The sequence below is a fragment of the Notamacropus eugenii genome, chromosome 6 (genome assembly GCF_028372415.1).
Source record: "Notamacropus eugenii isolate mMacEug1 chromosome 6, mMacEug1.pri_v2, whole genome shotgun sequence".
In the NCBI taxonomy this organism is placed as follows: Eukaryota; Metazoa; Chordata; class Mammalia; order Diprotodontia; family Macropodidae; genus Notamacropus; species Notamacropus eugenii.
This window is the reverse complement of record NC_092877.1, coordinates 318314886-318386974: the sequence shown is the minus strand read 5'-3', so window position 1 is coordinate 318386974 and position 72089 is coordinate 318314886.

The window sequence follows — 72089 nt, the reverse complement described above, 5'->3', positions numbered from 1 at the left end:
GAGCTCCCATCCCCTCAACGACCTTGTTCCCTTTTCAATATGGTGTATCTCAATGAACAAAAGGCATATATATGACCTTAATAATATGGAAGCTGGTTCCCCACAGAAGCAGATATGCGTACTGGAATGTGGCATACTGTATTTATACTCAGTCTAGAATCCAAAAGTAAATTAACAGTGCTTAATAATGAAAAGATGATGTATGATGAAAAGATAACAAAAATCTACCAAGTACCTACAAGGGCTTGTCTCCTAGACACCAGAAGTCTCCAGACAGTGTAGATCTGATCTCAGTAGCTCTAGGCAGTGTGTAGGTTGAGTCCTCCCTTAAACAGGCAAAGTAATATAACACAGGTTCCAAAGAAGGCTCACGTTATTTTCTCTAAGTCATATAGATACTCTGGAGTCAGGGTCTTTGATCCTTCACAGAATAAGAGTTGAAATACAAGATTGGCTATGGACTCAAACACAAGAGTGTTGGTGGTCCTCATCTCAGCTGCCTGGTCACTGGTGGGTACCTCTGAGCTAGCTGCAGCCAAGTTGTCACTTAGCAGGGTTAGTAGAGTAGGAGGCCAGGCCCAGCAAGAAGTCGTGCCACAGTTACATCCCTCTTTCACTCACACCTTGAGTACTACTCTGCTGCTTCTGCTTTCTACCACTCTCTACCTCATTTCCTATCACCATCCCTGGTCCCAGTTTTCCTGCCATCTACCACAGGGTGCCAAGGGAAGGAAAAGTTAGAGGCAGACAACCAGAGCAAGAGGGAAAGAGAGAGAAGGTATTTCACATAATGCTACAAAGTAAAGTCTCAGATGGAAAGAGGGAGAGTTAGGAATGTGTGTGTTCTGTTTTGTTTTGTTTTGTTAAATAAATTTATGTTCTTTATTCTGCAGTTGGAAACTCCGTAGTTAAAACATGTGGAAAACGGCACCGTGGGTGACATTTTACAGAATTTCATCAAAGAAACTTATGCAGTCTGACTCTCCTGGGCACAGTTCCCAGGACAGGAAGAAGCAATAACACGCAAGGATGCCCTCTGTCCCCTTGACTACATCTGTGTCTAGAGGGTGGGGGGTGGGCAACATGAAGAGGTGGGGGAGGGGGCTCCAAAAAGATGATAAATCTCAAAGAATTCTGAGGAAAGAGAAAAGCTATATATAGTGCTCCTCTCTTCTCCGTACTCCCTCCCCTGGGGAAGAGAGGACATAAGCACACATGCCTTTAAGTTTGACTAACTGGACCCTCTGCCAGAAGCACCAGACAGGAGGGAACACTGCTCCTGCCACAGATTGGTTCTATTATGTAGCACAACTAGGCTAAATCCTGGATATATCTTAGAACATGGTAAGCTTACACAGAAACAGGTCACGAGGTCTAAATGGCTGTCTATATGGCGTGATCTGACCAACTATGAAGGTGTCTATGCCCCAAAATATCTCTAGTCTGCAAGGATGATTTGGGTTAAGGCCAATCTATAGAAGGGATATGGACTGGGTTTGGCAGTACACTTTGGGGTGGGGAAATAGGGGGTGGGGGAGATTCCTTCTGGTTCTGAGGGCAAGTCATGAGCCAGTGGGAATGTTCCTACTGGGTGTGGGAAAATTCTGTTCTGCCTTTAAGAGAGGGTTACTTTTAAAATTTTGTTGTTCAGTCTAGTACAATTCTCCATGACCCTGTTTGAGGTTTCGTTGGCAGAAAAATTGGAGTGGTTTGTCATTTCCTTCTCCAAATCATTTTATAGATAAAGAAACTGAGGCACACAGAGCTAAGTGATTTACCCAAGGTCACACAGCTAGGAAGTATCTGAGGTCATATTTGAACTCAGGCTTGCCAGGCCAGGTGCTCTATCCACTGTCCCATTTTCAAAATATAATGATCTTTCCTTGAACATGGTATTCCACTGGAATTTGAATCAGAGGAACTAGGAGTCCCAGCTCTACCATTCACTAGATGAATGATCCTGAAACGTTGGTGGTTATTATTCAAACTTCACTCCCCATTCCCCACTATTCATGCTTTTATTCTCATCTCCCTCAAACCAACACATGCCCAACATTTTGCTATAGAGCTACCTAACCTTTTTTCTATGCTTTCTAGAATCCCTGATCCATAGGCAATATTCTTGCTTTCATCTTAAATCTCTTCCTTTCCCACTATTTCTATCTCCTGGTTCTCACCAGGACCTAGCTCCCTTATGATGACCCAACCTCTCTGGCCTCCCTGGCTAGCACTGGGAGCACTTTGATTTATATACCCAAGTCACTGGAGATCTGGGATGGGGGGGTAGAATCATCCTTGGTCACCACTGCACATCTAGGCTCCCCCTCTATCATCACTACTTAGTAAATGCTCCTCCTGTGAGTGTCATTCAATCCATAGGGTCTTCCTGGCCTCCTTCAAGTCCCAGCCCATATCCCACTTCTGCAAGAAACCTTTACCAATCCCCCTTAATACTAGGCTCTTTCTGTTGATTGTCTCTAATTTGTCATGCTCATACACCTATATTTAAGTAAGATAGATGGACAGATAGATAGATAGACAGATAGATAGATAGATAGATAGATAGATAGATAGATAGATAGATAGATAGATAGATAGACAGATAGATAGATGAAGATAGGTGGGAAGAAAGAAAGAGAAAGGAAGGAAGGAAGGAAGGAAGGAAGGAAGGAAGGAAGGAAGGAAGGAAGGAAGGAAGGAAGAGAGAGAGAGAAAGAAAGAAAGAGAGAAAGGAAGAGAGAAAGAAGGAGAGAAAGGAAGAGAGAAAGAAAGAAAGAGAGAAAGGAAGAGAGAAAGAAAGAAAGAGAGAAAGAAAGAGAGAAAGGAAGAGAGAAAGAAAGAAAGAGAGAAAGAAAGAAAGAAAGAGAGAGAGAAAGAAAGAAAGAGAGAAAGGAAGAGAGAAAGAAAGAAAGAATTGTGTCATATATTAGATTAACTCCTGTAACTCAAAGATTGGTTGTTGTCCTTCATGCTCAAAGAGGACCAAAATGATATTACTATGTTGGGGTCAAAGTATAGTGTGTCTGACTGTGGCTGATCAGAACAATATGAGCTGGAAAGGTTCTACCACAGGTTAGGCACAAACAATCCATGTGAACATTTGGGGTGATGTCTCTAAATTTATGCATTTCATGTTTCTTTTGAATTACTGTAATTCTGCTTTGCTCAAAGGGTACAGCATCATCTGTGATCAGGGTGTCCCATGCTGAACCATCCTGTGCCAGTGTCTCTCATGTCACACAATCAGTTCCAAGGTTCTTCAGAAAGACAATCCATGTATCACTTCTTCTGACCTTCTAGTCAGCACTTGCCTTGTGTGAGTTCTCAGTAAAATAGTCTTTTAAGCAAATGAACATTCAGCATTCAAACAATGTGACCAGCCCATTGGAGTTGTGCCCTCTGCAGCAGAGTTTGAGTGCCTGGCATTTCAGCTCAAGAAAGGACTTCAGTGTTTGGTAAGGTATCTTGCCAGGTGATCTTCACAATCTTCCTAAAACAATTGAAATGGAAGCAATTCAGTTTCCTGGCGTGGTACTGGTAGACTGTCCAGGTTTCATGGGCAGACAACAATGAAGTCAGCACAGTGGCTCTGTAGATCTCCAGTTTGGTAGACTGCCTAATACCTCTTCTCTCCCACACTTTCCTACAGAGTCTCCCAAACACTGAGTCAGCTCTGGCAAAACATGTATCAACCTCCTCATCTGTATGTACATCCCTGAAAAGTGTGCTACCAAGGTAAGAGAACTTATCCACAGCATTCAAAATTTCTCCATTTGCTGTAACAATGTTCCACATGGTTCTCTGGAGTGATGACTCCATCTAGGAATGTAACAGTGGCAGCCCTAGGGTAGTAAAAAGAACCCTGGACTTGTCAGTCAGTCAAATAATTAATAAGCCTTTATTAAATAAAATCACTATATGACAGGGCCCGTGCTAAGTACTAGGAATAAAAAAAATTTTTTTTAAAGGAGTTCCAGCTTTCAAGGGGAAAATATTCTTAATATGTAAGAAACAGTTATCTAGGTATCTTGTATCTAGGTATATTCTTATAACTAGGTAGATACAAGATACGTAAAGATTACATGAAAGTACTCTGAAGAGGGAAAGATTGAATTGGAATTAGAGGACCGAATCTTGAGTTCTGATTCTGATACTACTCCAGTAACCATGGAGCAGCTATTTACTCTTTGTAGGCCTCAATTTGCTTATCTATAGAATGAAAGAGTTAAACTAAGCAATCTGTAAGATCCTTTGCAGTTCTATATGCTAAGATTCTGAGGAAAGACAAGTTTCTTTTTTTAAATTTTTTTGTAAACTTATTTATTTATTTTTAGTTTTCAACATTCACTTCCACAAGATTTTGAGTTCCAAATTTTCTCCTCATCTCTCCCTTCTGCCCACCCCAAGGCAGTGTGCATTCTAGTTACCCCTTCTCCCAATCTGCCCTCCCTTCTATTTTCTCTTTTTCCTTTCTTCCCTTCTCCCCTACTTTCCTGTAGGATAAGATAGATTTCCATACCAAATTGAGTGTGTATATTATTCCCTCCTTAAGCCAAATGTGATGAAAGATTCACTCATTCCCTCTCACCTCCCCCCTCTTCCCCTCCAATGTAAAAGTTTTTCTTGTCTCTTCTGTGTGAGATAATTTACCCCATTCTACCTCTCCTTTTTTCCTTTTCCCAGTACATTCCTCTCTTTCATCCCTTAATTTTGTTTTTCAGATACCATCCCTTCATATTCAACTCACCTAGTGTCCTATGTCTGTATATATAAATATATTCCTTCCAACTACCCTAATAATGAGAAAGGTCTCATGGTTACAAATGCCATCTTTCCATGTAAGAATGTAAACAGTTCAGCTTCAATAAGTCCTTTATTATTTCTCTTTCCTGTTTACATTTTCATACTTCTCTTCAGTCTTGTATTTAAAAGTCAGTTTTTCTATTTAGCTCGTTTTTTCTCAAGAATGCATTAAATCCTTATATGTCATTGAATGTCAATTTTCCCCCTCATTGATTACACTGAGATTTGCTGAATAGGTGATTCTTGGTTTTAATCCTAGCTCCTTTGACCTCCAGAATATCATATTCCAAGCCCTCTGATCCCTTAATTTAAAAGCTACTTGATCTTATGTTATCCTGATCGTGCTTCCACAATACTTGAATTGTTTCTTCCTGGCTGCCTGCAATATTTTCTCCTTGACCTGGAAATTCTGGAATTTGACTATAATATTCCTGGGAGTTTTCCTTTGAGAACCTCTTTCAGGAGGTGATTGGTAGAATCTTTCAATTTCTATTTTACCCTCTGGATCTAAAATATCAAAGCAATTTTCTTTGATAGTTTCTTTTAAAAAAAGATGCCTAGGCTCTTTTTTTGACTGTGATTTTCAGGTAGTCCAACAATTTTTAAATTATCTCCCCTGGATCTATTTTCCAGGTCAGTTGTTTTGCAATGAGATATTTCACATTGTCTTCTATTTTTTTTTCATTCTTTTGGCTTTGTTTTATAATTTCTTCACTTCTCATAGAGTTATTAGCTTCTATTTGCTCCATTTTAATTATTAAGGAATTATTTTCTTCAGTGAACTTTTGGATGTCCTTTTCTATTTGTCCAATTCTGCTTTTTAAGGCATTCTTTTCCTCATTGACTTTTTGGATTTTTTTTGCCATTTAGCCTAGTTTATTTTTTAAGGTGTTATTTTATTCAGTATTTCTTGAGGTCTCCTTTAGCAAGCTGCTGACTTGTTTTCAAGATTTTCTTGAATTACTCTCATTTCTCTTCCCAATTTTTCTTCTATTTCTTTTATTTATCAAAATCCTTTCTGAACTTTCCATGACCTGAAACCAATTCATATATTTTCTTGGAGGCCTTGGGATGTAGGAGCTTTGACTTTGTTGTCTTCTTCTGAGTGTATGTTTTGATCTTCCTTGTTACCAAAATAAGTTTCTATAGTCTGAGTTTTTTTCCACTGACTGGGTCATTTTCCCAGTCAATTATTTGACTTTTTAACTCTTTGTTAAGGTAGGGCTCTACTTTCAGTGTGTGTGGGGGTGTACTGTCCCAACCTTCCGGGGTTTTGTACAGCTGTTTTCAGAGATATTTTAGGGACCTGTAGGTTTTCATTTCTTCCAGGTTGCTATGATCTCAGGAGAGGTGCTTACTCCTCTCCTGGCCTGTGCTTTGGTTTGTGAATGACCACAAGCACTCTTTTCTGTCCTGGAACTGTGAAGAGGGTTCCATCTCCACTCCTGCCACAAGCTCTGGTATGCCAGTGCTCCTCCTCACCCAAGATTGCCACCCAGTGACCCAGATCCAAGTATGAGCAAAGTCACAGAATCCTGCCTTAGGGCCAGCAAAGAGACCCCTGTAAATCTCCTTCTGATCACTTATTCAATCCCTTTACAATCTGTAGACTGAAGCAGCTGACTTTCAACCACTGCCACTGCTGAGCCTTGGGGCCATAATGGCACTGGGGTCAGACTTCACTCCTCCCCCACCCAGGTCTGACAGACCTTTCCTATTGACTTTCTAAGTTGGCTTTGGTGTTTGTGAGTTGAGAATTCTGGAAGCAGCTTCAGATGCTAGTGATTCAGTCCACTGAAGTCTATTCAGATTTGCTGGGGTCTAGTCTTTGCTGGCATGGCTCATGATGACCTGTACTCCTCTCCCAGCCTAGTATAACAGACCTTTCCTATCAAACTTTCAAACTGGAAATTTGTTTCACTGTATCATTTTGTGGGTTCTGTTGCTCTAGAATTTGCTTAGAGTCATTTTTACAGGTATTTGGAGGGGTTTGGGGGAAAGCTCAAGCAAATCCCCTCTATCTTGGCTCCACTCCCTGAAAGACAAGTTTCTAAATGTAATGCCAAGGAGGGTTGGGTCCAAGACACTGTCCAACAGAGTACCAGCTAGAGAGAAGGCAAGAGTGAGGAATGCTCCAATGTGAGGCCCTGGCTAATTGGAGCCAGGTTACCCAGAGAGAGAAATTGTGAAAATGAGGCAGTACGGCATCAAGTTGACAGTTTTCTCAAGGACCCTGTTCTTAATTTGCTTTGTTTCATTAAGACCTAGGAGTGTGGTGGAGGGAAGCTTTGTCCCCTCTCTCTTTCCAGAAAGGCCAGCTTCTAGCTGGCAGGGGTATGTGAAGAATCCAAGATTTGGCAGTAAGACCCAAGCAGGTGTGGAAGCAATTCAGCAAGGACTTGGAACCATTTGTTATCCATTGTTTATGTTTACTGTTCACGTACAAAGTCTGTTTCTCCTGACTCTGCCCCATGTTTATCAGAACACTGGAAATTATTGGCCATTGCATGTGACTTTGAGACATCTGTTTTCCTTTTTGCATGTTTCTCATTCTGTTTTCTTTCCCCCTCTTTTCTCTTTTTCTATCACAATGCAGTTTCCCAGAAACAGAACTATACAGCAAGAATGAAATGCAAAGCATCCATTCAGTTGAAAAGAAAAACTAAAAATCCTTCTATTTAACTCCCCCCACCTAATACTGTAAAATAAACATTATCCAGGCTCAGGATCAAGAAGTCCCAGAACTCAACATGGTCCTTTTCTCTTTCACTTAGAGTCAAGCAAAGGGCAGGATTACCTGGATACTGTGAAGTACCCAGGTTCAGCTGTGTTAGTGCTTTATTGAGGCCAAAAATTTCAAGGAATAGAAGCGAAGTCTCATAGACAGTTGATCTACCTATGTATAGAGTTTATTGAATAATATACATGGATGACATATGTGGTTATACTTACTTAGGAAAAAACGTCCAAGATGACATATAATACCTATCTCATGCCAACAGCAAGGTCTCCATCTTTGGCTGATTGGGGGAAACTAAAACATATATGTAACTCTTGTGAGTAAATTAGCTCTATCCAGAAACTGGTCGATCTACAGATGACCCATAGCTATTAAGGACCTTGTGGTTTTATACTGATAGACATCAGAAGCTGGATCTTACAAAGGTGGAAATCTTAGGGCAAGCACACCCTAGGTACCTTTGAATAAACTAGTTTCTTTCTTAATTGTGGTCTTGGGACCACTGAGGGTCCCTGATCTTTCAAGGAGTCCATAATATTTTAACAATAATACTAATGCATTTTAATGTCTAATGTATTTCTAAATGATATATTTCTAATTTCTAGTATATTTCTGACATATTAATAGATAAAACCCACACAATCAAAAATTCTTTGGAAATCCTAAATGATTTTAAACCAAAAAGGTTGAGAACTGCTGGAATATACCAATTAGGTCAGGTGAGGCTAAATATAGGGACTGATAGAATTCTTTGGAGTCAGGAGCTGAATTCATAGATATTCATCAATTTTACTCTGGCTATTTCTATCTTTATATTTCCACTTCTTTGGAATAATGGGGCTTCACTAACCAGCCTATACCAGTTTAAGAGGCCATCAAAAAGGCTTTCCTGAGCTCTTCCAAGGCAAGGGCAAGGACTGTTTTTGCCTCCAGCCTCCACTTTGTCCCTGTGTAAGCTATCCAGAACACCAAAGGCAAAAGGGGCCTAATAAATGCTGTAAAGGACTTTGTAAAGAGTTTCCCATGCTCTGTCTTATCTCTTACTAGTGGTATTATCTTGTAGCCACCTCATCTATAAAATTGGGATATTAATACTACAAATTACTTCCATCTCATTCCCATTCCACTCTCTTCATCATTCCAGTCTTTTGTTCATACCATTCCTGATGCCTGGAATGAATTTCCTTTCCTCCTCCCCATCTCTGTGTATTAAAGTTCTTCCATTCTACAAGGAGCAACTCAGTCCTTAACACTTAAACAAAGCATTCCTTAATGGCACACTAGCTCCAACCCCAGGTAAAAACTGATCTCTCTCCCTACTCAAATTTCATATAATATTTTGTGTACACAGTTCTTCAATTCTTACCTTGGTCTTCCTTTATCCTAGTTATTTGTGCACATCAGATCATAGGATTCAGAGCAAGAAGAGAGGTTCTTGACTATTTTCATATCATTGACCCTTTGGCAGTCAGATGAAGCTGGTGGACCCTTGATCAGAATAATGTGTTGTGTTGTTTTGTTTTTTATTTTATTTTTAATTCATAACTAAAGATCCAGACATGGTGGGAAATCCCCATGGTCCCTGCTGCTGGGAAGACCAAAGCTGGTAGTTTACTTGAGTGGAGGAGTTCTGACCTGCAAATAGGGCTAACTGCTGATCTGAAATTATTTGGAACTTATACAGTGATTTCTCAGGAACAGAGAGCCACCAAGCTGCCTAAGGGTGAATTGGTTCATGCTAAAAAACACCCATACCCACTAGTATGGGGATCAAGTCCAGGATGGCTACTATACCTTGACCCTGGAATAAATAGGGAGATCCATTCTCAAAAGTAAGTAATTGAAATAGAAAATACTAAATTCCATGTAGAAGTTACTAAAGATACAGATATAACATTTTTTTCAACCCCAAGTTCACAAACCCCTTGAAATCAGTTCTGTTCCCTGGAATCTTTAAGTTCTTCTTGGTAGAGTTTACATCCATGTCATCTCTCTCCCACTTAGACTGTAAACTCCTTGAAGGCAGGAATTCTGCCTCATTCATGTTATTATCCAATCCCCACCTCAAAGCCTAGCTTTTGATCATAGGTACTGTATAAATGCTCATCCAGTTGAATTTCATTCAAGTGAAACTTAGAACCACCCTGTGGCCCCAGATCTCAACACTTGGCTATACCCTTTTCAATCACTTCTTTAGCCTTTCCTGGGGAAAGTGAAAGATGCATTTGATAATAAGTAATACCATGGAGCTAAAGTTCATCGACCAGACAAGACTATTCATCAGTCTGTATGGGTGTCTGAGTTTTGATTATCAACCCACACATGTGGCCAGATATGGAAAAACTGACAGGCAGAGGAATGAAACCAATTGCATCTGCGGAAATCCAGGCATAATCCCTTCTCATAAAACAAAGTGGGGAGATAAGTGAAAATTCTCCAAACTTGAAAGCAGATGGCCAAGTTCTTTCACTCAGGGCTGGAGTAAAGGGGAGACCTTCATGGAAAAATATTTATAGATTTTTGAGAAACTTGACAAGGTGTTGCTGTAAATGCCAAGGCAGGGGAGAAACCATAGAAACTATATTTTTGGTAATTTGGGTATAACTCTTGGAGCCTGCTGCGTAGCTGGGTTTGCAAAAAAAAGAGAGAGAGAGAGACTACAAAATCTGATTCTACTCTGCCCACAGGACAGCCCTAGAACTACATAGATGCAGTAAGCACAAGACTTAGAATAAGAAGACCTGTGTTCAAATTCTGTTTCTGTCACTTAGTACCTTTAGTTCTTAGATAAGTCATTGGGTCATTTGTTGTGACTCAGTTTCTTAATAGATGAAATAAAAGGGTTTGACTAGATGGTCCTTGAGGTTTTGGATCTAGAAAGACCTAAGCTGAGATACATGGAGTTTGTGGTGAAAACAAAGTAGATGGCCATTGATTAGAGATCACTAAAAAAGTGTATATTTTAAGAAACAACAAATGTGATTAATTACAAGAAGTGCAGGAGGATTGATATGAGTTCATATAGTAACAGAAGAGCATTGTAACTAGGCCATTGTTCCTAAGGTCAAGAAGGTGTGGGTTCAAGGACTATCCCAGGTGCTAGCTGTGGAAACCTAGGCAAATCTCTTAACCTGTCTCTGCCTCAGTTTCGCATCAGCAAAATAAAGAGAGGAGAGAAATGGAGAGAAGAGGAGATGAAGGGAGAAGAGAGGAGAGGAAAAGATGGAAAAGAAGAAGAAAGGAGAGCACCCCTCTCCTAAGGAAGCACAAAGCTCTCTTTGTGCTTTCTGAGAGTTGAAAGAATTCCCAGGCATGAGGAATGATACCATTTGTGGATGGTTCTTATTTATGTCTTCCAAGAAAGTATCTTAGCATATGTTTGGATTACTGGAGGAAATGAGGACACAAGGGAGTGTGTTCTTAGAGAAACATAATGAGAAAATCTCCTACTAATCATTTTGTATGTTTAAGGTGAGCTTGTTTGTTGATGTCTCCTTTGGGCAATTCCATCTGGAGGAGATAGTGGTGTCTGATCTAAAAAGTGATCTACCATCCACAGAGTCTTGGCCACATGTTATCAGTTGAGTGACTGACAGTGGGCTGCTAAATCAGCCAGTAATGTCTCTTTCTGTTACCTGCTGTAGTCAACAACTAATAACGTGGTTTCTTCTTCAGGTTTTTAAAATATCCCAAATTCTTCAAATACTCATAGTTTCATCTAAGTGAGGTCCCCTTAACTGACACAAATCATGACTTAGTGAACCATCTTCATGAATTTCCCAACCAAAGAGTGTCCAACTTTTTGGTAACAAGCCTCCCTGACCTTGGGCTCACCAGGCCCATACTCAAATCCTTTTCAGTTTGGTTGGACATGGTCAGATTATTCATTCAGCACCAACTTCAAGGACCCCAAGAACAGCACGAAGGGTGGCCTCCACATCATCAGGGTAGAACTGTAACGGATACTCACTGTAGTGATTCCAACAGCATTTAATCAAGTCAATGCTATTATGAGAAGAAATTATTTTCTTTACAAATATATGATTTGTTTTTGAGGATGATAATACGGTGGTATCTTATTTGTTATTTATCCGGAAGGGATTTAACAAGTAACTTCACCAAACTGAAATAGAATCACAGCCCTAGAAGTGAGCAAAAGTAGCTCCTAGGTAGTAAAAAATAGATTTCACAATTCTCATGCATTATTCTTGAAACAATCATACCAATCCTACTCTCAAAGTCTATTTACTCTTATTTTAAACACATTTCTAATAAGCTTGTTGAGCTGTTTTCCCAGCCCACCAAATATTATCAGATTAGGAGAAGTATCATAAATCTGCCATATATAAATAGGCATTTGACAGTGGCAGGAAGTAACATTTGATAGCTGCTGGTAAGATTTTTAAAATTTTGGACTCAAGAACTCTAAAAGCACAGACATCTAGCAGATAGCTGTACATACTTCAGTTATCCCTGGAGGTATCACTATATCCCAGCGCAACAATTAAATTCATAATAATATTACTGAATCATCAAGAAAATACTAAACTATGTTCAGCATACTCTATATAAGGAAGTACAGAAACATGTGGAACATTTTTTGAAAGATTTCTATTCAAAAAAGTTTGGTTTTGTTTTTTGTGTTTTGCTAAATAAGGGTCAGCATCAATTATCTGAAAAATTCACTTACAAGGAATTCTTCAATGTTGCTGAATAAATGATGCATTGCACATCACAATAAAATCTTGGTGAAGTGTATGGTTGTGGAGTAGGAAATTTTCCTTAGGTTTCTGGTTAACTGGGACAAATCAGAAGGGAAACTGATTGAAGTCAGTCTTCAATGCCTAGCCGCAGACATATGGATAACCGGTAAGTCTTCTTGAACAGGCTACCTGTGTGCTCCATGGGCTCAGTGCTCTAAGGAGGAAACCAGGGAGACTGCTGTGATAGGTCTGAATCCCTTCACCTCTGGGCATCTTCTGTGGTCATGCTGGGTACAGAAGCCAGAAGAAGAAGTCTGTTCACTAAGAGGGCAAGTTCACGGTGATACCAAAATCCAAATATTGCCAAGGCTCTATATCTGTAAAAGTGATTCATCTCTCCCAGGAGTATCTTTAGAAGCTGAGACATTACAAGCCCCAGGCAAAAAAGGTCTGGTTCTCATCTCAACTCAGCCACTAACCATGTGACTTTGGTTATGTCCCTGGCCCTCTCTGGTCTCTATTTCTTTGTCTAGATAACAAGAGGCTTAGATTAGACTAACATAGGATCTTTTCAAGCTCTGACACTGACTGTATTTTTTTTTAATGAATAAAGGGATACTGGACTCAGGATACTTCCCGGAAATTGTTCTGTGGTTGGAATGGAGGGAGTTGGCAGATGGGGGTTGAGGTGGGGGGAGGGGGGGAGCAAGGAAAGGCAGAAAGAACTAACAAATCCCTAATAAGAGCAGAGGAAAAAAAACTTGGTTAATTGAGGGCTCAGATTAGTTTGGTCACAATAAATTGAGGTCTTAGCATAATATGCTTCATTCAGGGAGGTCCATATTTCCTACAAAGATTTTCACAGCATGGGCTCTATTTCTCATCAGAATCACCATTTTCCAATTTTGTTTAAGTGGATCTGTAATGTGACAGTCTGGGTTCCTTTCAAAGTCTCCCTCTGCATGGATAAAGCACTGCCCTAAGCATTAGAATCTTTTCCAAATTCATACGCTCACTTGCGAATAAAGATTACCTGATTCCAGTATCCCTTTCTGAAACCTTGTATCACATCTCATCCGTCATTATGTGGCTTTCTTGCTATTTTATTTGGAAATGATATTGTGCTTTGGGGTTTCCATTGGCTGACCTATATAGCTTCCTCACTTTGGAAAAGTTTGGTTAGGTGAATCAATTTATATAGTCTCTTCTGAGATGCCGGCTCTCAGTGACAAGCAGAAAATTGAAATTTGCAAGCCATTAGCTGTTAAGATGGTACATGGAACTTGTCTTTTAAAAATTCCCATGGCCAGATTAGGAATTCTTTAGGAAAGACAAGGCCTGTATATATGACATCTTTTCCATGTATGTTTTTAATATATTCGTCCCTTTTGACATTTTGGCATTTTCAAATCCATAACAAACATATAAACATAATAATTTGAATCATCTATTGTTTTGTATAAATGACACTGATCATACACATTGTATATGGTCTATATATGGCTTGTGAATGGTAGGAAATGAAGCTGTGAACAATGGGTCAAGAAGAGAGCTTATACCCTTAGTCCAAAGAAAAGATTTTATTGAGAACAATGATGCTTGGGGGCTTCCTAATTGACCTCCCTGCTCCACAAGTTTTCAACTTAAGCAGCAAGATTTCCACAATGTCCAGTGCTATTACCAATGTCTCACCAGCACCATCAATGAGGCAAGCACTGCCATGCCTGCCCCCAAGCATCTTCCCAGTCTAGTAAAAGTTCACCTAATACCAGCTCCAAAGTTCCTTCCATTTTGTCCCTCTGTAAACATTCAACAAGTATTTGAGGAAGGAAGGAAGGAAGGAAGGAAGGAAGGAAGGAAGGAAGGAAGGAAGGAAGGAAGGAAGGAAGGAAGGAAGGAAGGAAGAAAGGAAGGAAGGAAGGAAGGAAGGAAGGGAGGGAGGGAGGAAGGAAGGAAGGGAGGAAGGAAGGAAGGGAGGGGGGAAGGAGCCAGATAATGACAAGAGGAATCCTAAGAAAAGAGAGATCAGTGCAGACCAAAGGGAGGACTTAGAAACTCTGGGAACATTGAGGCCCCATTGTGTACTTACCTAGATGTCCATATCTGAGTGTGGCAAGGGCATGGGGAATGCACAGAGCAGCCCAGCCAATACTGAATGACTCATGAAACAACTCCAGGCTACTCAAATGTGTGGATCAGAACCTAATAGAAAGGGTTATTGGATCCAATTCTCAAAAACTTATGTACAGACCGTTGTCTTCACAACCCAGTCTGCTATCTACCCTGATCATTCTGCCACTTGCTCTCCACCTCCTGAAAATGCACTTCTAAATAGACTAGCCATAAGAATGCCCCGAAGCACTGGGGATGTTAATCAGCTTAGCTTTGGCATTTCCAGTGGCTGGGTTGCACAGTGAATAGAGTACTGGGTCTGGAGTGAGGAAGACACATCTTTGTGAGTTCAAATCTGGCTTCAGACACTTACTAGCTATGTGACCTTGGGGAGATCATTTAACCTTGTTTGCCTCAGTTTCCACATCTATAAAATGAGGTGAAGAAAGAAGCGGCAAACCATTCCAGTATCTCTGCCAAAAAGACCCCAAGTGGGGTCATGAAGAGTCAGACATAATGCAACAACAATGATCTCTCTTAATTAGCGGTGTGAGCCCTGGCCTCAGTAACCAAAATAATATTACCCTACCACATTGTTCATGGAAAAGAAGATGAATTGACCATTCTATGAATCAAATAACCATCTCTGTGATTTACCAGATGCTCCTTTCCCTGACTATCATGTATTTGTGTGTGGTTCCCCCATTAGAATGTAAGGTCCTTGGGAACAAGGGCTATCTCAAAATTGTATCTGCATACTCATTGGTTAACACAGTGCTAAGCACTTAACAGATGTTTGCAATGTTGCGCAATGCAGAGAAATGCTGTGCAGAAATGCTATGCCAAAGAACCCAGTGCAAAAACTGCCTTCATGTGACACAAAAAATGCAGTGCACTAGCAAAGCCTGAATTAAATTATTAATCATGATGAACAGAAACCCATTTTTAGGACCCAGTTCAAGTTTATATTTGAAATACAAGCTGAATGAATTGCATTTCACTTTCTCACTGCAATGTAAAATAAAATCAGTGCCCAAAGGTGAATACAGCCACTTATTGATACATTTCAAGACAAGCATATTAAATCTGAAGCCACTTTTGCAGATCTAGTCCTGTCATATTAGTGAACATCCATTCACAATAATGACATCAGACACATATTTTACAAACCAGGATTTTTAACTCTGCCATGGACATTTGTGGAAGTTGTATATCTCCATGATGTATTAACTCCTCTGGGGCTAACATCACTAGGGTATAAAACAACAAGATGCTGTAGTCCCTGGGACTTAAGGAATCCCAATTCTACATTCCAGAGAATAAGGGGCTGCCATTTGATCCTACATCTCCTGAAGACTTGCTCTTAACAATATACTCAGAAGTTCCCAGATATCAGTTGAGATTCAGGATTCACAGTGAAAGGATACCTCCAAAGGTGAGCAAAGGAGGATGCAAAAGGAGCTGAAGTTACCTGCCAGGTAAACTTAGAGACCAAACCCTTCAAATAGCAAGAAAGAACAGCTCTGCAAAATCTGAGAATGCATTGTAGGCAGCTTCTTCTCAGACCCAGACATCTTGATGGGGGACAGGGAATCAAAGGAAATGATCCCTAAGAAATCAAGATTTATGGGAGCTTTCCCAGTAGGTTGAGCACTCAGTAAAAATTGTGACAAAGTTCCTTTTTTCAGTCCTCACTTCCTTCCTCCATAGTCTTTCCCCCATCTATCATCTACATCCAATATTCATTTCCTCTCCTTCCACCTATGAAAATCTATTCAGGAGAAAGAATTTGATGACAGTGATTAAGTAATATGAATAACTAAAATTCAAAATATGAGCTTATCCAGTGATGTTTCCATTTTAAGCTCTATTTCTACAGTAAAATGAAAAGTTTCACCCCTGACATCATGGAATAGATGAGGAAAGAAATTGGGAGGAGGGGCTTCTATGCTTAAAAGCAGCCCTTCACCCTAGTGTTGTACCATCCCCTTCTAGATGGTCCTTTTGAGCCAACATCCCAGTTTTTTTTTTGCCCCATCTATCCAACCACAACAAAACAGAAGCTGATGCAAATAATTCACCAAAGCCTATGTGTGAGGTCCGCCAATAATGGGGAGCCAGAAATGCTGTACAAGAGGAGAAAATAATGGGATGTGTTTTACAAAGAACAAATTCTCATTTCACTGAGTCAGGACAGATTCGATGACCATGGAGTGACTAGTTTCTGAATCAAATTCTGATTCAATTCAACAAACATTTATTGGGTCCCTTCTACCCACAAGGCATTGTGCTAGTGGGCATAAAGATAAAAAATGACCTATTGCCTGCCCTACCAGAGCTTTACCCCTGTTCCCTTACTCTCCAAACATACCAACTGAAATAATCACTTGTAAATATCCTGAGCAGTAGAGAGTAATGGGAAGTGTTCTGGATTGGGAGTTGGAGGTTGGTACAAACGATATCAGAGGACCTGTGTATAAATCTTGCCCCTGATCCTTGGTCAAGTTGTCCTCTTTGGGCCTCGGTTTCCCTATCTGGGGGAATTGGAGCAGATGGCCCCTGAGGTGCCTTCCAAGTCTAGATCTGTGACCCTGAGCTAAGACCTGGTTTTCAATCTTGGCTTTCCTGTAGGACCTAACTCCCAGAGTTGCTGCTGAGCTCACATGATTTCATGCATGTAAAGCAACAAACTCTCATTCATCTTATCTCTTCCCAAGCACTAAGTGCTATGTTCTCAACGCTCATATCCTGTGTCCCAAACCTTAGTGTTTCAACATGAGAAGCAAGAAACAGCAACCAAGGATGTAGAATCATTTCAGGTAGAAGGCAGAAAAGACATCAACCGCTGCTGAGACTGTTCATTTGATAACCTTCCATTTTAGCTGGAAGACCTGATTATAGACCTTCTTTCTTGAACAGGGGTCTTTCATTCATTCTAAAAATAGGAAAGCAGTTGGCACCTTGAGTTTTCATTCCTGAAGCACTCTCACATATCTGTTTTTGAGTTGTTATGGAGGCTAATCCAGATGGCAGCTTTGGGAATCCAGCTGTTGCTTCTCAGGCACACAAAAATCTCCACAAACCCCCCCAGTGTGCTAAATTACCACCTTCATCCTCTTAGGTTAACCTCAAACTGGGTCACTCCCAATCAAGAAAAAAAATTAATGACTAGAAACATATTTTGTTTTTCCTCTTAATTAAAGTAATCTCATCCCGGTGTTAACACTCATTCTGACCTATGCAAATGACAAGGCTGAAGTTTTCTTCAGAGAAATTGACAAGCAATGGAAAATAACCAGGGAAGTTGATGCCTGGTTAAATGCCAACTCAGGTGGTCTTCCTCTCCCAGACAACCTCCAAAACAGCTTCTTCTTGCAATTAGAGCAAATTCAGACTTGTTTTCCTTCCTTTGTCAGAGTGGGGAAAAAAAGAAGAGTAAACAGTGGCTAATGCTACAAGTGACTACTGTAGATTGATTATTATTTGTGTTTCTCTTTTTTCTTGTTTTGGAGAAAGTAACAATGGTCTGTCTACCAATCAACAAATGACTGAGTAACCAAGTTTGTTGTTGTGGATCCCTCTGGCAGTATGATGAGGTATATGAGTCCCTCTTCAGAATTATGGTTTTAAATCATTGAAGTAAATGCCAAATTCTCCATCCAAGTTAACAGACCCACCCCCTGAAATCTATCCATGGACCATTCAGGGATACATGGACTATAGATGAAGAGTCCTTGCTCCATGGGTTTTATGTCTCTGAGTAGATTTTAGCCAGGACTTCCATGGAGACAAAATAAAGAGATCCATCAAGCTGTATGTATATGCCCATCATATAAAATATCTACCAGAGACAAGGATCAAAGGGACAGAAAGACTGCCTCTCTCTGCATCAGAATTGAAGTCACTTTCCTTCTCTCCTGCATCCAATTACTGACCCAAGTATAAAGGGTGGCAAAATAATTACTTCTTTTGACATAATATCTCTCTAGGCTGCAAATGTGCTAGGAGGGGTTATTTAGAATACAGATTGCATTGGGCAGGCAGAAAAGTTGCAAAAAGTTGCTAAGGGATCTTTATTAGCTATCATCACCTGAGAGTTTCTTATCTGTATATTCATTTGTATGAGTTTTGATAACTCTCCCAAAGAAGCTATGTTGGAGGAGTTACACCTCAGGACATATTGGGGTGTGTGTATGTGAGTGTGTGTGTGTATGTGAATGTGTGTGATGAAGACAGAGAAAGACAGAGAGACACAGAGACAGAGAGACAGAGAGAAGCAGAGAGAGACAGAGAGAAAGACAGATGGAGACCTCTGTTTACTAAGAGAAAGAAAAAGACAAAGAAGAGTGAAAGAGAGAAAGGGAAAGACAGAGGAGAGAAAAAAAGAGGAGAGAGTGGAGAGAGAGAGAGAAGAAAGAGAGAGAGAGAAAAAGACAGAGGGAAAGAGACAAAGAAAGAGGCAGAGAATAAGACAGAAAAGCAGAGGAGAGAAAAGAAAGAGAAGGAGTAGAGAGGGAAAGAAGAGAAAGAGAAAGAGAAAGAGGAGGGGAGAGAGAGAGAGAAGCTTGACTGTACAGTGTTGTATCATCAGTACTTAGCACAGGGTTTGGCACAGTCAGCACTTATTAAATGCCTGTTTACCAAATGACCTACCTCACTCTCACTACCATCCTATGTCCCAATCTCTGTCTGGTTCTCCAGAATTAAACTACAGTCTATGCGTATAGCTCTGGATTGTCTGTGTGTGTGTCTGTGTCTGTGTGTGTCTGTGTCTGTGTGTGTGTCTGTAAAAGAGACAGAGATACATAGAGGAGAGAGAAATAGATACCAAAACAGAGAGGAGAGTAGATACATATTCTATCCAGACAATAGACCATGTCTACACAATAATTCTTTTCAGGAGTTGTGCAATGTTGTCCTGAGTCAGTCCAAAGGAGCTACATCCTTTAACAAATACACCAAGCTAGAGTAAGCAGACCACCAGGTACCTGTGAAAGCACCAATCCCAGGTGGGTCAGATAGCGAAAAAACACAGGGACATGTGGGTGTCACGGTCCATACTCACAAATATTTATCAAGTTCTTCAGCTCTCTCTAACTATATGTCCCTCCCCATCCTCCGTTTGAAGGGAAACAGACATATCTAAACAGTTTGGCTCAGTATCTTCCAATTTAAACATCCTATGATTCCCTGTGATTTCAAATCACTATCTATCCACATGCCACAGCTTTCACCAGCACAGCAGGACAGAGTGAAAAGAAGGCTGGGGACTTAAATGTATCATCCCTGGCTAAAGATCTCCTTCATATCATCTAAACCAAGCTGAACTATGGTAGTCAGGGACCAAGATCAGGCAGGATGATGAGGCATTAGATGAAGTCAGGTGGAAAAGGATCAAAGGAGGCTAGCATCACAAATAGGATTTAAACCCATGGGGCAAAAGGTGTAAAGTCAGTGACTGACACAGTCAGGATGGATAAATTTCAAGGTAGTCAGAGAACAATAGATGAGGCACATAGGCATAGGAATATGGGCCATGAGGTCAAAGAGGACAGATTGAAGCAGTATTATATTCAGTGAGAGAGAAGTTGATTTTTAAAAAAACATATCTTTTTTTTAAAACCCAGAGCTACTCAACTGGCTCCATCTTCTAGATCTAGACAAATCTCTAGTTGTTAAAAAAAAAAAATCCAGTTATATAAAACTTAGACCATCTGGGACCATGGAATAATTTATTCCTACCCTTTCTCCCTCCCACCCCAACTAGCCCTTGGAACTTTTGGTATCTTTATCTGATGAGACAAGACCACCTACCTCCTAGGGGTGTTGTGAGGATCAAATGAGATAATAATTGTAAAACCTTAGCACGCTGTCTGGTACATGGTAGATGCTATATAAATATTAACAATGATGAAGGTGATGATAACAATGATGATGGTGGTGGTGGTGGTGGTGGTGGTGGTGGTGGTGGTGGTGGTGGTGGTGGTGATGATGGATGATGATGATGATAGGATCACATTTCAGGTCAGACTTGAGATTCTACAAAAGAATTCACATTCTAAAGCGATTCCTACAACCCAGTCAAAGGAATCTAGCACTCCTCTTCACAAGACAGCTTTCCTTCTGGTATTGCTATCTCTCCCAAGTAGGAGTTCGGGCTTGCGCTGAGGATGAGCATTCTGACAGGTTACACAGATTCAGTTCTGTCCCTAGGCAAGGGTGACTTCAGGCAAATGACTAACCCTCTTTGTTTCCTTGGCTTCCTGATCATAAGTTCATAAGTCATGTTTATAGAACTGGAAAGGGCTTTAGAATTCACCTGGTCCAGCTCTCATTTTATATGAGAAGAAAGTATATTTTGATGGAGATGTAGGATTGTGTAACATGTTGTCAAGACTCCAAGGAAAAATGTTGGGAACCATTAGCAGAGATTTTATGGGCAGTAAAACAGGTATTGAGAGAACAAGATAATGTATATAGGTGCTTTGTAAACTCTAATGCACTATATAAATGTCATGTGACAATGATGATGATGATTACAATGGCATTAATATCAAAGAGCCATAGAAACCAGAACAAACAGGATAAGATTTAATAGGGACAAATGTAAAGTCTTACACTTGAATTCAAATAACGAACTTCACACGTACAAGATGGGCAAAGTATGACCAGACAAACAGCTCGTGTGAAAGATATCTGAGTGGTTCAGCTTCCAGCAAGCCTGATACAAGTCGATGGTGTAATATGACAGCCAAAATAACAGGCATGATTGTGGTATCAAGGGAGGTACAGTGTCCAAGACAAGGGATGTGCTGGAATCTGTACTGGTCAGGCCACATCTGGCGGGTTGTGTTCAGTTCTGGATGTCCCATTTGAGAAGGATGATTGAAAACCTGAAAGGGGGCCAGATGAGTTATATCAGGATGATCTGGGCACTAGAAACCATGATACATGAAGATTCATTGAAGAAATGAGGCATGTTTAACTTAACCTGGAGAAAAGAGGACCAAGAATGGATATGATATATTTTTAAAAATCATCTTTCTATGTTCACAACTAAAAACATATGTCCACTATTTTAAAAAAACCTTTAGTGGCTCCCAAATAAAATACAAGCTCCCTAGTTTATCATTCAAGGAATTCATGATGTTGATACAACCTATCTCTCAAACTATCCTCAAAATCTAGAATGGTCTCCCTATTGCCACCTGTTGAAATTCTCCTCTTCCTTCAAGGTGCCCTCTCCTCCATGAAGTCTTCCCTCATCTGCCTTCACCCCTCTCACAATCATGTGATCTTTCTCTTTCCTCTTCTACCATTTTATTTGGACCCATACTATACATTTATCAGTTAATAACTTTAGAATAGTTATTTGTGTTGGGGACATCCCCCCCATTTAGACCATAAGTTCCTTCAAGATAGGACCCAATTTATTTACCTTCGTGCCTCTGATACAGTACATTGTCCATACAGCCACTTAACAAATATTTGTTGAAATGAAATGAAAATGGCCTGTCTTCAAATATTTGAAGGATAGAAGAGGGCTCAGACTTTGTTCTGCTTTTCCCCAGAGGACAAAAATATATGTCGTGGAGGGAGGTTACTGGGGAAGCATACTTTTGGTCAAATAAGAATGAACTTTCAGATGATTGGAGCTGTCCAGAAGTGAAATGGATGTATTTCAACCACAAATTTGCCATCTCTAGAAGTCATCAAGCAAAGGCTAGACAACTACTTCCCAGAGATGCCGGTTAGGAGATTCTTTTGGAGGGTGGGAGAAAGGAGAGTTATGGGTCTAATTAGATGGTATCTAAGGTCCTTTCTAACTCTAAAATCTTAAATCCTCTGGGAAGTAGAGGTTTACCAATTAAATCATAGATTGCATTAGTTTTATCTTCTGTTTAGAGTTGTTTTTTTCCAGGGATGATCTTAGAGGGTTATCTTTGCTGAGTCAATAGTAGAGCTCAGACTTTCCATTCCAGACTTGGGATAAATCACAATTTAGTAGCCTGATTAGAAGCCCCAAGATTTAACTGATCATGAGGCAGAATAACACTCTGACATCTTGTTTTTGTTTTTGTTATTTGAGGCTGGGTCTTCTTACCTTGCTCAGGCTAGAGATATAGCAGCCAAGCACAGCCCCAAAAGCACTAGTGATTGGCAGAGAAGTTTTAACCTGTTCTACTTACAACCTAAATCAGTTTGGCCCTCCTTAGACAACAGCCTGATGATCCTCTGCCCCATCTAGGGGGTTCCCCATATTGGTGTGGACTTAGATGTAGTGTGGACATGCAACATCCTACTGTAACTTAGAACTTATGAATTCAAGCAGTCCTCCAGCCTTAACCTCTATGATAACTGGGATTATTGGCACTACCACGTCTGATTCAGATTGCTTAATAAATATTTAATCCATCCATCCACTCCTGCAAAACGAATAAGGCAAGACATTGCTTTCACTAAGGCAACGTAAAGGTCTGTCCAATTCTCTTCCTCTGCATGATTAAAAACACTGGCAACTTATTCTCCCCTAAATCCAGGGGAACAAAAATTATGCCTTTAGGGTCATGGAAAAAATGAGAATCTCTGCTACTCCTCTCCCCTCAGCCTGCCATCCTACCACCAATAGGTAAGCAACAGCAAAGTATCACTAACATAAAACCTTAATGAAACAGAGGCTCTCCTTGACCTGCAGTTATTCCTCCACAAGTTTATAAAGGATTACCCTCTCTCTAGATGAGTCAAGGAGGAACCAGACTGTGTATATTTGGGCTGGGGGAGGGGGAGATTTTTTGCTTTTGCTACCTTAAACATTGCAGAAAGCTTGTGTTGTGCTGTGACTTACTTTTAATAAACTCTTCTTTACCATCTGGTAAAGCATACTCGGGGGGACAAGACTGTATTTTTCCAAGATCAAAGACTATAAAACATATTCCCCAAGCTTTAAGATGCTGATTTACAGTTGGCAAAACTCTTCCAAAACCTCACTTGACATTGCATGTTGTAAGATGCTGTATGTCCCTAGTGAATGGACAAAGAAGAAATATCCTTTAATTGAAGCAAGACAGATCTAGGCTAGATGTGTGTCATGAGCTACCCCAATCAAGGACATTGGAAACTGGAAGAAAGCCAGAGGGAAAGTTGTTTTAAAAGATTATGGGAAAGAAGGAGGGGGAGAAAAACAAACAGAGAGACAAAGAGAGGGAGAGACAGACACATCTACAGAGAGAAAGAGATAGATACAGAGAGACACAGACACAGAATGAATAAGAATGAGAGTAATCATGAAAGTGAGAGACAGAGAGTGGAAAAAGGATGGGACTCATCTCATTTGGATAAGCAAACCATTTCACTCTGAGAAGCCACCTTGATATATGAGCACTTTGGAAAGACTCTGCCCTTCAAGCCAGATGAATAGCATTTTTGAAGAATTTTCATAAGTTGTTTGTTTTTTTAATGAGCTGAAAGTTTTGGGGTTATTCATTTAAAGGTAAACACAACATGCACATCTCTAGTGCACACACACTGAATTAATGATCCCAAAGAGCACAGAGACTTAAGAAACACTTCTCATTTCTTAGATGATATATTTAATTGTACCCATGCCCACTTAAGGGACCAGAGGGATGGGAAGATACACTGTCTTGAACTAGATCTGGTTATGCAAAACGTGAACAATATACTCGATTTTTCAAACACGAACATACTTGTATAGCCTATGAACCCGTGTCAAGACAGGGGAGAGAATGGACTCTACTCTGGCCCCCTTCCTCAAGCTAATCGTCTACATGTTACTATATCTTCCAAGTTTTGGGGCACTGTTTTCAAAATGACACAGAACAGTATTAGAATGGGAACTCAAAGGGCCTTAACTACAGAGAGAGTCAACAGTTACCTGCCACAAAGAAATCACCTTTCCCTTACAACCAATAGGAATTGTATGTGGTGATGTATTCCTCAACTAAATTCCTACTCTGATACCTCATGAAAACATGGAGGTAACAATGAATTCTCAAAGGCTACATCAACAGAGCAGAAACTCTGGCATGCCCTGCCAAGCTGGAAAGACTTCACATAGGGGTCCAGAATGTGTGCCTATCATCCAGGGACTAGCTCATTATTAGAAAGTCGGTCACAGGTTGATTATTTTTTTTTCTGGCTATAGCAACTCATGAAGTTCACATAATAAGGGGAATAGGGTTTGTGATCGACAGGATGATAAGGCCTACCTCAACAATCAAATCAGGGATCAAACTATACAGAATTTTCTAAAAGTCTTAAACAGTTTTAAGCTATTAAAACTTATTATTGATATTTAAAACCATACTAAGACTATTGCATCACTCAGTCTGATGGTCTGTTAAGACTATATAGAGAAGTAAAAATTTTCCCAGTGAGGGAGAAACCAATATGATGTAATCCGTGGGAATGGAACCCTGTAAATATGGGGGAAATCATGGCATTTAGAAGTATTGGCTTTAGAAATTAATGGGAAAGTCAAGGGGAACTGACAGCTAGTGGATAGAGTGCAGGCCCTGGTGTCAGGGAGAACCTGGATTCAAATCTGACTTCAGACACTAGCTGTATGATCCTGGGTGAATCACTTAACCTTGTTTGCATCATCTGTAAAATGAGTTGGAAAAGCAAATGGCAAACCACTCCAGTATCTTTGAAAAGAAAACCCTGAACAAGATCATGAAGAGTCAGACACAACCAAAACAAATGAAGAGCAAGGAGATAAATCAGCTTTGAAGAAGTCAAGCCAAGTTGGGGTGGAGGCACAACTAGAAGATCCATACATCAGGTTTTCTTTTGAGGCCAGAAGAGGGTACCGCACCATTAACCAGACTAGTCACCAGTTAGCCAAGATAAAAGACCTAATAAGCCCAGAAACTAATGTTGAACAGTCATTAAATACAAAGAAAGGCAAAAATGTGGTCCTTGTCCTCAAGGAGAATATAATTTAATGGTGGAGACAACATGAAAATAGACTTGAACATGCAGTGAAAATGTGACATAATCTCAGAAGGAAGACAGTTATATAATGGATGGATGGATGGATGGATGGATGGATGGATGGATGGATGGATAGATGGATGGGTGGATAAATGGATTCAGGGCACTTGCAGATGACATCACTGAACTCTCTTAACTGTATTCTTTGAGAGTTCATTTGATTTTTATAATACTCCTTTATTTGGAAGCAAACTCTTTAGAAATCTAGCCCCTGAAGCGTATCTCCTACCTCCAAACAGAGAAACAGTGGACCCTAGGAGTGGAATAATGGCAAACATTTTCATACCTAGCTGATTTGTTGATTTGTTCTGCTTACCTGTACTCACAAGGAAATATTGGGAGTAAGTAGGAGGGGCACGGTGAGAAATGAAAACAATGTAAAAAAATAATAAAATAACACCCATAAAACATTTTCCCTCAAAAAATGGCAAAATTTAAAAATCAGAGAAAAATCTAAAGGAACTCATATGGGGTGTAAAAAAATCTCTGCCTCTGGAGGATCTGGGGTTTGAGAGGACAGAGACAGAAGTTTGGGAGACGGGGGAAAGAGCAATGGAACAGCAGAGAGACAGACACAGATAGGCAGACAGACAGGGCTCCAACACTCCCCAAATTTTGGAGCTATGAGTTAAGTAAAGTTTAATTTAGTAGAGTATATAGAAAGAAGAAATCTGCAGGCTAAATTGAAGTCATCTGGTCCTTTTTCTACCTGAGCTTTTGTATCCTCACACCTACAAGTGTAATTTAAGAGTTCAGAGTCCTGGCCTCTAAAATATTTTTGCAAAACCATCACTCAACCTTTGAGTTGGAAAACTGATCTCACTCAAACACAATGTGAGACCATCCTTGACAGATGACTTAATCTCTCATCCTTGATCCTAACCAAAGAGAGTCTGTAATGGCCCATCATACCAAGGAGACAGGCAAAATCCAATAGACTTCTTTTAGGGACTGATGAGAATGTAGTCTGTACTTAGTTACCATTCCTCAAATGGGAAGACTATTCAAAGCAGATCTTAAAAAAATATCATGTGTAGCTCCCTAGAAAATTAAAGCCTGATAAGCTATCTGCATTTCCTGAAGTATTCCTCTGTGTAGACCAAAATATAAATTAAGGTTCCCTCCACTCCACCCTTGAGCTGGGATCCAGGACAAGTGGAGGGGGAAAGTGGAATTTTCAGGTGTTAGAAGTACAAACATTTTGGCTCCTTAGAACTAATAACTGAAAATTCCAGAGGGGTTTCCCTTTACTCTTCCTACCAGGTTACAGGCCCATGGAATGTTTCTGGACGATAAACTCTAAGTCTGGTATGAAGAAACTTGGTAGGTTCTTGGTTAAGGCCAAGTTATTGAACAATAACGTCAGACTCAATTAAGGATCTTGTGTTTTGGGGAAAGAAAGAAGGAAAAGGAGAGGGAAGTAGGAAGAAGGAGGGGTAAGCTAACCCTGAAATATTCCATATACTTCACATCATTTTAACCAACTGCAAACAATTAGGAAGGGCTGGCAATCTTATCAAGCAGACTGTTGTTTCTATTACTGCAGACACAAATAAAGGACAGGGGCACCCTCTAGAGTTAGCCTTCTCTCTGTTATCATTCGAACCTGATTTTTCCATTCTGGGGATGAAAAAAATGCTCTTTCCAGTGCACCACACCACCTCTCAGAGGTAATGACAAAAGTCAAGCAGAGGAAAGTGGAGTCTATTAAAACTAAAAGAAAGGAGAAGCAGAATAGGGAGAATAGAAATACAGGTCACCCACTTCCATTGCCATGTAGACAAAATTAATAATCCCAGGGAAGAGTTTATCATTGGTTACATGTCTGACTTAACCGCAAGCTCATTCCAAATGGGGCTGTCTACACCTTGTATAGAGATATACCTCCAAGCTATTCCACTCTATATTTATTTTAAAAGATTCGACTCCTGCTGGCTTCTTCCTATAAGACATCCGAGAGAAGTCTGATTCTCAGTATTGACCCGTATTGTTCTGGTGATGCCTATGAGGGTTCATTAGCTCTTAGTGAAGTCTGACCTTGAACCTGGGCCCCCTTCGCTGTAGACTTCTGTCTGTGTGATTTCATTAACATGGGAAAATCACATAAGGAGACTCCATGTGCTCTTCAGTCTATAGTCTTGAATCATGGAAGGGGTCTATGAAGAGATTTCAGGGTGTCCGTGAGTTCAGATGGGATAAAAATCAAAACTCTAATCCAAACCTTTCATTTTATCAATGGAGAAATTGAGTCCCAGTGAGGTTCAATGACATGTCCAAAGTCATACAAGTCATAAACATCAAAGATAGGATTTGACTGAACCTTGGTCCATTGACTCCAGAGCCAGGTGTATTTCCACCATATCCTGTTGTCTCTTAATACCACATGGTAAGAAATTGTTCAAGAGTGTTCAACAGTATTAGATTAAAAAGTCCTGGTTTCACTCACACATTCATTCAATAGTTATGTATTAAAAGCCTTCCATGTGCAAAGTGCTGTTCATTAGGTGCTATGGGTAAGATTTATAACACAGTCCTTGCCTTCAAAGAGTTTACAACCCAATGGAGATAAGGCATGTCCTGGAATGAATATATTAGAAGGGAGTATGTGATGAGCAGGTGCCCAGTACTTCTCACAGTGCCTGCACATAGTAGGAGCTTAATAAATATTGATTGTATTATATTATTGTATTGGCTAAATACCAGGAAGGGAATATAAAGTGCTTTCATGATCAAGGGAGGGTTTATGGAGGAGGTACCATTTGGAGTTGACCTTAAGAATTAGGATTTTAATAGAACAGAGCCACCTAGGAGAGAGAAGATTCCTCCTAAAGCACAGAAATATGAGTGGGGTAGGGGGCAGTGTTACAGAACAGCAAGAGAATCATCAAGGTCAGGAAGTGTAAGGGTGTGGGAAGGTACTTTAAGGCACTATACTTAGACTCTGTCATAGCTCCCTCCTCCAATTCTCAACCCACCTTCCAACCACTTCCACCTACCCCCAGCTACATGAAAGAAATTGAATTGCAAACAGTTAACCAATGAGCATTTATTTAGGGCTGACACTGGGGACATGCCCAGAGTTAAGGATAGAAAGAAAATCACACAGTCCCTGCCCTCATAAAGTTTATATTCTCATAGGGAAGACCACATGTAAAAAAAAACCTAGGTACATAAAAGATGTATGAGAGTCAATACAAGGTAATCTGGAAGCTGTCTTCTCTTAAGAAACCTACTGAGACCATTCCTAATTGAGGCAAAAGTTGTCTTCCTTCTCTTGTCCCTTGTAACTCTCAAATGAAAACCACTGGGCGCCACATTTTCCTAGTGCTTCCCTTGACCTTTCCAGGCAAGTGAAGCCAACCCAAAGACCCTGCCATAGTTTTCCTGCCTCCATCACTCTAAGTACAAAACATATGGGCCAAGGTCTAGGAACAAAGTTCTGGCCTTCAGAGAAGCAGCAAGACCCTCCCTGTCATCCTTACTCTTGGACCCAACACACACCTGTAGGGAATTGTTGGTGGAGGAGTTGGAGAAACAATCTGCATTTATTGTTTGCATGGAACAATTTGGCAATCGACTATATTCTGTTTCTTATTGTTCTCTAATAGTTTCACCCAGGCTATATTTAGTTCCCCAGCTCAACTCTTTCAGGACAAAGGCCTGGGTCTTAAACTTTTCTGTAAGCTACGTCCCAATTAGTGAGAATAATGTATCCCCTGAAGTGGTCACATTATTCAAATTTGAACTGCATGTTTTCATGTTTCCATAGGGCTGGAACCAATTACCATATTTTGCATATAATTTCATTTAGTGCGAATCCAAATGATGAGATGGCGTAGGGGATATTCATTATTCACACTAATAAACATCTGGCTTTATCTCCTATAGTGTGGGGCCCATAGAGAGAGGGATCCCTGATTTTACTGATACAGGGAATTCCCAGATAAGGGGACTTCCCTCTACCAAGGGAGGTTGGCATCTTCTCTGCAACTTATAGTCTTGGAGCACTGCTTACATGCAGGGTCAGGGAACCTGAGGCCCCAAGGTCACCAAAGGCCTCAGGTGCCCCACTTCTGGGCAAGTTCCAGGGTCATGTGGGCAGTACAGATCAGAGGCAAGTCTTGAACCCAGGCTTCCCTGACTTCAACACTGGTTGTCTCTCCTCTACACTGAAGCTACCTCTTAGAAAGTACTTAATAAATACTTGTCGATGGTTTGACTGATGAAAAAGTTAGGATGAAAAGAGGGAAAAACTAGGAATGTCAGAGAAAAAGTAGAAACAATAAAAAAGCATATAAAATGGAAATAAGGCAGAGTCCACAGGTACATAGAATCTTAGGATCACAGAACTGGAAGGGACCTCAGGGGCCATCTAACCCAACTCCTCATTTTACAAAAGAGAAGGCTGAACTCAAAGACATTAGACAACTGGCCCAAAGTCACACAAGTAGTAAATAAAATCTATGTTCTTAGTAGGAGAACCAGGATTGGAACCCAAATGTCAGATTCCAAAGCCAGCCCTCATTCACTCTCTCTCTCTGCCTCTCTTGAATTCAGATATCTACATAAGAAGAATAAGAAATGTATGTAAGTAGGAGGATGCTTACATATGGTAAACCCTAAAGGTATGTATGTTGGGAAAGGTTAGGGAAATGCTGATAGCATCCACTGAATCAGTCTTCTATCCGTGCTCCCATTAGACTGTGAGTTTGTATTCTGAGTCTTAGCACAGTACTTAGCACATGGTAGAAACTTAAAGAATGCTTGTTGACTTGGTCCTTGCCTGTGCCTCAAAGCAAATACTCACATGTACTAAGACTAATGGACCTGCACACTCTGAAAATGTCCCCATTCAGTGCAGACACCAGAATCACGTCATGGCAGAAAAGACCCCTCTTCACCTTAATTTCCAGGCTGTTTTTGGCATTAAATCCAAATGAACTTGCATTCTCAGCTTTGAGCAGGTTAAAGGCCAGAGGAAAGATCTGGGTACTCCAAAATACATCCTCCAAGTGTGTTAAATTCTACTTGATGGCAATTAGCATCCAGCTCCCTTATTAGCCCGGTAGAGTATTTTCAAATCAATTGCTCCATATTAGTGATTCTGCTGGGATTGATTTAATAGTCTAATATGAAGTCTCAGCCCTTCTGTACAGGTTAATTACATGTAGTCTTATACATTCTAATTTAAAATACTGCCTTTGCAATTATAATCAGCACTAAAATAGGACTAGTAATGAAGCTAGGCTAGAATGTGTTTTTTTTTTCCATGGTAATGAATTGAAAAGCCAAAATGACTTTTAATTTCTTCAGCATTTACCATTTCAATTCCCTTCCTTTTCTGTAGAAAATATAAGTCACATCTTCTTCCTTATTTCAGGTCTCCCTGAAAAGCAGATGAGATTATCTTGAGGATGGTAGAAGCCATTAGTGTAGATGTTTAAAAAATCTCTTGATTATCTTAAGGAGAAGGGGTTGATCATCCCTGTGAGCCACCTGGTTCTTCTCCTTCTCCCACCTACTGTTAACACCACAGAAACTTGGGGACAGAAACACTTGCCCTTTGTCAGCAGCTCTGGGAAAATGATGAGGGGAGAGGTTGAAAGTAATTATCGTTGATATCAAAAAAAAAAAAGCACTCATCAAAGTGATATATGATTGGAAGAGAAAGTGGGCCATTCTTATGATGAGAGCAAAGGATGGCCTCTATTACTTTCCATGAAATATTAAGAGATGTAGAGGAAGGCCCCAAAACCAGGAGGACCTCTTACTCCTTTATCCTCCACCCCCTCCTAGGATTTACAAAGTGGTATGGATCTCACGGGAGGAGAAGACATGGACAGAGCACACTTGACATTGTTGGAAGGAGTATCTGCATTGAGAAGATCACATGAAATGTCAGCCTATCAAAAAATACTCTTTAAGTCTCTTCTGTGGCATCATATGGATACCATGAAATTCAAGCTGGAAAGGACCTTATAATCTAGTCCAGAGATTCTCAACCTTCTTTGTTCTAATGGACCCCTTTGGCAGTCCAGTAAAGCCTATGCATCTCTTCTCAGAAGAATGTCTTTAAATGCATAAAATGTAACATACAGGATTATAAAGGACAATGATTATATTGAAATATAACTATGAAAAAAAATTTTTTGATAATTTCCAGACTCAAGGTTAAGAACTCCTAAATTCTAGTCCAACCCCTTGATGGCACAAGAAACAAGATTAGCAAGATAAAGCTGTTGCCTTCTAGGAATTTACCTTCACTCCAGGGAGTCCATTCTACATTCAGAGTCACACTGTCACTAAAGAAGGTTTCCTTAGGTTTAACCTAAAATGCCTACACTATGGGTTCAGACCATTTCCCTTTGCCCAGATGTCCCCTCTGTCTTTAATGGTTTTTTGTTTATTTGAAGACTGTTATTAAATCACACATCTGCTCCCCAGCAAAAAGCTAGGGAATCCCATTTCCTTTAACCTATTCCATACCGGTCCTCATTTTTCAACTTTTTTAACCAACCTCTGTGGCTTTCTTCTGTAATATCTCTGAATTGTCCATTGTTCTCTTAAATTATGAATTGACTTCAGACAGGGGTCAGAATTGAGAATAATGGGATCCAGTTCATCAGTCAACCAGTGATCATGCCAGTCACTGTGCTAAATGAAGCTGGAAGGTAAGCAGTAAAGTAGATAGGGTTTGGACAGAATTATAAAGGAAATTCAATATATTTAATATAATTACAATCGTCTGCCAGTTACTGCGTCAAAGCAAAGGGGTGTGTGTCCTCACATCCAGCTAATATTTGAAAATCAAGGGAGCTGTTGGGGAAGATATCTCAAATTTGGTCTTATTAGCGAACAGCCACTGCAATATGGACGAACTGACCAGAAAGTGCTGTTGTGTTAACATGTGGTCTAGAATAGTCAAAGTAGGTGAGCTAAATGATCGATGATTTCTCACATCTTTCAGAGAGCCTTCATTAATTCAGAAAATCAGAGGATCACAGACTAAATCTGGAAAGAACCTCAAAGGTCACCATTTTTCAGATGAAGAAACTGAAACCCAAAGAAAGGAAGTGATTTGCCTAAAGTCCTGTACATAACCTAATACAACATCTTGCACTCAACAGGTGCTCATAAATGTTTGTCGAATGGACGCAAGAACAAAGAAATTATAAACTGTTTCCTATCAAACCAAAATTAACTCTAGCATCTACCACTGAGGCCCAACAGGTGGCTCTGATATTCTGGAATTTATTAAATTAATTTCTTCAGGGAGAGCCTCAGTTTATCAAAGCAACCAGTATCAATGAGTTGCTTTCTGTCTGGACATTTTGGAGCAATGAGGAAACATCTTTCTACTTCCCCCATCCATCCTTTTTTGATTATCATGTGTGTGTTTAGGTTACTAGAATGCCATGGATTTTTGAGTCTTTCTAGCAATTGAAACTTAACTAAAAACCATGTGAAACAATGCATCCTCTAACTCACCCTGAAGCTCCATTAATTAGGTAAATCTGTTCTAATGCAAGCTGAGCAGCTGGCATCTGCCCAACCAGTCTTCTTTCCCCCTGAAAAAAAAAAAGCTTACAAGCCTTAGATCTCCCAGCTACAATGTTAATGATACCCTGTACTCTACCAGGGTCTAGAACAGTTCCTAGGAAAGGGGAGTATCAGAGTGCCCTGGAAAACTGTATCAACTTAAGAGAATTAAAACCCATTTTCTAACTTCACAATAGGCCCTAACAAGGCAGGTGTTGTGGTAAGATAAGAGATACCCCTGGAGAATTTTAGGTCTGGAAATAGAGGTGCATGTTGCCAAATGCAGAGGTATTGTAACATGGAATAGCATGCCCTTAGAGGTCTTGCTGTGCTTTGAACAAATACTCCTACGATAGAAGATTTGATTTGAATCCAACTAAATTCTCCTTTCTCCATGCCAAAGATGGGAAATGTAAAACTTTGAATTCTCAGAAGACTCCAACGTAATTAATGTCATAACCTTCTCCATGTGTTGGAGGGAAAAGGGGGAAGAACTAAATGAAGCAGATGGAACTAGCCATGGTGGTCAAAATATCCATATCACGAAAATCAGAAAGACAGAATGGTATAGTGGATAGAGGACCATTCTTTGAGTTGAGGAACTGGGTCCAAATGCTGCCTGTTAGACAAACTGGCTGTATGACCAAGGGCAAATCATAGTGCCTCTCTGGGCCTCTTTTTCCTCATCTATAAAATGGGGATAATAATACTTTTAACATTATTCTTCATTGAATTGTGAGATTTCTACAAGAAACAATGCATGTAAAGTGTTTTGCAAACTTTAAAACATATAGACATATATATATACATATAAATATATATCTATATATATAGTGACCCTGTATGCATTTAACTTCTAAATGCTCCTAGACAGTCCCTTAAAATTCAATTAATAGAGCAGTTGTCTATCTGAATTGTAGAGGGAGTTCTCTACACTAATAAAAATCACAGGTTGACAACATCTTAAACATAAAAAAATAATAATAACAAAGATGATGATATATAAAAGAATAATTGAATGGTAGTGATTTGTTCCCCCTCTCTGAACCCCACTGAAAAATGTTGATAATGCAAATTAAAATTTAAAGTGTGTCAATCATACTTTTTTTGGAGAGTTGGTTGTTAAACATTTAACAACACACTTCTGTCCCACTCTCATCTGTTGGCCACAATATACCTTTTAATTGAGAGCAATTGATAACTGGATAAGTGTAAAAACAAATCATTTCCTTCACAACAACCCAAGGAGCTTAGTCATATTCCCATACTTCAAAGTTGTGTGATTTCATTGATGTGATCCCTCCACTGATTCACATTGCAGTCGTTCCGTGTCTAAGTAAATGAGCTTCTAGAGTTGCTGTGGCCAAAAACAATTCTCATCCTTTGTGTAACCTGGTGACAATCTCTGTTCTTGGTAAGGCTGAATCTTGGAAAACAGACATGCACTCACACCCTAGGCCCATATGTGAAGGCTTCCCGGCTTGCTTGAGACCTACTAGAGCTTATGCTATGCCAACAGTCTTCAAGAACTCCAAGATAACTCTATCCCAGAAAGAGATATTTAAGTAGGACTTTACTCGAGGAAATAAGTTATTCAGGTATTATTTTTACTGTTGTTATTGTTATTTCCATTTTACCAAAATAGAAAGTAAGGCCAAGAGGTTAAATGACTTGCCCGTGGTCATAGAGGCAATAAATGTTAGAGGTGAGACTTGAACCCTGATCTTTTGACTCCAAGTACGGCTCTCTTTCTACTACCGTACCATTGAATTCTTTAGCATTCCTGCTAAATTGAGCTAAGCTGAAACCAACACCTAGTCCCGTAAGAGACTACTTATTCCATTGTCCCAGTAAAATTGGACAATCACTCCAAATACTTGATAAATGTCAAAGAATTGGAGAAACATGAAGTAATCCACTGATGTCTTTTGAAACCATCAAAGAACCCAATGAATTTAGCAGGACTATGGTCAACAGGCAACTTTAAGAACACTGTGACATAGAACAAGTCCATCTTCCATGTCCCAATCTTTCCTTTTCTTTAGGCTCTCTCAGCCTTCTGCTTTTTGCTTGACTCTCCTTGTTCTTATCAAAGAGTCTGTTACTATACTTCAACATAAATAGGTTTGTCCAAGAAGTACCCAGGAGTACTTCTTTTCATTAAAAGAGGTAGGGTATATGTAACACAGTGCCAAGTGAACCTCCTAACACCCCCATACTCTTGGCAGTCAAACTGAGTTCAACCTTGGAAATCCACAGTGAAAATTCATTCCATGCAGTGGATAGAGCAATGGGTTGGGAACCAGGAATATTTATCTCTATGAATTCAAGTTTGGCCTCAGACACTTACTAGCTGTGTGACCCTGGGCAAGTCACTTCACTCTGTTTGCCTCACTTCATCTTTAAAATGAGCTGGAGAAGGAAATGGCAAAGCCCTCCTGTCTCTTTGCTAAGAAAACCCCACATGAGGTCGTGAAAAGTCAGGCATGACTAAAATGACTGAACAATGATGACAAAAATTATTGTTCTAGGGTTTAAAACCCCACCCAGATTCATTGTCTGGAAAATCATAATTTGGTTCATTTGGATTCTTGTTCAGGGATATTAGAGTCCATTCTTACGGACAACACAAGGCTTCCAATCAATATTCCGAACGTAAACAGCTTTGGGAAATATAGCTATAAGAAAGCTATCAAGTGGGTAGCATTTTTCTCACCACCCCTCACCCAGGAATAATTCCCAAGAAACTCATAAACCCTGAAGGGAAGTCAAAAGGAAGTCCCAGTACCCTGGAAGCTTTTCTGGATGGGTCGTAGATGGGCTGGTTTGTGTCAGCTGCTTTATCCCAACTCTGTCACTATCATTATTTATTTCCTGCTATTACGCCTGCCACCTTTTGGATCAGAACTTTCCTGTTGCTTCTGTCCTTTGTTCTCTGACTCTCATTCTCCTCTCAGCATTCTTGAAGGTCCCCACCCTGGTTCAAGGACTTTTGGCTGCTTGTGTTTCAGCCACAACTAAGACACACGGATGCAGCTTTGATGTTTTTTTCATGATCTTCATATCCCACCAGTCTCCTCTCCTTCCTCTTCCCTCGTGGTTCTTCTTCCCAGCACCCCTCCCCTGGTCTTTCTAAAACATGAGCCTTCAGCTGCAGTAGACCCAATGGAATCTTTTCCTATTCCTGTTACAGCATACTTCACCTGCATCCCCCCACATCTCTCCCCTGCCCCTCACAAAAGGACTGGGAAAGAAGACAGGGTTTGTTGCTGACTCCCACACATTTTATATTGTTCATGTAAAATATAATGGCTTTGTCTCCTTTCAAAAATACTTAAATTATCTAGAAAGGTGAGTTTGGAGGCCTGGGTAGGGATTTCCCAGGGCCCTTTGAAACCACACCAATTAAATGCCAGCTTATTGTCAATGAGGAAAAAGAGAAGAGTATATAATGAATCCCAAATAACCCAGAACAGCTGAAAATGAATACAGTTCCCAAATGCTACCTCCCTATTCATGGTAAAACCACATGTGTGTGGGAGGGTTCCCATTGCAAATAACAATTTGCATGTTTCTTTTTTCAAAAAGGTAGGTTAGCCATGCTGGCTGGCTTTCATTGACTAGCAGCATCTTTGTGGGGTCCAGGAGCTGATCCTCAGGAGAGCACACTCAGGAATTCATTTCCATCAGCCCACCCAGATTCATGGAGCTCTGGCTAATTGACTCCCACCAGGAGGCTGATTGATACATCAGAGTGGCAATTTACTAACATGCATTGGGCAAGAGAACAACTATGGGTCATTTGTACCTAGATCTCTCTCTTGGTGGGCATGGGCAAACAGACAGCAAAATTACAGATCCAAATATTTCCTAGGGAGCAGAGAATGGGAACAAGGCTGAATGGATGATACCATTGAGCTGTGGCAGCTTTACAAAGGATCCCTTATCTAAATGGGATTAGTTCTATCTAAAGAATCATGCAATCATGCGTTTAGAAACAAATAGTCTTTAGAGATCAAATAGTCCAACTTCCTCATTATTTACAAATGAAGAAACTGAGACCCAAAGATGCTAAGCAACTTGTCCAAGGACACACTGGTAGTAAAGTGGCCAGACCCCAAAGTCTTCTGACCTCAAATCCAGCACTGTATCACACTGGGCCCATCTCTTAGGACAAGTCACTTCAGCTAACTAGTTTCATTCATTCATTTTATATCATCCTTTGCTGGTTTTATTTTCAGAAGGTAACACTTATTAGTCTTGTCTCCAGTATCCATGGGTAGCTCTTGCCTGGAGCCTAAATTATCTTTTATACTGCTTCGCACTTGTAGTACCATGTCCTTCTTAACTCCAAGTGTGAGAAGAGTCTGGTGTAAATAATAGAATGTTCCTCTTGATAATATTTTAAAATTCAAGCTACTCCTTCAAACTGTCACCCATCAGGTGACTTGCTGCCCAAAAGACACGTTTACTTTTTCACCAACCACATCATTAAGTGGACCAAAGAACCCTTAGGGGTGAGATTTCATGCAAGCCTGGAATCAGCTGTTCCTGCTGTGATAGTCATCAACAGCATAGAAAAAGGAATACTTTGCCATTGCAGTCAGGCACCTTCTAAGACCAGTATCCCACATTCCCCACAGGATCCTGGGGCCACTTAATTCCTCAAACTACTATCACAAACATACCACTGCATCTATTTTCCATCATACTGGTTCCCAACCTGTCTCTTTCTGCTTACTGCCTTAGATGAAATCTTCCTCCTCCTACTTAATGCCCTTTATGATAAAACTCATGCTGCCTTTATGGTTAACTCATCCTGGGATTCCCCAGGGGCCTCCTGCTCTTCAACAGCCTATGAGCCCTGCAGCCCACAAACTCTGAAATAGTCCTCCATAAGCCCCACTTCTCCCATGGGTGAGTTCCCCCATTTTGTGCAAGGGCTCAGGTTGACCTGAAAATTAAGTAGATTTGACCCTTCTCCCCTACTTACTCTTTACTTGTCTCTCCCTCACCTTCCCAACCAAACTTCTCGAAAAAGTTAATTCCCCAAAACAAGTGCTTAAAGTCTGTCTCTACCACTCTACTGAAACTTCTCTCTTACAGGCCACCAATGACCAAATCATGAAATTAATTCATCTTTTTTTTCCCCAGTCCTTATCTTCCTCTACTTTTCTTTTTTTCTATAGTATCTAACACTGTTGACAACTGTCTTCTATTAGAAGTGGTCTCTTCCTTGGCCTTAAAAAATAATGTTAAGGGCACAGGATTAGGAGTCAGAGGGTTCAGACTTCAGCTGTGCTTCTTATTACCTTGATGACCACTTAATTTCTCTAGATTTCAATTGCCTCTTCCATAATCTAAGCAGCTACCTTGGAAGAAGTACTACCTCTAGTTTCAGAGAGCCTGGGTTCTAATCCTATCTCTGAAGTTTACTACTTCTGTTATCTTTGATGTAATCTTTAATCTTTCATGTAATCTCAGGGAGCATCAGCAACCTCATCTGCAAAACTGAGAAGGTTGGACTAAATACCCTCCCAGGGGCCAGAACTATGACCTTTTGAGATATATGAATGTGACAAAATGTTATTGTTCAGTCATGTCCAACTCTCCAAGACCCAATTTGGGGTTTTCTTGGCAAATATACTGGGGTGATTTGCCATTTCCTTCTCCAGATCATTTTATAGATGAGGAGACTGAGACAAACAGGGTTAAATGACTGTGTAGGGTCACAGGGCTAGTATGTGTCTGAAGCCAGATTTGAACTCATGAAGATGAATCTTCCTAATTGCTGGTCCTGGGCTCTATGCATTGAGCCAACTAGTTGCCATTATTGTACTATAAGAAATGACAAATATGAGGGAGTCAGTGAAATGTGAAGAATTGTATGAACTGAGGCAGAGTTGAGTAAATAAAACCAGTGAAAACAATTGGCCAAATGATCACGATGGGAATGAAAAGAACAACAAAAATAAAGCTGAAAGTTCTATAATTATAATGACTAATCCTGGTCCTGAAGAAGGGCTAAGGAAATACAGAGCTGTCCATTCTTTAGAGAGGTGGGAGAACGTGGGTGGAACATGGCACGCACTATCAGAATGGGTAAATGTTTTGGTTGGTTTTCTTTAACTGAGCTTTTTTTTATTTGTTACAAAATACACTGTAAAGGAGAAAATACAGAAATTACTATGATGTATAAATAAAGGCACCAACAAAACTTTTTTAAAAGAAATGCATTGTTACTGAATGTAAAAAATTATATTCTTTTACCTTTAGTTGGCTCTTAATCTTCTTTTTGACTCCTTAAGGGGAGAGAAGGGATATGTGATATACACTGTCAGGAGATGGAAATTAGGCATTCTATTTTTGAAGTGATGGGGTAAGTCTTAATTTTCTGTGATACTTTTTTAAAAAAATTATCTCACCCTGGTGTATTATTTCTAAATTCATGTAACCTCTTTTGTTCTAGAAATTATGCATTTGTGATCTGGACTGACTAGAGAGGGGGTAGAGACAAAAGAATAAATGCATGGCAGTTGGACACTCCGTTGTTATGACAATGGTAGACAGAGAAGGAGAAATAATTAGGAATTGGTGTGGCATACCACTGAACCCAGAGAACCAAGCCAGCTAGATCAGGAACCATAAAGGTGTGGCCAACTGGTTCCCAAAATTAAGAACTCAGAGACTGGAAAGAAATAGAAATTAGTAAAAGGGTAAAGCTTAAGGTCCAAAGGCCAAAGTCTTTATTTACATCAGTTCCAAGGAGAATCCAGAATTCCTAGACAAGTGATTCAGATCGGCAAGACCAAAGGGTTCACTCTTTCTCACTTACCCAAGACTCTGCCCTGAATCTTGACCTTTTTTCCTCCCTCACCCTTCTTTCTCTCTCTCTCTCTCTCTCTCTCTCTCTCTCTCTCTCTCTCTCTCTCTCTCTCTCTCACACACACACACACACACACACACACACACACACACACACACACCTGATTCAAACCCACAGATCTAAATATCACAGATGATTCCCAAATCTACATACCTAGTCCCCTCAAATTTAGGGATTCTGTGATTCCATTCATGGGGGGATGTCAATAAAGCATGACAGCCAGGAGTCAGGAAGTGGTGTTGCTAATGTGAGCAGGGCTGAAGTTGAATGGTCTCCTAAGGGGGTTGTAAAAGATGACACAAAGTGAGTCAATTTGACCAACTTAGGAGTCTGGAAACATTTGAATGACATTGGTTAGACTCAGTCCTCCATGTGGTTTAGAGTTATGAAATGGATCAAGAAATAATCTATTTCCCCAAAGCATCGTCTCACATGCTAACCACAGCATAATCACAAATAGTATCACAAAATGGAGAGCTCAATAAACCTAATAGCTCAGGAGAAATGCTTTATTGATGCTAAGAGCCAATAGCTCATGATGTTTATTCTAATGTCCTCCATTTACTACTAGAATATTACTGTAAACTAAAAGCATTCAACAATGGTTGTATTCTTTGACTTTCTAAAATCAATTTCTATCTAAGTTAGAATGTACAATAGCAAGTTAAAGCTCAGGAGTAAATAGTGTCCATATAAGAAATTATTTAACAACAACATAATAAAATCAATACTTATTTGAATAGAAACGAAGTGGAATTTGTCAGCAATCAGGAGAAAAAGCAATGCTGCTGAATGAATATACCTCAAAGGATACATGATCTCAACAACAGCGGTACTTCTAATTGGACAGATCACCTAAAACATCTCATCCTGTGTGACTCTCATTCACATCTTCTTTAATTCCTACAAAGGGGTTCCACCAAACGTGCCACAATAGCCAAAGAATCAAGATTAACAAACTTATATAAAACATGGAAATGTCATAAGAAACATTGTACTAGGAATCAAAGGGACTTACCCCACTTACTGTATTTGTGGCATTGGACATGGTATCCTACCTCTTAATCCTCAGTTTCCTTATCTGTAAAATGGAGGTGATAGCCCATCTGCCTCTGAGGGTTTTGGTGAAGATCAAATTTATGTGAAACCTCTTTGTATCTATAAAGCACTATAGGATTATTATATATTATTATTATTATATCTTTATCATTATATCAGATCCCTACAAACTGAATTGTCTCAAGCATTGTTTAGTCAAACATTCAAAACAACCTTCACAGTCAGTGTTGTATCAGTTGACTTTATTACAATTCAGAGATCTAGTTGAATTATAAGATATCTAAATTAATTAGTTGTGGTCAACCAATTTCTGATTATCTCCATCATTTAGACACTACCTTTGTCTATCCAGTTATATATGGTAGGAAGAGCAGTCTACTGCAAGATTCCCCAAGCATCCCCTTGATGTTTGTCATGTGTGCCTTGCATATCATTATTTAGTACATGAGAGTTGAAGAAAAGTGAATATAAGATGAGGGTGCTTCCTCCTATCAGGTTTAGTATTTTCATAGGTTTACAAGAGAGAGGTCAACAAGGCTTTGCTTAAGAAATATGGTTTATATAGATGCAGAAAAAGCTTTTGACAAAATATAACACGCATTCCTATTGAAAACACTGGGGAGCATAGGAATAAATAGAACTTTACATAAATTAATAAGCAGTATCTACCTAAAACCTTCAGCAAGCATTATATGCAATAGGGATAAGCTAGATGCATTTCCACTAAGATCAGGGGTGAAACAAGTATGTCCATTATCACTACTATTATTAAATATGGTACTAGGAATGTTAGCTGTAGCAATAAGAGAAGAAAAAGAAATTGAAGGAATTAGAATAGGCAAAGAAGAAACTAAGTTATCCCTCTTTGCAAATGATATGATGATATACTTAGAGAATCAAGTAAAAAACTACTTGAAATAATGAACAACTTTGGCAAAGTTGCAGGTTACAAAATAAACCCACACAAATCTTCTGCATTTCCATATCTTACTAACAAAGTCTAAGAGGAAGAGATAGAAAGAGAAATTCCATTTAAAGCAAAGGTAGACACTACAAAATATTTGGGAGTCTACCTGCCAAAACAAACCCAGGGACTATATGAACACAATTACAAAACACTTTTTGCACAAATAGAGTCAGATCTTAGTAAGTGGAAAAATTTCAGGTGCTTATGGGTAGGCCAAGCCAATATAATAAAAATGACAATTCTACCTAAATTAATTTACTATTCAGTGCCATACCAATCAAATTATCACATAATTACTTTCTAAAGCTAGAAAAAATGATATCAAAATTCATCTGGTAGAACAGAAGGTCCAGAATATCAAGGGAACTAATGAAAAGAAATGCTAGGGAAGGTGGCCTAGCCCTACCAGATCTCAAATTGTATTATAAAGCAGCAATTATCAAAACCACTTTGTACTGGCTAAGAAACACAGGTGTAGACGAGGGGAATAGGTTAGGTACTCAAGGCACAATAGTCAATGAATACAGCAATTTACAGTTTGATAAACCCAAGGACCCCAGCTTCTGGGATAAGAACTCACAGTTCAGAGGTGGACTCAAGATGGCAGAGCAGAAGGAGAAACCTGTAGAGGTTTCCCTCCATAGCCCAAAAAATACCTGTAAAAAATAACTCTAAACAAATTCTAGGATAGCAGAAACCACAAAATGACAGATTGAAAAAGATTTCCAGCCCAAGACAGCCTGGAAGGCTGACAGGAAAGGTCTATCGCACCAGGCACAAAGCAGCAGGGAAAGGACTAGAACAGGTTTCAGGGTGCAGAATCCTTGGCAGCAACAGTGGTTCCCAGATTGCTCAACCCAGAAATGCCAAAGACAGACTCAAAGGTCAGTGAGAAAGCTCTTTTACTTGGGTAAGAAGGGAATGGGATTTGGCCCTGCTGACAGCAGCAATTGCAGCAGCAGTGTCCATTTTTGGAGCTCTCAGCATAAAGCCCTTGGGGGAATTGAGCAGGTGATCTAGATCTCAGCCCTGATAGGCTCTCCTGGGTGAAGGAAGAGTGGTGGCATGGCAGAGCTGGAGGTGGTTGTAGAGAGGGAATTGTATTAACATCTCCCGGGCAGAACAGAGTACTTGTGATTGCTCACAGCCAAGAGTGCAGGCCAGGAGAGGAGTTTACTCCTCTCCCTTGATTGTGTCACCTTGTAGGAACTGAGAACTTACAGGTCCCCAGAGTATACCCTCCTCTTGACAAAGGACTCATAAGTCAAGTAATTGACTGGAAAAATGCCAAAAAAAGGGGGGGGGAATAAAACTATGAAAGGCTACTTTCTTGGTAAACAGGAATTTTCTTCCATCCTGTCAGGTGAGGAAGAACAATGCATACCATCAGAGGAAGAAATAAAAGGCAAGGCTTCTGCATGCAAAAACCTCCAAAATAAATATGCAATGGCCTCAGGTCAGGGAAGAGCTCTAAAAGTCAAATTTTGAAAGTCAAATAAGAGAAGTGGAAAAAAAATTGGGAAGAGAAATGAGAGCAATGCAAGAAAATCACAAAAAACAAATCAACAGCTTGCTAAAGGAGACCAAAAAAATGCTGAAGAAAATAACACCTTTAAAAATAGGCTAACTCAATTGGAAAAAGAGGTTCAAAAAGCCAATGAGGACAGGAATGCTTTAAAAAGCAGAATTAGTCAAATGGAAAAGGAGGTTCAAAAGCTCACTGAGGAAAACAGTTCTTTAAAATTTAGAATGGAGAATGGAGCAGATGGAAGCTAATGACTTTATGAGAAACCAAAAAATTACAAAACAAAACCAAAAGAATCAAAAAATAGAAGATAATGTAAAATATCTCGTTGGAAAAACAACTGACCTAGAAAATAGATCCAGGAGAGACAATTTTAAAAGTATGGGACTACCTGAAAGCCATAATCAAAAAGAGAGCCTAGACATCACCTTTAATGAAATTATTAAGGAAAACTGCCCTGATATTCTAGAACCAGAGGGTAAAATAAATATTGAAAGAATTCACTGATCTCCTCCTGAAAGAGATCTGAAAAGAGAAACTCCTAGGAATATTGTAGCCAAATTCCAAAGTTCCCAGGTCAGGGAGAAAATATTGCAAGCAGCTAGAAAGAAACAATTTGAGTATTGTGGAAATACAATCAAGATCTAGCAGCTTCTACATTAAGGGATTAAAGGACTTAGAATATGATATTCCAGAAGTCAAAGAAACTAGGATTAAAACCAAGAATCACCTATCCAGCAAAATTGAGTATAATACTTCAGGGGGAAAAATGGTCATTCAATGAAATAGAGGACTTGCAAGCATTCTTTTTGAAAAGACCAGAGCTGAATAGAAAATTTGACTTTCAAACACAAGAATCAAGAGAAGCATGAAAAGGTAAACAGGAAAGAGAAGTCATAAGGGACTTATGATTTACTAAACTTACTAAAGTTGAACTGCTTACATTCCTGCATGGAAAGATAATATTTGTAACTCTTAAAACTTTTTTTAGTATTTGAATAGTTTGAGGGATTACACACACACACACACACACACACACACACACACACACACACACAGCACAGCACAAGGTGAGTTGAATAGGAATGGATGATATCTAAAAAATAAAATCAAGGGGTGAGAGAAGAACATATTGGGAGGAGAAAAGGAGAAGTGGAATGGGGCAGATTATCTCATGTAAAAGGCAAGAAAAAGCTTTTTCAATGGAGGGGAAAAGGGGGAAGATGAGAAGGAAAAGTGAAGCTTACTCTCATCACATTCAGCTTAATGAGAGAATAACATGCACATTCAATTTGGTCTGAAAATCTGTCTTACACTACAGGAAAGCAGGGGAAAAGGGGATAAGTGGGGTGGGGGGATGATAGAAGGGAAGGCAAATGGGAGGAGGGAGTAATTAGAAGTAAACACTTTTGGGGAGGAACAAGGCAAAAGAGAAAACAGAATAAATGGAGTGCAGGATAGGATGGAGGGAAATATAGTTAGTCTTACACAACATGTCTATTATGGAACCCTTTTCCAAAACTACACATATATAGCCTATTTTGAATTGCTTGCCTTCTCAGTGGGAATGGATGGGGAGAGAGGAAGGAAGAGAAGTTGGAACTCAAAGGTTTAGGAACAAAGGTTGAGAATTGTTTTTGCATGCAACCTGGAAATAGGAAATACAGGCAATGGGGTATGGAAATCTATTTTGCCCTACAAGAAAAGAAAAAAGACAGGTATAAGGGAAGGGAGTGTGTGATAGAAATGAGGGCAGATTGGGGGAACAGGTAATCAGAATACATGGAGTTTTGGGGTGGGGGAGGGGAGAGATGGGGAGAAAACTTGGAAATCAAAAATGAATGTTGAAAACTAAAAATAAATAAATAAACATAAAAAAAGAACTCACTGTTCAAAAAAAATTTGCTGGGAAAACTGAATAATTGTGGCAGAAACTGGGTATAGGCCAATGTCTGACACCATACACAAGAATAAAGTCCAAATAGGTACATGATCTAGGTATACAGATTGATACTATAAACAAATTAGTAGAGCAAGGAATAGTGTATTTATCTGACTTAGGAAGAATGGAGAAATTTTTGACTAAAAAGAGATAGAAAACATTATGAAGCGTAAAATAGATAATTTTGGTTACATTAAATTGAAAAGTTTTTGCACAAACAAACCCAATGCAAGCAAAATTAGGAGGGAAACATAAAACTGGGAAAGAATTTTTGCAACTAGTGTCTGTGATAAAGTCTTCATTTCTAAAATATATAGAGAACTGAGTCAAATTTATCAAGTTGATAAATGATCAAAGGATATGAACAGGCAGTTTTCATATAGTTATATGAAAAAACGTTCTAAATCACTATTGATTAGAGAGATGCAAATCAAAACAACTCTGAGATACCACATCACACTTATCAGATTGGCTAACATGACAAAATTGGAAGATGATAAATGTTGGAGAAGATGTGGGAGAGTTGGAATACTAATTCATTGTTGATGGAGCTGTGAGCTGATCCAACTATTCTGGAGAGCAATTTGGACCTATGTCCAAAGGGCTACAAAAATGTGCATACCCTTTGACCCAGAAATATCACTTCTAGGACTTTATCACCAAGAGATCATAAAAATGGGAAAGGGTCCCACATGTACAAAAATATTTATAGCAGCTCTCTTTGTGGTGGCCAAAAACTGGATGCCCATCAATTGGGGAATGGCTGAATAAATTGTAGTATATAAATGTAATGAAATATTATTGTGCTATAAGAAATGATGAACAAGAAGACTTCAGAGAGTCCTGGAAAGACTTGTATGAACTGATGCTAGTGAAAGGAGCAGAACCAGGAGAACTTTGTACACAGCAACAACCACAGTGTGTGAGGAATTTTCCTGGTAGATTTAGTAGTACTTCATTGCAATGCAAGGACTTAAAAAATTCCCAACGGACTCTTGAGGCAAAATGCCTTCCACATCCAGAGAATTATGGAATTTGATCACAGAATGAAGCAGACCGTTTTCTTTCGTATTATGTTTTGTTTTGTTTTGATTTATGATTTCTCCCATTCATTTTAATTCTTCTATGCAACATGACTAAAGTGAAACTGTATTTAATAGGAATGTATGTGTAGAACTTACATAAAATTGTATGCTGTCTCAAGGAGGGAGTGGAGAAGGAAGGGAAAAAAATCTAAGATACATGGAAGTGATTGTAGAACACTGAAAACAAACAAAATAATTTAATATAAGAAAAAAAAAGGAATATGCTTTATGAGAATGTAAAGGAGCCTGGTCAATGCAGACCCTTCCTCAGAGCATGAGAAGCATACCATGCCTGGTTCAAGCTAAGTGGAAGAATTTGAGGAGCCTTGTTTCTAGGAAGACAAAACAGAAGATCCCTGGTCCTCCTCTGAGAACATGCCCATGTACTCTGCCTGTTTCTAGTTTCATTACCATATGAAGAAGAGAAAACATTCAGCTGGCTACTGAGCCAAACTAAGAATGTATTCAAAAGATTTTTTTTTGTTGTTGTTCTTCAGTCATGTCCAACTCTTCATGAACCAGTAGACCGTACTGCCCATGGGGTTTTCTTGGCAAGACACTAGAGTGGTTTACCATTTCCTTCTCTAGTAGATTAAGGCAAACAGTAGACTGTCTGGGGACCCACAACTAGCAAGGCTGAATTTGAATTCAGGAATTCCTGACTTCAGGCCCAACATTCTATTCACTGAGCCATCGAGCTGCCTCTATTCAAAAAACACTGAACAGCAAAAGAGAGCCCTCTTTCCTGCCTGGCTAAGTGGAGTGAGTGACATGTGGTAAGCCTCCAGGTAGGGGAGAGGCCTCAGCCTCCCACTGCCTTCTCTAATTTATTTTTGTTCTATGCTGCTTTAGGTGAAGGACCACAGGAGATGGCTATGACCTCTGTGAGCTTTGAAAGGTCAAATAAATAGCAAGCTCTAGAAGTCTGGAAGCTGGAGTCCATGCCAAGATTTGCCAGAAGTTAAGATGGAGCGAAATCCTAAGCAACCTGTGACCCAGAATAGATGCAAGACAGCCAGGAGGGTTACAGAGATTCATTCATGATTTATGGCAAATTAGAAAGTCCAGTTGGTGAATTGGATATTACGTAGAAACTGCTTTAAATTGGGGTTCATTCTGCCCAGTGACCAAGGTGATATAGAGGAAAGTGTGGCACCAAGGATTGAGAGAAAAGGTTCAACCTCTTGTTATATCCTCCCAGTAAATATCCCTTTGGAAAAGTTAATTGATATTAATGAGTTCAATGAAACCAGGGTTCTAATACCTGGTGGTTGATATTGAGGAGAATACAGAAAAATCACCCTAATCCTTCTGGCATTTCTCTATAATCCTCAGAGGGACATGTATCCAGACCTGCCCTTAGAGTTTGAGTCCAGAGTCTCAATACGACAAAAGGAAAACCCTCATCTGCTTCCACCCAACTCAGTCCCATAGTATGTGGCCAAAGCACCAAGTCCCATACACAGGTAAATGATAAAGCATTCATGGGAGCAAAATGAAAAGAAGTTAAAGAAGACAACCTTTGTCTTGGGTGGCCTCCCCTTTCAACTGCCCTTCTGCCTGATTTGCACCTTCTCACTCTCCCTCAAGGACTAAGTGCTACATACCTGCAGAGCTTTGCTCTCTGATAGCTGTTCCCATGTAGTACAAGGACAGGACTGACTTATTCCAAAGGAATATTTTCATTTTAATGGGAAACTCTTGAAAATCAAAAATCTTTCAGTGCCAAAAGAAATTAATTTCTAGTGGTAAACTTTTGAAAAGATTGAAGAAGGAGCACATGTTCCTAGGACTCCTTAAATGAATACTAGGTAGACAGTTTCTCTATCTGCTGATTAGACCTGATCCTGTCACAAAGTGTTATCATGAGCTAAAGAGTGCAGACAATGACAACCAATGCAAAATAGATTTCTATTGATAGGACAGCCTGTACATCACTTTACACAGATGAATTGGCAGATAGGACATCCTATTTAGAATAAGCCCTGCAACTAATGACTGTAGTTTAAACATTCAACCAACCTTTGCAAAGTCCAACAGGAATCCTTTGCTTATTCCTTTAGAAATGGAAATGTTGATTCTCTCTGTAACTTCCAAAATTTTATCCAATCATTCAAAAGCTACAGCAGCTTGAACACAGAAGGCAGTCTTTGAAAATTGTGGCCAGTTGCAGCCTACACAGATGATAAGTAAAAGAATCATAGAATGGACAGATTGATGAATAAATAAATAAATTTAAATATAAACATATGCAAAACAATAACCTGCAACATTTGCCATGACTTTATAAGTCTGGCTTGCAAGGTGAGATCTCAGAAGAGATTTTGCCTTTTTCCAGATCCTATGTTTACACTTTAAATAAGTCATCACAAAATAAAAAATGATCTAAACAGAATGTTTCCCTGTAAATATAGATAACAGAGTTAAAGAAAATGTGACATGCAATTTCCTTAAAGTTTTTTTAATTAAAATTAGAATTCTAATTAGAATAAAATTCTAATTAAAATAAAGTAAAATTTATTGATTCCTAATTGTGATATGCTAAAGTGATATACAGTTTTCAAAAGGGTTTTAAGAAATGCACACTCCTAGCTACTTTCTCATTAGCCTTTACTTGTTCCTAGCCATGTTCAACCTGTCTCTGGCCTTCTCTTCAGGTATTTTTTAAATTTTATTTATTTATTTTGAGTTTTCAACATTCACTTCCATAAGATTTTGAGTTCCAAATTTTCTCCCCATCTTTCCCCTCCCCTCACCCCAAGATGGCATGTAATTTGATATAGGCTTTACATATGCATTCATTTTTAATCTATTTTCAGATTAGTCATGTTGTAAAGAAGAATTACAACCAATGGGAGAAACCTCAAGGAAGAAGAAACAAAACGAAAGAGAGAGAGAAAGACGGGGGGGGGGGGGGGGAGAGAGAGAGAGAGAGAGAGAGAGAGAGAGAGAGAGAGAGAGAGAGAGAGAGAGACAGAGAGAGAGAGAGAGAGAGAGACAGAGACAGAGACAGAGAGAGAGAGAGAGAGAGAGAGAGAGAGAGATTGGGGGAGTGAAGGGAGAGAGAGACATAATTAAACAAGATCCCTCCCCACAACATCCCCAAAGTCCCTCCAGTCTTTTCTGGAAGTTTTCTAACAAAGGGAAACCAGATCCTCCCTAGGCATCCAAAGCCACTTTAGGACCGTTCTGATTGTGAACAACTTTTACTCAGAATTGCATCTCCTTCTTTGCTCCTTCTCAGTGCTTCTGATTCTGTCTTCTAGTACAACAAAAATATGTCTTAGCCTTTTTCTGCTTGAGAACCTTTCAAATGCTTAAGGTCAAACATCTTTTCCCCACTAAGTCTTTTATCCCCCATTTCCTTCCATCAGTCCTCATATGGGATGAATTCAAAGCTTTTCACTTTCCTGCCATACTTTAGTCTATCGGTGTATCTCCTAAAATGTGACCCCTAAGAACTTGTGCACAGTGTTTTGAATGTGTGATCTGACCAAGGGAGAAAGGGAGAGTAGTATTGTTAACTCTTCCCTAGTCCTAGATAGACACTCTGCTTTTCTTATCATAAACCAAATTTGTATTGGCTTCTTTGATATTGAACTGTTGACTCATACTGAATTTGCAGTACCCTAAGACCCTCAGATCTTTTTCAAGGAAACTGAAAGTCTAACTGTATCTCTTGATCTGGTATTTAGAGATATCCAGGTGACAAAGTAGAGAGAATACTGGACTTCGATTCAAGAAGACCTAAATTTGAATCCTGACTCTAATACTGTCTGTGTGACCCTGAGCAAGTCACTTAATGTCAATTTCCTTATCTCTAAAATATAGATAACATTAGCATCTATCTCGTAGGCTATTGTGAGAATCAAATTAGATATTTGTAAAGTATTTTGCAAATCTTAATGTGCAAAATAATCATTAATTTGGAATCCAAATGTAGAACTTTATATTTATCCTTATTTAATTTCATCTTATTAGATTTAGTCCAGGAGTTCAAGCCTATCAATATCATTTTGAATTCTGATTCTGTCCTCCATAGCCCCCTCCTAAGTTTAAGTCATCTACAAATTGAATGAATGGACCTCCTCCAACTATATCTGAGCCATGGAGAAAAAGCTAAATAGCACAAGACAATCCAAAATCTCTGGGGCACCCACTAGAAACCATCTTCCAAACTGAGGTAGAGTCATAGAACACTATTCTTTGAGTCTGGGCACTCCAACTATGTTCAAGTCTTCTTAACTGTGGTACCATTCAGGGCCAGGGGTAGGGGTTGGGGGAGAACCTAAGGCCTTCTAGATCATTAAGAGCAGTCTTTTGACTCAATCCAAATTTTAGAACAAATTCCGTAAAGTTTGGATTCAGTCAAAAGGCCACAATTAAGGATGCAGGTCATATGTGGCCTCAAGGCTGCAGGTTCCCCACTTCTGATAGTCCTTAGAATCTAAAGATAGCACAGGAAACTTCATAGAGTACTTAACTAAAACCCAGGTAAATGATGCCACAGAGATATTCTGCCCAGTTGAGTCTCCAGTAGGGGCAGCTTCTATTTTCTGCTCACAGAGGTTGTTGTCTGTCCTTTGTTCTTGAAGAGGACCATGACCTCAGGAGGGCGATGCCATGATTTGTGAGTGAATTGGATTTAAGTGAGGCAGGGCTGTGCAAAATCACCAGCCTCACTTTCTCCTCCAGAGCCATCTGGATCCAGTGGCAAGATATAAATCAAGATGAATGGAAATGGCCGGGAGGAAGTGGGAGACTTTGCCCTTTTAAGTGGTTTCTTCATATAGTTAAGTACTTATAACATATAGAATCTACCTCTTTTTTTCTTTTTATAAAATATGCATCCCACCTATTATAAGATATTAAGAGTTATATAAGGATTCTGATACAGATTCACTTGACTCAAGGACTGAAAGATCTATACCTATTTCTGATGAATCAACACTTTAGAAGAATGTTTCCAAAAAACAATACCCAAGGCATGGACCAACTAATTATTCCAGGCAAAAGAGATTATTGCTTCATAGCCCTCGGAGAGGAAAAAGCCTTCCCCAAACCCAAGGGACCCTCTTCTGGTCATCCTGATGAGCTTCTCCACACCAATCAAAAAGGTCTCCATCTTCACTTCCTGGTAAATATGCCTCCTTTAGAAAGCTGTGTTCACTGAATAAATTAGACTGTTGAGGATGCTGGAGCAGTTTCTCTTTTCATTTAGGGGTCTCCTTGAAGACAGTGGGCAATATGCATGACCCTGGGCAAGTAACTCAAAATTCTCTCTTCCTCGGTTTCCTCATCTTTCTTCATTAAGAGTAGAAGACCTCTAAGGTCCCTTTCATCTCTAGAGCTATGATCGTTATTTGTATATTGAAGGAGGATTGGGGAATTTTTCTCTCCTGTTTGCAGGATAAAAAGCAAGTACTCTTGCATGAATAAATACTGAGATTTAATGCTAATAAGAATACTATGGGTTTAGAACTGGAAAGACTCTCGAGGTCATTGGTCCAATTCCTTCACTATATAGCTGAGGAAACTGAAAGGGGTCAAATGACCTTGGGTACAAGGTTGCATAGACAAGTAACAGAGCTGGGATTTAAACCAGGGCCTCTAGCTTCAGACCCAGCACACTTTCCACTGCACTATGCCCTCCTTTCTTTAGCTCTTTCAATCAATCAATTAGTATTTATTAAGCATCTTTGATGCACTAGGCACTGTGCTAGGTACAGGAGATTTAACAAGTATTTATTACCTTTCTGAGAATAAAAGGATGACAATAAATCCTCAACCTTCAACTAAATTCTTGCCATCCTTAGAGAATCTACCTTCAAAAATAAAAGCTCAGACCTTTCCTTTATATAGTTCCAAACTGGGCTTAAGTGAGGAACAGAAATCGGCTTCACAAACATGAGAATCTAGAAAAGGCATTGTCATAAGTCTTCTACATTCTGCTGATTTTGCATGCTCGTGAGCATGCAATGCAACCTTGGAGAAAAGCCCTGGAATTTGAGATCATGGGCCTTATTATAATGCAATTACCCTCAAACAGGTTAAACCCAGGTATGTGAAAAATACTCTATTCACCTCTTCTTTTCCCTGGTGTGAAGGGAAAAAAAACTTGTTTCATCTTAGATGGATCATTTTTCCTTGGAATATATACAAGTGGTTTAATAAGGAGGATCATGTTAGAATGGCCTCTTTTATATACTACACTAAGGTCAATTTTCTCCTGAACAGCTGGGATACTGTTGTCCCTAAGCATATGGAGGAGGAGAAGCACTGCAATCTCTGTACCTCTAAGAAGTGGGCAGGAAATCAATAGAGCAGGGACTTTGGGGAATGCCCAGAGTTATAGGCCAGCCCACGGCAAAACTGTGAAATGGTTTTATGATCATAGTATTTAGATTTGGAAGGGACCTTAAGGGAAATACAGTCCGATTCCATAGCACACAGATCTCAAAGCTAGAAAGGACCTCCAAGGACATCTAGTCCAACAATTTTCATATTACAGATAAGGAAACTGAGGCCGAGCAAAATTGCTCAAGGTTGAATGGGTAGCAAGCATCTTGATAGATCAGGAAACTGAAACTCAAAGAGGTTGTTCCTTCCTAAGGTAAATGACCAGCCTTCCCTTTTTATTTCCTTTTTCCTCTTTCAGAAATTAAGGATAGGAGGGAAAGAAGGAAGGAAGGAAGGAAATTCAGCAGCTGCTAATCCTTATCTCCATGATTAATGCCAACAGTGGAGAGAGAGCTGGAAAAAAAGTCATGACCCTTTAAAAAAGATAGAATATGATATCTCTTTTTCAGCATAAACAGAGGCAAAGGTGGTAGACATTTGCCAAAGTGTGTTCCTCTAAATATTTCAGTAAGTCCCACATTTCTGCATGTTTCTTAAGATGGCATCTCTTCCTCTTTTTCCTTCTCAAAAGTCTCAGCATCAAGTTCAAAATGTCACCAAACTAAGAATTACAGGACCTTCTCTTTGTCCACTTCTTGAGCCTCACATCTCCATGGCAATGCTCAACCAGACAGAAGAGTTACAGCTCATTGTGAAATCAAAGGCTGCATCTCCAGTAAATGAAGTTCAGGCTTGGATAAGGAGATCGGAGGAATTTTTAGTGAACTTTAAAAAGGATACTTTCCAGACCAACATTTCACTTACAAGGAATGAAAATAGCTCACCCAAAGCAGGAACAGGGCTGCCCTGAGGCCAGTAATTTCCCTAGCACACTAGGAGACACATTTCCCAGACTCCCTAGGTGCCCCCCCACTTCCCAAGCCTCCATTGTACACAAACCCAGAATTACAACAACTGGGCTTCTAGACCCACCAGGTGGAGAACTGGGAGGATGGAATAATTACCTGTAACATTTAATGATACATTACATATTGATGAGGATGTTAATTGCGTAGTAAAGGACAAAGATCAAAAACAGATGTCAGCCATAAGAATGAAAATTAATGATCATTTGTTAAATCGGTAAAGAGCCATTCATCATTTTATTAGGTCTGACTCTCAAGTCAATAGCTCCATATGGAACTTTCTACAATAAAGCAAATCTTAATTCTTTATAGGATGTTAAGAATGTGGTTAACGCAGTATAAATAACAGAACTGTCCAAGTTTCTTCTTACTAATTTTAATAGTTGAGATAAAGAATCAGCTTGCCCCATGAAAACAGATTTGCTTGTATCAGTGTTTATCAAATGACACAAATGATCATAGCTCTTGAGCCTTAAAGTCCCTTAAAGGCCATCTCTTCCAACCTAATCCCAGGTTTTCCCTCTCCAATCCATCCTCCTACACAGCTGCCAAATCACTTTTCCTAAAGTGCAGGTCTGATCATGTCACTGCTATGCTCATATCCCTAGGAACAAATATGAGCCTAGCATCACTGATGTAACCCCTACATCTCCAGTCTGAATATCCATTGGTCTCCCCACTTCTCTACCACACAGATTTCTCTGTGTATGTGTGTCTGTCTGTCTGTCTGTCTGTCTCTCTCTCTCTCTCTCTCTCTCTCTCTCTCTCTGTTCATTGGGTTTCAGAAACAGGTCAGGGCTGTTGGGATTGTGATGGTGACCCTGTCTACTCACTCCTGTTTAGTTCCTTCTCTCTCCAGTCCAGAAATCTCCTCACATCGTCAAAGTCTATACCTCCCAATACAATCATCTCGCTTTATAGGCATCAAACTCTTAGAAAAAGGAGTCCGGAAATTTCTCCTAATAGCCAATTGCTCCCTGGACTTGGGCATCATTGGAAATGTAGTTGAATGGACATGTTTCATTTAGGTCTACAAAAAATTGACTCTGTAGAATCAAATGTAGCTTAAAAGACTATTTCAACAAAATGCCAGCCATGCAAGTATTCAGACAATGTAAAATTCTTTTGAAATCCAGGACTTTCTATACCTGCAAAGGCGAGGACAATCCCTAGGACATGGTGGTGATTCCTAAATGCTAACTGATTGCTTAATTTATTGATTGCTTGAGTCAAGATTTCTAAGAGGGGAAGACAGGAAAAAATGGAAAATGAAAAGAATATAACCACAGGGAAAACTTTGCATAATACTTCTATGGTTATTAAAATCAAACAATACATAAAATAGGGAAACATGTTTGACAAAGATATTCACCTTTGAAATGGAAGATGTCCCAGCTAGACTGGAAATGGCAAAGGTATTTCCTATAGATGGTGATGTTCTAAAAATGATCTTCCTCATAGATGATGTGTGCTGATTTCATAAGGACCCCTAAGAGCCCCCCTCAATGAGATTCACTGCTCCTCAGAAGACACTGGCCTAACAATCCACAAAGGATAAAGCAAGTAGATAGAGAGTGAATATCGCCCAGATTCTGACACGAACTTGAATAAGCATCTTATTGAGTCAATCCATTACTTCTTGAGCAGGCAGTGAACTGAGCCCAGAATGAAACAGGAGAAGAGAATGTACTAGACTGCATTTAGGAAATGGTACAATGCTTTTGACAATCCCAAACTGCTCCCAGACACCAAAATCCATCCTTTCAACATCAGTATTCTGGCAGTGATACTATGTGACTACAAATCACAAAATGCTAGGATCTGCAAGAAATTGAAATTTTGCCTGACCCAAATGGCAATGCGGAAACTGCTGATAGGTATAAGTAGGCTATAGCGTAATAGCAATGATAATTTGCTCACAGGAAGAAGTATAAAAGATATCCAGGACATATATTATCAGAAAAGGAAGAGGCCCAGGAATGAATCAAATGTGAAGGATGACGGACGCAAGATGTGGGCACTAGAACCTAGGAAATATTGGAAGGCCTAAGTGCATAATAAATGTTTGTAGAATGACTGACTAAGGCCTAGAAGAAGTTCTCCAGAGTGGTAGGAAGACCTTTTAGCAGGTATTTGTGAGAGGACAGGAGAAGAATTGCACAGGATTACAGAACATGGAAAAGTAGCAATCTGAACCCCCTATACTGATAAAATTATGACTCTAAGTATACCAGCGTTCTTCCTTCAAGAACTAGGAGGTATAATAGAAAGACATGACCCCCTTTGTGCTTGCTCCCTATTTCATCCACTATATCATTCACCATAAATACCCTGCCCCTCTCCTGGTCAGAGACTTTAATCTCTGAGAAAGTCTCATCAAAATGAAAGGCAGATCCTCCTTATCCCTTGGTGCAGTGCACATGTGCAGGGTATATATGAGTGAAGGGCTTGGGGTTGAAAAGTCCACTCTCATCAAAAATGGCTTCTTCCCCCCATGGGGGGAATAAGAAGAAAGATAGCAATAGTAATAAAAACAACTGCTAACAATAATAATTAACAACTCACATTTGTCCAGCACCTCAGATATATGAAGCACTTTCCTCAAGACAATCCTGAGTTTGGTTGGTTGGTAGGTTGGTTGATTGGCTGGTTGGTTGGTTGGTTGTGGTCTTTTATTCTTTAAGAGGACCAACATGACAACACCACGTTGGAGTAAAGGTACAGTGTGTCTGATTGTGGCTGATCAGACCAATACAACTTCGGAAGGCTCTATCCCAGGTCAGGCACAAAAACTCCATATGAATATTTGGAATGGAGATGTCTCTAAACTTGTGCCTCTCACTTTTCTTTGGAGCTACTGCAATTCTTCTTTACTGATAGAGTGCTGTGCCTCCTCTGATGTGGGCACAGCATGCTGGGCAGTCCTGTGCCAGTGTCTCCTGTGTCACACAATCGATGCCAAAGTTCTTCAGAGAGACCTTGAGAGAGTCCTTTATTGCTTCTTCTGACCATTATGTGAGCACATTCCTTGCATAAGTTCTCCATAGAATAGTCTATTAGGTAAACATACAGTTGGCATTAGAGCAACCCATTACACAGACAAGGATACTTTGAAAGGGAGGGGAAGGGGAAAGTGGGGGAAGGGAAGAGATACATGCCTTTGAGGAGCTTATATTCTACTTGGAATATAAATACCACTTTCACAGGTAGTAAACATTAAAAACCTAGTATTTGAACATAGGTCTTTTGAATACACATTCAGTACTCATTTCACTCCAGCAAATAAAGAGGAGGGGGTAAAGTTGTGAACAAGAGAAAATCCACTCATGCCCAATAATAGAAAGATATAATCTCCGTACTCTTCCAGACCTGAGAGTTTATCCAATGTTTTTGTAGATTTGGAGAGCTGTGTTTTGCTTTGTATTTTTTGAGCAATGTGTACACTCTGCTCTTTTTCTGGAGCCCAGTTTTGGACTCTCTATGTGTCCCTCTTCAAATAAGTCTCTGGATTCCACCGGAAGCCCTGTATCACTGCCATGAAATCCTCCAGAGTCCAAGCAATCAATCCCTACGTGCTCTGACCAAGCTTGATAGTTTGGAGATTCATGTAATTTGGGTCTGGGTTTATTATGTGCTCAGCCCCTGTTTGATGCATTGGGATAAAGGGGGGAAGCAAGGTTTTCTCTCTCTGCATGTAGCAGTGTCCTGTGTGTCTATCATAGCTTTCACAACGCAAACATCAGAAACAGATGGGGAAAACCAGGGCTGTGCCAGGTCAAACAGCACTTACTAAAGACAATGAGCCACAACGCCAAGACAAATATAGTCTGTCCATATCACTGATTTTACCTCACTGGAACCAAGCAAAGCAAATAACCATTAAGGCACAGAAATCTTAGAATGAATGAGCTTTTTATATGTAACCAGAATGCAACCATTAAAAGTCCATCAGCTACAAAGAAAATGTGAAATATCATGGTAAAATCCTTCTTATATGAATAATTTTTGAGGAAAAGTCACATGGAAAGAGCATTTTTCTGTTAGATTGATTTCTTGGGGGGTGGAACCCCATGCTTCCTTGTGGTGGAACAAAGTATACTTTTAGAAACACTTTCTCATTCCTTACTACATTGGGAGAATACTGTGAAGGCAAATATAATTCCCATTGTACAGAAAGTCACAACCCTGAGGATTGCAGTTATGAACAGAAAGATTAGAAGCCAGCTTTCTTAACAATTCGTTGTTGTTGTTCAGTCATTCCAGTCATGTCTTCATGACCCCATTTGAGGTTTTCTTGGCAAAGATCCTGGAGTGGTTTACCATTTCCTTCTTCAGTCCATTTTATAGATAAAGAACTGAAGCAGACCAAGTTAAGTGACTTTCCCAGGGTCACAAAGCCAGTTAGTGTCTTAGACCAGATTTGAACTCAGAAAGATGAGTCTTCTTGACTGTAGGCTCAGCACTCTGTCCATTGCATCACTTAGCTGCTGCTCTTAACAATTACTCCAATACATTTTTTCCACTAGTCCATGATACCTCATTGTCCAGTTCAGGTTTTGAAAATCAACCCATGTCACCAATTGCAGAATGAGCAATATCTTAACCCTTCCTCCACTCCATTCCATGTAGAGTAAGCTAGTTTTTCCTTAAAAAGTACTGAGACCTTATTCATTACCTTGAAACTTGTTTGGCCCTGAGGACTAAGGGTTCAGACTGCTATGTTACTTCCTCATTGTCAGAATACAAAACAAGGGGGAGGGGAAGGGAGATGTTTCAGAAATGTTTGATGGATCACAATGGTAGCATAGGCAAGAAAGCTCCATTCAGCTGAATCACTTGAGAAGCCCTTAATGCCTGGTCTTATAAAATATCTTTCTGCTACTATGGCAAAGTAAATCTCATTTCATATACTATTGAATGACCTACTAGTATTCCAATATCAAACCTAAATTACCAGGAGCCTGGATGAGTCAGGACCATTCCAGAACACCAATTCAATCCCGTAGCCCTTTGAAGCACAGCCTGGGATAGAATGAAGCCATTAGAACACCTAGAATCATCCATTTTGAGCAATAAAAGACCTTAGAGCTCATATAGTCCAACGCTCTCATTTTACAAATGAGGAAACTGAGATCGAGGGAATGACATTAATTTGTCCAAAGTCTAACTAATGGCAGAGCCAGAGTTAGAACTTTCTTTCTACCATTTTTATTACAATGATGGTGGTAGGCAATGATGATGGAGGTGCTCCTGCCATTGATGGTAATGGTGATAGTAATGAAGATGGTGATGGTGGTGGTAGTTGTTGGGATGGTGGTGGTAGCAGTTTAGTGGTGATGTCATTGGCATGGTGGCAGTTGAGGTGATAGATGTAATGGCTGTTGTAATGATGGAGGTAGTAACAGTGGGATTAATAGCCATGAATTAAAGTGGTGGACCATGATGATGATGAGAAGGATGATAATGAGAGCAGCAACTATGATGCCGGACATGGGGTTACATCTCCATCCTATTAAACCATTTAACTCTATCAAGTTGACTCATCAAGACGAATAAGAGACATTGTTGAGGACATGCAGAACTGGAAAAGAAGATGGCCCTGCCATCTCCAGAGACCAAGAGATAATAGATGACCTAAGTAAACCACCCAAATATCTGATGAGCAAATCCTGGAGACAAAGGCACTAGATTCTCAAAAATTGTGATATAAATTGTGATATAAAGACAAAATGTATCAGTAAAATATATATTTTGAAGAGAGTAGACCTGGGAAGGCAAACTTATTTGAGATTTAGGAAGTGGCTATGCAAATGAGAAGTCTGTCTGCAGAGCACTTGCCAAAGATATCAAGAGACTGCTGGATGAAATGACTTCTGGACAGTTTCATCCTCTTTCTTGTGGTAACTGCTTTCCTCTTCTAAGAGATGTCAATATTAAAAGAAAATGCCTCTCCAGGGCTACTCTCCAAGGGCTCTGCTATCCTAATTGGTGGTGGCTCCCATTACATGCTACATCTAGGCTTGGTTCCAGCCATACTTCATTCCTCTCCACTCTCCCCACCAGCCGCCATGCCACCAAAACCAGAACCATAATCAAATCAATTCTGTCATTCCTCCTGGAAAAGGGCATGCCAACCCACTCCTCTGTGACTCTATTTGTCATTCCTATAACTTTCCAGACCAAAATTCCTCCCTAGTCACCATTCCCCTACACATGTGATGTGTGGTCTCTCCATTAGAATAGATCCCTTGATGGTAGGCATTTTCTTCACTTTGGTACTTGTGCCCCTAAAACAACCTTTAGTAAGCACTTAATATATACTTCTGTATTCATTCATTTCCCATTATTCAGTCACCATGGAGCGCAATGAAAGATCTATTGGCAGAGGGAAAAAATCCATGGGAGTGGGAAGGGAGGGGGATTTGATCTGGGTCTTCAGATATAGCAGGATTGAGCTCACAAGGGGTAGGGGCACAGGGAAGACATTACAAGCAAAAGGAACACCATGATGAAAAGCAATGAGATAGGAAAGTACAGGACTTATGCTGCATACAATCTGCTTTAAAACAGTTTCCCCAGGGCTTTGTCTTTCATCCCTTACCTTTAGAAACTCAAGACAGAATCAAAGAATCTCAAAGCCAGAAAGGATCTGTTAGATGATATTGTCTAATCCCAACATTCTACAAATGGAGAAACTGAGGCCCAGGGAAGTGTCCTGCTTAAAGTTATATAGCTCAGTCAGTGGCAAAGATGGTCCTCTTTATATATACTTCAAAGTAGGGTTATAACCTTAGAGGTATAATGAGAGTTCCATCATCCAATCTCTTCTGAACAATGACATCTGCCCCCTTTCCCTTCTGGATTGAAAAGATAAACACCTCCAAGACAAATGTGATCTAATCAGAAAGAGAAGGTAAAAATTTTGCTGGTGACCAAGACATGAATGAAAACATATAAACAACAGAGGTTGCCAACCAAGTGGACATCCTTGGACTCATGAGTCTGAGACAAAGAAGGATACGGAGTCAAGATTTGTCCATGAAAAGGATATTTTAGCTATAAAGACGAGACAGTCTAACACTCTCTGATCCACTTCATGTGTATCCTGTAAACTTATGTCAAAAAAAGACAAAACAGTCTAGCCCCAACAGATAAAATATGGCTAAAAACATTTGTGTCTCCTCAACAGATCCCTTAGCTTTCCAGTGTAAACTCATGTTAGTGCTCCTGCTAGGGCCAGCATTAAAAGAAATCTGACAAACGTCCAACAGGGGACCATCATGAGACGCTCCATGCTTGGATTTTCCCATTTTCAGCAGCTGCCTGAAATTTATTTACAGTAGCTGCATGTAGCCAAACATATGGGGCTTGTTTAGGTAATTCTGACTTTGGAAGGTTCCTCAATTCTCTTGTTATTGAGAAGTCACATGAGACCATCTTGCTCCAGTTGCAAGGGGGCAAAGGTGTTGTAAACTCAAACATAGTGGTCATTTACATGGTAATTTACATTACGACCCTTTGCCTCCCTCCTGTCATCCCACAGATGCCCTCTCTAAGGGGGAGACATCAGTTGCAGCGTTTACAGTGTGTTTTCAGAATTCTGTGATTCACTCTTGTACCCAAGCCAGAAAGAGGGGGGTATGGCAAAAAATGGCTGTTGTTCTATGTTGGCACTATTGTTACTGCTGCTGTGATTACTGTTATCTGAAATGGTTGATATTCAATTCAAGTCTTCCTCTGACGCACCATCATGGTGCACAGGTGACCCTGGGTTCTGAAAAGTCATGCCAGTCAAGCATGGGCCAGATATGGCAGGACTTACTGAGCTAGAAAGAGTGGAACTGGTAATGTTGTTTCAGGACCAACTTAGTTAAATTTGGAAAGGTTCTTCAAGTAGGTTGACCATCAAGTAATGAATTATTTTTTGGCCACAGCTATTGATGAATCTATTTATTAAGGTACAGACTAAGAAGTACTCAGTATCCTCTCTGTCATAAGACCCTTAATTCTCTTTCTTGTCTCTATACTGCATCTTAATATTCTTTATTAGTTCAACATTCTTTCCCTTTTTTGAGATTCATTGCTTGGTGTGATGGATCTCTGAGATCCTAAGGGTTCAAATAACCAATGCTGTTAATAAAAACATATTCAAATATCCCCAGATAAAAAGTGATTTCACAGGAAGATAAAAATCAGTTAAAAGCCACTGGCAAGGAGGTTAAAAGCAATGAAGAAGGAAGTTCTCTAGAGGTTCCTGAACTCCCTGACAGAGTCTTAGAGCTGATTTTATATTCTTCTTGCCCAAAGGACCCACAGGTGGATTTCATATCAATACATCTGGAAGCAAAGTGAACTCAAACTGCCTCAGGTATACTCCATAACTTCTTCAGTCATAACAGTCTTGACTGATTTTATGGCATTGTGGGAATGTGGGAAGTTAACTTAAGCTTCCCCAGTTCTACCAGTATCCTGACCCACAGTAACTATCCCCTTATATAAACTTCATATTCACATTCAGCTTCATCTTGGGTCTCTTTCCTTTCTACAGTCACTCCCTTGATGATTTCATCTTCTCTGAGGGCTTCAAATATCACCTACATGCAAATGACAGGGTCAGGGGGAGGAGAAAAAGACAGAGAGAGAGAGATCCAAGTCCTTTAACTCTAATCTTTAATATTCACTTGCTTGCTGGACATATCCATCTATATGTCTATCCACAGCTTCATCTTAAACTCAACATGTCCAAAAGAGAACTCATCCTCTCGTCTAATCCTATCCCTTATACCAAATTTCCAATTCCTATCATCATCATCATCATCATCCAAATCATCCAGGTTAAAAAATCCTCAATTTATCTTTGACTCTAGTTTTCAAATCCGTTTGATTGTAATTCCACAATATCACTTGCATCTCTCTACTCTCCAATCACAATACCATCATCCACACTCAGGACCCTTATTATTCTTCACCCGGTCTATGCAAATATTTCTAATTGGCATCTTAGTCTTCAATCTCTCTTCTCTTCAATCTACCTGCTACTTCAATATAGTTGCTGAAATAATCAATAAAAAACCTTTTTAAGTGCCAGGCACTGGAGATGCAAATCTGGAAAAGAAACAGTCCCTGACTTCAAGAATCTCACATTCTATTGAGGAAAATGGCATGTACCTATATAAATACATAAAAAATCAATCAGCAAGTATTTATTACAAGCTTACTGTGTGCTAGCACCATATCAGTTGCTGAGAATTTAAATTCAAAAAAAAAATAATCCCTGTGCTCCTAAATGTGTCTCTATGCATGTATATGCTACATATACATATATACACATAGGTGGTCCGTATGGGTATATGTATATATTTTTAATACAATACATATGTGCATGTATGTACTTTTGCCAATATATATTATCTAGGTGTGTACACACATACATACATTTATGTAATATACACAATGAATTCTCTAAAGTAGCAGGGGATTGAACTGAAGCACTTCCCATGGGACCGAGACCCCTTTCCAGTGAGACATTCTTTAGCAAGGGGCCAGAGTATTCATGTCACTCATAGAACCTGGTTCCATAGGAAGTATTCCAATCCAGTCCTCGCTACATAAATGCAATGTAACTTTTATGGGGGAGTTATTAGCAGCTGAGGGATCAAGAAAGGCCTCATTTTGAAGGAGATACTTGAGCTAAGTTTTGAAGAAAACTACTACACAATTCTTACCATATCACTCCCCGACTCAAAACATACAAATTTCTCAGTCTGACATTTAAGACTTTCTGCAAGCTGTGTCCAGCCTACCTTATTTCATGCTGGTACCTTTGATAGTATTCTGAGTTTGCCAGACTGAACTATTAGCAGCTCCCTGAACTGACTCAGCACTCCCCTACTTTCATGAATTTACACAGGCCAGCGATGGGAAACCTGTGGCCTCAAGGCCACATGTGGCCTTCTAGGCCCAAAAGGTCTTCTAGCCTTTTGACTGAGTCCAAGTTTTATGGAACAAATTCTTTTATTAATTTTATTAAGGGATTCTGTGAAGTTTGGAGTCAGGCAAAGGGCCACACTTGAGAACCTAGAGGGCCACATGTGGCCTCAAGGCTGTAGGTTGCCTATCCCTAACACAGACCTTCTTTTTTATTTGAACCCACTCCCTCCTCATCTCCACCTGCTGAAATTCATTTTTTTATTCTAGTGGAGACACTAGCTTTTCCTGATCTTCCTCCTCCCTCCATGGGCTGAAAGTGCTCTCCCCCTCCTCAAATTCCCCAGACCATTTCGTCCACACTTCTCCTTTTTCTCTTCCACCATCTTTCTCATGCATACCTCCTTATTCCCCCATTAGATTTTAAGCTCCAGAAGTGAAGAACTAAGTTTTCCTAACTTGTATTCCCAGTGCCTAACTCTATGTCCTGAAAAATGTTCCTTTGCCATTCCAGGGCAAGTTGTATTCACCAGCTAAGAGTCCCTACATCATTGGGGATATTTTACAAAGACGTGCTTAATAAACTATTGCTGAATTTATTTAATCAGGTAACAAGCCTGGGCTAAATGTGGGGAATGTAAAGAAAGACAAAAACATGGACCCTGTTCTCAGAGTTTGCAATCTAAATGTAGAAACAACATGCAAACAACTACTGCAAACAAGACATGTACAGTGTACATGAGAGGGAATCTCAGGGTGGGGGTGGGGGGAGAGAAACACTGGAAAAGGTTCCGCTATAAAGTGGAGTTTGAGGAAGTCAGAGGAGCCAGGAAAGAGGCAGAGACATGAGAGAGAGGGCTTTCCAGCCATGGGGTAGAACCAGTGAAACACAAAATTTGACACTGGGTTGGTGAGTATAAGCAAGAAATCTAGGATGACTTCAAAGTTGCTAGCTTGGGAGAATGAAGGCACCCTCAAGAGTAACAAGAAAGTTGGGAAAAGAGGAGGGTTTGGGGAGGAGGATAATGAGTTCTGGATTTCATTGAAATCAGGAGTACAAAATTGATGAGCAAGGAAGAGTCCTCCTGGTGATGCAAAGATGCCATTTTACTGTCTTCATGGCATCAAAAACGTAATTAAAAGAAATCGAGAGGTGGGGTATTGCCCCCAGTGATTGAGTTTGACCATTAGACATAACGTATTTAGCTCTGAAGCTGAAGTCTGGAGGACATATCATTACTACTCAGATGTCGTCTTGAGAATATACACACATATGTGACTCTGTGACCCAGCTCCCAGACAGCGCAGAACCAGCATAGGCACTGTGAAAGACCACCACAGAAACGCTAACATGACTGAACTCTCCCTCCCAAAAGTACAACAGCCAAGGCCACACACATCAACACTGTGGAAAATAAAAGGGGGAAAGTCCACATCATTACCAAGAGGCCACCTCAAGCTTCTTGGAGCATTACCTGTCACCCACTCCTCACTCTTACTGTTATAGGCATAACACTTGCTACCAACTAGGGTACCAGCAGAAGGGTAATGCAAAGATCATTTAGAGACTTGCCTTCACCCTAATGGATATGGATGGTGTCCCTGGAGATATTTCTTTCCAAGACAAAGGCCTGGTGGAAATACTCCACCCCATGCTTAGTGTTAACACAAACTAAGATTTAGTCTGTAAACTTTGGTTTTAATACAGTAAATCACACCAGTTGGAAACAAACATTTCCATGAAATGTTTTTTTTTTCCAATCTTTCCATAAATAAATGGACATTTAAACCCTAGGGTTTATTTCTCTCCCATAGAGAAATGAGATTTTACCCATTTTGTAAATATATACAAGGAATATATCTGCCATTTTGTAGATATATATGAAGAGTTTATGCTTAAGATACAATACTGGAAATAATATGTTTCACTTCAGTAAAGAATTCAGGCCTTAGATGTTAGTAAAAGAATGAAGGGGAGTCATATCAGGTTCAATAATCAGAAATAAATTAAGGGAATTGGTAGGTGACATTTACACTGAAAATGGAAGGTCATATATCATATATGCCCTGCAGGTTCAGCCCATACAGTGCTAATTGAGGAGTAGTGGGAAAAACTTTCCACCAAATACACCTCCTCAGCTTACCTGTAAGAAATTCTACAATTAGTCATTCATTCCAGAGTTAACACATTGTCCCCTATTTATAATGCAAATATCCTTGGCAGAGGTTACATATTAAGTCTGGACTCATTGATAACTTTTATTAAATTAGTTTTTTTTTCTACTAAAGTCTTACCCTAATATATCATTGGAGTGGAATGATCACTATGCCTGTGGAATATAAGTGATTGAAGGTCCTACTGAGCCAGAAACTCTGAAAATGAGGCAAGCAACAAACTTAATGTTATCAGAAAAGCAGCTTAGATGAGTTGGAAGGGCCCGTCACCAGGTATGTCTCCAGTTGATGGATTTTTCAGCTACAATAACTCTCCAAGACCTTCTATCCAGTGATGTATAGTGGTTGGGATCTGTACCAATAGAGGGAAAAACCACAGTGAAATCACAAATCCTTGAAGTATGAAATAGTTTATCGGGCTACCTTCCAAAATGTTTTCATAGCCCCAAAAGAAGAGAAATCCAGAGCAAAGGAGATTATGGCAAGAATGCAAGCTTTAGTAGTGACCTGGTTAACAGGTTATAGGATGAGACTCCTGGGGGTCTAGAGACCTGGTGCCTCCAGGAAGTCAAAAAGAACAGTAACAGAGGAAGAGACAAAGACAAATTATCTAAGTCAGGTCTAGTTACTGAAGTAATATGAATAAAGCACTATGGAATATTTCTAGCTATGTAGTATTTTGGGTTTCCTTATCTATAAAGTGGAAATAACCACACCTATAGTACTGACCTCATGAAATAATTATGAAGACTAACTGAGATAATGTATGTAAAGCACCTTGTAAGCCTTAAAGCCCTCTAAAAATACCAGCTATGCCTTGATTACTGTTGCTGTTAATTTGTGTCTGACTCTTCATGACCCCATTTGGGGTTTTCTTGGCAAAGATACTGGAGTGGTTTGTCATTCCCTTCTCCAGCTCATTTTACAGATGAGGAAACTGAGGCAAACAAGGTTAAATAACTTGCCCAGGGTCACACAGCTAGTAAGTGTCTGAGTGGGCACTCTGATTTCCCACAAAACTTTCTGTACCATGCCCTTGCACTGGGTACCTTCATCTTCACTTCCCTCCACCAACTCAGGAGAGCCCTTTTATGTGGTTTCTTCCCTCAAGGCAAAGTAAGTTCCATGAGGGCCTGGTCTGTCTTTCTATTCATATTTAAATTCCCATTCCTTAGCATAAAGCCAGAGATGTGCTAGGTGCTATGTTGATTGACTGATTAATAAATACTTGTTGATTGGCCTACTTGCACATCTGTCTGGAACAAGACTCTTACTGGCTCAGTTCCAGGCATTTTCACTGAATGAACCCCCATGTCTGGAAAGCTCTCCCTCTTCATTTCTGCTTCCTAGATTCCCTGGCTTGATTCAAGTCCTATCTAAAATCCCATCTTCCACAGGAAGCCTAGACTAATCCTTTAATTCTAACACCTCGCCTCTATTAATTAGTTCTTATTTATCCCATATATAGCTTCCTTATGCCTTTGTTGTTTTACGTGTTGTCCCCCCCATGAAATTATAAACTCCTTAAAAGCAGGGGGGTGCAGGGCTGGCTGCCTTTCACCTCTTTTTGTATCCCCAGCACTTAGCAGAGTGCCCAGTACATAGTAGGTGCTTAATAAATGCTTATTAACTGACTTTTATTTCAAAGTGAGAGCATTAACTCTGGGGGGCATCAGGAAAGGCCTGTTGTTTCAGGAGGTAGAATCTGAGTTGCCTCTTGAACGAAGAAAGGGATCAAAAAAGTGAATATAACAAGACGGTATATTCCAGACATAGAGGGCTCTCCATGCAAAGTCACAGATGCTACAGCTGAAAAACAGCCAACAGGCAAGGCAGCAAGAGAAACAGTACAAACAAGAACTGGAAAGGTAAAAAAACTGACATTTTTTTTTCTGGGTAGGGTTGAACCTCTACCTTCTAGTACTCATCTAGAACACAGGGCAGCAGAGGGAAAAGATGGAAAAGATCTGGACATTTTATGACAGGGAAGTGCCAACCCACTTAAATACTGGGGAAAATAACTGTACTAACCCCCTTAATTTGTCTGAGCTTCCTTACAGAGGAGGCCAGACAAACCCGGGAATCAGAATCAGCCAATCAGGAAGCAAACTGAGCATCCCTCAAGTGGGACATATCAGAAATCCTTTGCAGTGTTCACTTGCTGAACCTGGAAATCCTTCTGCTCTACCGGCAACCACAGAACTGACTTAAATCAGTTCCCATCAGCTCTAATGGAGAGAAATAGCACAAGCATCCTAGTTCTGGGACCTTGGAGATTTTTCAGCCTGACCCTCTTCCTTGTTCCATGTAGATATCTCATGATTTCTGTGAAATGGCCCCTCACTGGGAAATGGAAACTAAACCCAAGGGACTATCACAGTATCTAATTGGGCCATGACATGCTAGGGAAATTCAAACCCACAGTGACTCTACATGATTGGGCCACAACACAGCCACTCCCACCCAGCTTTGTGGTTTCTCTTCATCTTTATAATCTGGGCAGCTTACCCTCAAAGTGAGCTCAGTTCTAACTGCAGTTTCCATGCAGGTATACTCACCCACTTTGAAAGAAATAAACAGCATACAGCCTAATTCTATCTGTCTTTCTTAGACTAAACTCTGGAGGTTGACTCTATGTGTGTATGTGTATGTATGTATACACACACACATATATATATTTCCCTTCCTTAGTTGTCCATTTCCAAAACATTGGCACCTCATAGAGGCACTGAAAAGATATGAAAGCTTTAAAACATATTTGGAGGGGGTTATTCCCCAATTGATAAATGGTCAAATGATATGAATAGACACTTTTTAGAGGAAGAAATTAAAGCTATCTATAGTCATGTTAAAAAATGCTCTAAATCACTATTGATTAGAGAGATGCAAATCAAAACAACTCTGAGATACCACATCACACCTATTAGATTGGCAAACATGACAGAACAGGAAAATGATAAGTGTTGGAGAGGATGTGGGAGAGTTGGAACACTAATTCATTGTTGGGAGCTGTGAGCTGATCCAACCATTCTAGAGAGGAATTTGGGACTATGCCTAAAGGGCTACAAAAATGTGCATTCCCTTTGACCCAGCAATACCACTTCTAGGACTCTATCCCCAAGAGATCATAAAAATGGGAAAGGGTCCCACATGTACAAAAATATTTATAGCAGTTCTTTGGGGTGGCCAAAAACTGGAAATCAAGGGGATGCCCATCAATTGGGGAATGGCTGAATAAATTGTGGCATATGAAGGCAATGGAATATTACTGTGCTATAAGAAACGATGAACAAGAAGACTTCAGAGAGGCCTGGAAAGATTTATATAAACTGATGCTGAGTGAAAGGAGCAGAACCAGGAGAACATTGTACACAGCAACAACCACAGTGTGGAAGGAATTTTTCTGGTAGACTTAGTCTTTCACAGCAATACAATGACTTAAAAAATTCCCAATGGACTCTTGAGGCAAAATGCCTTCCACATCCAGAGAAAGAACTTTGCAATATGATCACAGAATGAAGCAGACCATTTTCTTTTGTATTATGTTTTGTTTTGTTTTATGATTTCTCCCATTCATTTTAATTTTTCTATGCAGCGTCACTAAGGTGAAAATGTATTTAATAGGAATGTATGTGTAGAACCCATATAAAATTACATGCCATCTCAGGGAGGGAGTGGGGAAGGAGTGGGGAGGGAAGGGGAAAAAATCTAAGATATGTGGAAGTGATTGTAGAACACTGAAAACCAATAAAATAATTTAATAAAAAAAACATACTGGGAGGAGAGGGGAAATGCCACTTGACTTTAAAATTTACAAAGCTCTATCCTCATGACCAAAGCCTGTGGCATAATATTTTTATTCCCATCATGCAGAGCTTCAGGCAGGTTATTTGATTTGGTCATGGGTGGTAAGTGTCAAAGGGAAGACTCAAACTCATGTCCCCCAGATCCAGATGCCATCTCCCTCACTGTCTCTGAACTCTTAGCATTAGAACTAGAGCCCAGAACACGTCAAATCAAAGTAGAAAATTCAGTTGGTCTCTCAGATGTCAGAATACCAGGGATCTTGTCTTCTTATAAACTTTGCTCACTGTCCATGGATGAGTATCAGGCCCTTGGAGATTGACTCCTCCCTTTACTGCTGCCACTAACGAACGTGTCATACAGAAACATTAAGAATTAAGCCACTTTGTTCTGTTTTGCTTAACAAGCCGAAATGAGATTTTGAAAAGCCCCTCAGACTGGGGACAGCATCAAGTATAGCTGTCAGAACTACAAGTGGAGGGAACATTCTAGTTTTCCACTAATGGCAGGTTATTTTGTTTTTGCTTTCAAAAGCTTCAAAAACAACCCACTCTAGGTGAGTAGCAAACCATGGTTTCAAATTCTGGGAAACCCCTCTGCAAAATGCCCCTCCCCCAGATCAACCAAGCAGAAATATCAAGAACCATGAGTGAGTACAAGGAACCGTGGGTCACTGCGAGACGTGGGAGATGGCTTAGTCCTCTAGGACCCTGATTCGGAGAAGGAAGACTTAAAGATTTTTATAATCATGGCTGCACACGGTGATACGATTGAATTTTAGAATTTACAAAGCATTTTTCCACAAATTAGCCACAAGGGAAGGGGAAGGTGGTACAAACCTCAATCCTCCTGTTCCCATTCCCACCAAGAAGGTGAAAGACCAGAAACTCAGGTCTTCTGACTTCTAATCCCATACTATTTCTACTGTAGCACACTGACTTTAATAAGAACCTTGATCTGGGATCCAGAAAACCTACAATCCAGTCTCTACCTTAGTACTAAGTAGTTCTATTACCTTATACAGATGGCAGAGTGGAAAACGTACTGGGTTTGGAGTCAAAGGAGCTGGATTCAAATCTCAGCTCTTCCCTTTACTGTCTGAAAACTTGGACAAGTTATTTCTCTCAATGCTCTCATATGTAACATGAAGAGGTTAGACCAGATGATCTATAAGAAGGCTAGAGACCCAGAGGCTTCATCCAGCTCCCTTGCTTTCTTGATTTCCATTATCTGGAACTGACCAGTTCCAGCTGGACAATGTTGCTCCCTCCTTCCCTCTTTCCTTTTCTCCTTCCTTCCTTCCTTCTTTTCTTCCATTCCCTTTCCTTCCCCTTCTCTTACCTTCCCTTCCCTTTCCTTCCTTCATTCCTTCATTTCTTCCTTCCTTCCTCTCTCTCTCTCTGTCCACATTGGTTATCATACCCTTACTTGCAGATGCTCTGCCTGAAGGAATATAAATTTTGATCTCTGAAACCTTGCAAGATATCTTGGGGTTTATGGACTAGGTTTCTTTTTTTAAAGACCATGCCTTAAATTGAGATCACTCTGGCTCCCCCTGATTGGACAACAATAGACCCCAGCCTTACGCAGCCTCTGGATCCCCCTGCAAAACAACAAACAAACAAAAAGCTTCCTGTCCTAAAACAATGGAAGACACTGTAGTGCATTGGGAATGTGCTTGAATTAAGGTCAAGCTTAAACTTGGGTTTGAATTCTGCCTTTAACAGCTACAAGCCAGGTAATCATAGACAAGTCACTTCACCTCTGTCCTCAGCTCCCTCTTCTATAAAAGGGGGATAGCTACCTCATACTACTATGGTTATTCAGATGATTTCTATAAGGCACTTTGCAAACCTTAAAGAGCTACATAAACATTAGCTCTCATCTTTAGTGATGCCAGACAGAGGGGTTTGTACTGATGTTCTACATGTACTTCATTCCCTGAACTTCTGGTATTGAACTTTAACTACTAAGGATGGTGCTGGAGTTCCTTTACAGCCTTTCATGTTCTGTGGTATTAGAGGTTCTCATTTTTTTTAATTTGTAAATGTTAAATTACAGCATCATTAAGAAGTTGTTTTGAAATAACGTGAACTGACACCATGCATGACAAGGTTACTGGAGACCACCCACAGAGGCAGCTTGATGAAAATGACACTGCTCAGCAATCCAATCCCAACACACAGATTTCATTCCAAGAAATTAAGCAGAAGTGATCCTACACTAGAGGAATCATCCTGTAACAGAAAAGGGGCCCCAGATGTCCTTGGATGTTCATTATATCCACACCCCCTACTCTGAGCAGCAAGTAAAATTCTTGGTCTATGTAACACACCTGTTTCTATACCAAGGAAAATGGTAAAGGAAGCACAAAGGTGGACAGCTGCCAGTTGCTCTCCTTTCATGGGGAACAGCAATAGCAGGACAAGGTAGATTTAAACAAATGGATTTCATTGTAAGTATCACCTCTGTGAATCAGAAACCAAAAAAATTTCCCTTCCAGGGACAATTCTTCCAGAATAGTGCAGGTCTGATACTCAA